This window comes from Sorex araneus, chromosome 1 (genome assembly GCF_027595985.1).
Source record: "Sorex araneus isolate mSorAra2 chromosome 1, mSorAra2.pri, whole genome shotgun sequence".
In the NCBI taxonomy this organism is placed as follows: domain Eukaryota; kingdom Metazoa; phylum Chordata; class Mammalia; order Eulipotyphla; family Soricidae; genus Sorex; species Sorex araneus.
This window is the reverse complement of record NC_073302.1, coordinates 414,510,909-414,582,997: the sequence shown is the minus strand read 5'-3', so window position 1 is coordinate 414,582,997 and position 72,089 is coordinate 414,510,909. Positions and strand designations below refer to the sequence as shown.

At 35.7% G+C, this 72,089-nt stretch overlaps 1 protein-coding gene across 1 annotated transcript; it reads left to right on the top strand.

Moving 5' to 3' along the window:
- The first annotated feature begins 24,093 nt into the window (after positions 1-24,093).
- TFEC (transcription factor EC) lies at positions 24,094-60,039 on the top strand. Its single transcript, XM_004602079.2, has 6 exons — positions 24,094-24,159; positions 32,986-33,100; positions 36,661-36,717; positions 49,699-49,774; positions 58,635-58,782; positions 59,662-60,039. Exons 1-6 carry the CDS (start codon positions 24,094-24,096, stop codon positions 60,037-60,039), a joined length of 840 nt encoding a protein of 279 aa, XP_004602136.2.
- Positions 60,040-72,089: the final 12,050 nt, after the last annotated feature.

Here is a 72,089-nt window from a genome sequence, read left to right as displayed (position 1 = left end):
GAATGAACAGTATGGAAGAGTGTGAAATAAAAGTTTTTAATTAAAAATAGGCTCACAGGGAATATGAAAACTGTGAAAAATATAACCTGTATTTTCACTACCCATTATATATCACTGTAATTGGCATATATTTTTCAAACTGCTGCTTCCTTATGGAAAACTTTTAGAAAAATAATTCAAAAGTTGTGATTCTACCTCTTGAAGTACTTATATATTAGATATAAGTAATATATGAAATGTACAAAAATAGCAAATCACCCATATTTTTCTTGTAATAAGGTTTATTTTTTAGACCCCCCAAAAATATGGTATTTACGTATTTCATTTTTTTCATATCCACGTTATTTTGAGAGATATCTAACACATCTAAGCATTCTGGTAGAATCAAAATTCTGTCTTAAAAATCTTTCCATTGATAGCTGATATAAGCTATATTAGAAATATGTAGCATACATTTTAAACTGTGTTTACTGTCAAAACTCTTAAGTGTTAAGGGGCTGGAGAGACGTATATCAGACAAACTGCTTACCTGGCATGCAACAGACTCCAGTTCTATTCCAGAACTGCATATGTTCTCCTGCACACAGAGTCAGGAGAAATAGCTCTGCTGACATGGCTCCCAAAGTAAAGGAATAAATAAATTTCAACCATTGACAGTTAAACTCTTATTTTCTAGTTATGCTGTACATTGTATGTTTTTGATTTCTGTTTTGTAGGCCCCTGCACATCTGGATATTCCTGGCAGGGCTCAGCTACAAAAGGTTCAGAGACAGCAAGTAAAACCCTTCATGCCTCTTGACCACCAGATTTTCAACCAGGCTCTGAAACGATCCCATCCTCCAGCATCGAGTAGCCCTCTTCTACTGCAGGACAGACATCCGTCTTTCAAGGAGGATGCTGGCCTCACAACAGATCCACTCACCAAGTTGCTGACTCTTAGGAAAGAAGATGCCAGTGCAGAATGGCATGTATGTCTCACGGTTGCTAATGAGTATATACTCAGGTTCTTGGGGGACAAAAAAAGCTACTACTGTTAAAGAAACTGAATGTACATTTTAGGGTAAACATTTCAGTGCAAACCCATTTAACAAAAGGGATATGTCTTGATACATGAATCTGCAAATATTAGTTATATTTATACATAGATTATAAAATACAAAAATTAGTTTGTAGTGCTCATTACTGGGCTGGAGCAATAGCACAGTGGCGGGGCATTTGCCTAGCACGTGGCCGACCTGGGTTCGATGCCACCCCACTCTAGAGCCCGGCAAGCTACCAAGAGTATCTAGCCCCCATGACAGCCTGGCAAACTACGAGTGGCATATTTGATATGCCAAAACAGTAACAACAAGTCTCAAGATGGAGATGTTACTGGTGCCCGCTCAAGCTAATTGATGCACAACGGGATGACAGTGTCAGTGACAGTGCTCATTACTATTATTGTGTCAATATAGTAAAAGTAAGATCTAACAATAATGCATGTCAAGAATCTTTTGCTTTGGGTATTGGAGAAGTAATACAGTGCGTAGGGTGCTTGCTTTGCATGTAGGTGACCAAGGTTTGATCTCCAGCACCCCATATGGTCCCCTGAGCCTGGCCAGGGGTAATCTTTGATTTCTGAGAGTAGAGATGGAATGAGCCCTGGCACAACTAGGTGTGCCTTCCTCCCCTCCCTTACACACACACACACACACACACACACACACACACACTATTTTAATTGTAAATGTTTTCTGATAACTAAAATATTTATCAATAGTTACCTTACATACTAAAAACAGGAAGTTGCTTAAATAGCAGGAAATATATGCTTTAAAATATCATTAGAATAAAACTAATTTTTTATTTAACATTAAGCTTTATGGCTGGATGGGACAGAAAGTACAGCAGATAGAGCGCCTGTCTTGCACACAGCTGACCCAGGTTTGATTCTGGGTTCTGACATCCTAACTGGTTTCCTGAGCACTTCCAGGTGTGCTTCTTGAGTGCAAAGTCATGAGGAACCTCTGAGAATTGCTGAGTGTGCCCCAAAACAAAACAAAAAAATTATAGCTGGATATTTTACTATTGATCAGCTGTTAACTCATATCTATTTTCAAAAACACTAATTTATAATGTACTAAATAACAGGAGTACATGAGTGTTAAAACTAAAATATAAAATTCCTAGCTCCATTAAGTTTGTTACTTTTTTATAAGAGAAATTCAAGAAGCCAGAGAGAGAGAGAGAGAGAGAGAGAGAGAGAGAGAGAGAGAGAGAGAGAGAGAAGCGGTTAAGACTTTGCTGGTGTGTAGCCGACCCTGTTCTGTCTCCAGGAGGGTGTAGCCCAAACCCCTTTCATTTTCTACCCCACAACAAAGCAAAACAAAACAAAAGACAAAAGAACCTCAAAATATTGAATAATGAATAAACTGGGAAAATGCTTTCTTTAAAATATCAAACGTAGGAAAACTACATTAATAAATGATTTTTTTCCTTTTTATTTTATTTATTTTATTTCTCCATTTTATTTTCAAAATAATCATTGTCACATAATCTTCCAGTTTTAATCTCCTATTTATACTTATAATGGTTATTACTGATTCAGGTCCTTGCTTTTTGGCTATTAAGTCTGTAGCCTCAAGGCACAGAAAGTTAATTCTCAGTACCCTATTTCAATTCATATGATTAGAGGAAATGTTTTTGTTTTGGTGTTTTTAGTAACGGAAAAGAGAAAATAATAAAAATTTATATATGGCTAATATTTAATAAAATATAAGCTACAAAATAGTACAGTTGAAGTCCTAAGCTTAACATAAATCTCTACACTTTTATTTATGTAAACTTTCCAACAGTGAGCATATAAAAAACTTTGTAAACAATAAATGCAGGTTTTCTATTAATTCTCTTAGCCTCATAAAATATACATAGAATGGAAGCATATAGTAACAATCACAACTACCCCAATCAAAATTTATCTTATAATTACCTTCTTCCAAATCCCTTTCTCATGGGGGAGATTGATTTCTAAAGAAAAAAAAAAGATCGCAAAGGATAGCCATATGCCAGTTAATTCTTGTTGAACCCCAGAATATATTCCAACTATGTGTTATGTATCTTATAAAATATGTTTTCTAAAATATGAGATATAGTAAGTAGCATATCAGTTGGGGTTTTTATAGTATATATTTTCATTTTTCAGGTGTATAGCTGGCAAATGCTAAAAGTCCAGAGTTGTCGTGGTCTAGAAGCAACATGCAAAATTATTAAAGACCAATTTTTTAAAAATTATTATTCTTAAGTATATATCTTCCATCATTGATGTCCTTTTGATCATAACATAAATTATAATATTATTCTTTCGCAGTTTAATTCGGTGTGAATTCTGTTTGATTTTGACTTAACTTGTTTGAATTTGACTCAACCATTTGCACACTTCACTACTGTCAGCCTTCAAAGATTCTTTTTTTTTAACATAAAAAATTATTTGAGGAGGAGGGAGTTTGAGTCACACCCAACTATGCTCAGGATTTAATCCCGGATGTGCTCAGTGATCACCCGTGGAGGTGCTTAAGAAACAGAATACAGTGCCAGGAGTTAAACTGGAGTGGCCCGCATGCAAGGCAACTCCTAAAATCCCAGTATTCTCTCTCTAAAAGCACATAAATTCTCAGTGCTATCTCTCTATCTCCCTATTCTAATTTTACTAACTTTAGTAGCTAAATTGTGTGCTATGCTGTTGTGATTTCTTTAGTGTTAGGAAAACATGTCACGAAGCACAGGCTGTGTAGTCTTTAGATTAAGTCTGATTAGAACTCCCACATAACTAGCTATGTGGTTTTATTCTGAACCTCTGTCACCAGCATTCTACACCTTAAAATGTTGATGTTTATATTTGAATATTCCTAAAACAAGGGAAGAATGTGGGCTAAGAAGATGATGGCTATTGCTGTCTTTGGTTTAACTTCGTTTACCTGAAACAATGGAATAGTTCACCAATTTTTTGTAAGATTGCAGAAATCACAGTTCCATAGAATAACTATGCTAGCATGTTTATATTCCATATTCAAACGGGTTGGAATTAAGAATAACTTGGCGATGAAACAGCAGGTAGGGTCTGAGTAACCTATATTCCATCTGCAACACCTATTGTCCCCCAAACCCCACCAGAAGTGATCTTTGAGTGCAGAAACAGACGTGAAGCACCAGGGGGTGTGGTCCAAAAATAGTATCTACAATGAAAAGAATAACTTGGCTATTAAAAAGTCAATAAACAATAAAATATAAAGGAAAACACTTAATATCATCAGACTTTTCATAATGTCATTAAAATTTATACTTATGGCAAATATGACCCTTCCACACTTAAGCTCCTGACCCAGACTGGGTAGTTAACATCACTTTGGTGCACTGTGCATGAGTCAGGTGGCTTCACTTGTGACTTATGGTCCTCAATTCTCGTATCATTCAGCAACCTAATTAATCAATCTGCACTGTTTGTTTAGGCAACTGTGTATTCACAAAATAATTGTGTGTGATCTCTCCTGCCATGTGCTTTGGGTGGCCATGAGCCACTTCCCTACCTCAGCCTGCAGCCGCCGCCAACTGAAGTATGAAGGAGAGAACAACAGGGCTGCCAGGCTGGCTGGTAATCAGATGCCATCTATTCCTATCTCTGTCCTGCCGTTTATTCCATTCTCTCTGCATGCCTATTCCAATCTCACTGAGCGCCCCATCCCAGTCTCACCTTGCCCCTCAGCCCCATCTCCTTCTGCCCCTCCTGCTAGTCTTCCCAAAGCCAGTCTTGCTGCCCTGGTCAAGAGCCCAACCTCCAAGTTTGAGGGTAGCAACTTCCTCTAGGTCAGATAGCACAATAAACATATGTAAAGCCCTTCCTTCCTGGGAAGCTCTTCTAAGACAAGGAGATCTGCTCAAGGACAGAATGTCATCTAGGGACATGCTTCTCCTTTTCTTAGTCCATAAACAATCACCTTAGATGTGCTTCTTAATAATCTTTTTAGTCATTTTGTCTGGACACAATAAGAGATATATAGGGGCTGGAGCTATAGCACAATGGGTAGGGCATTTGCCTTGCATGCGGCAGACCCAGGTTCAATTCCCAGCATCCCATATAGTCCCCCGAGCACCACCAGGAGTAATTGCTGAGTGCATGAGCCAGGAGTAACCCCGGTGAAACACCGGGTTTCACCCAAAGGGGAGAGAGAGAGAGAGACAGAGACAGAGACAGAGAGACAGAGACAGAGAGACAGAGACAGAGAGACAGAGACAGAGACAGAGATAGAGGTATTAAGCTTATAGGGTAGCTCTCCTGGAGATATCTTGCTATAGATCCCAGACTACAGTCCTCAGGCCAGATTAGTCTTTTCAAATCCCTGCAGGATACTTATTCAGTAACTTTTCTTTAGCTCATGACAGAATTTTTTCACGACTGTGTGTTTAACTTATAAGTTTTATGACACTTGACCTGTTCTGTTTTGATGCCAGGGTAGCTTACAGCTTTCCCTGGGTCCATCCAGTTCCTTCGTCAGGACCCTGCTTTTGGGATGCTAGGAACTAAGGGTGACTGAGGCTTAAATTGAGTAAATATGACAGATGCACAGGAGTAAATATTACTCGGAGTCAATTAACTCCGTGTTACAAAAGCATAGCATTACCTGTCTTCCTATGTCTATGCAAAAAAAGATTTTTATTACTCTACAGTTAACTATGCAAAAGACATAAGGGAAAGAGAAAAGCAATACTTCACTTACAAATACAAAATCCAGAATCCTGAGAAGGATCTGACCTTACAAGTTACAGGGTCTAATTTGGGAATAAAAGTGATTCACTGTTAGGGGAAGCAGAGCACAGAGCAGAGGTTAAAGATAAATACAGAGGAATGGGAGTGCCTCAGGAGCACTGTGGCTAAACCTAAATTCCTTGTGCAGGGGTGGAGGACAAAGGAAGAACCAATGTTAAATCTAAAATGTTTAGAACTACGTTCCAACAGGTAATCCCAAATCTGTAGCACTGCAGCACTGTCGTCCTGTTGTTCATCTATTTGCTCCAGAGGGCACCGGTAATGTCTCCATTGTGAGACTTGTTACTGTTTTGTGGCATATAAAATATGCCACGGGTAGCATGCCAGGCTCTGCCATGTGGGCGGGATACTCTCCGTAGCTTGCCAGGCTCTCCAAGAGGGATGGAGGAATCGATTCCTGGTCGGCCGCATGCAAGGCAAATGCCCTACCCGCTGTACTATTGCTCCAGTCTAATCCCAACTCATTCCTCAAAAATAACTTTAGGTTTATTTCTCAATGTGCTTTCCTTGGTGGTACTTTGTGAATTAATATCTATTCTATCATGTAATCATTGAAATGCCTATATTACAGGGGCCTGGAGTGAGAGAGTACACCAGCTAAGGTGCTGGTCTTGCATGTGACTGACCTGGGTTCAATCCCCAGCACTCCATATGGTCCCTGGGCCACACTGGGAGTGATTTTTCAGCTCAGAGCCAGGAGTAAACCCTGAGCACTTCTGATTGTGGCCCAAACCAGCAATGAAACACCTAATATCCTATAGATAAGTTTGTACTCTTCATAGCATGTACTACATTTTATCCATTGCTTTGTTTTTCTTATTCTCTAGTCTGTGAATTGACTGAAATAGCATCTTACTTGTTTTTATCTACAGTTCTTTAGACTGGAGATAGAAACAAATTTCTTCCGAATAAAAATCATCATATAATTTTGAAGATTTATGTGAATGAGTTGACTAAATGCTATTTTTCAATAGCATTTCTTCACTTCCTGTTTTTGGTGAAGTGAACCTTCAGGTGAAATGACAAAGAAATAAATAATATCTAAATTCAAGTACAAAATGCACACCAGGTATAGCAGTGAATTGAATATAAGTATGAGAAGGGCCATAACTGAAATCAAAGTATCCTAAAAAATCTAGCAGAAGCACTACGCCAACTAGACATTTAAAATGAAGATTTAAAAAATTAATTACAAAAAATATTGAAAGCTCTGTGTTCAGGCATCATTCCTGGACATGTTTGGGGGAACCATATGGGTTAAAAGGGATCAAATCCTGGTTGGCCTCATGCAAGACAAACACCATACTCACTGTTTTATCTCTCTAGCCCTGAAAAATGCATATATTGACAAAAAAGTTAAAGAAGATGGTATTTTAGAGTAGAGACTATTCTAAACAAGGTGTAGAGTATGTTGTATATTTGGGGACGATGCAATACAATTTATTGCAAAGGAGCTGAGGCTGCTGAAGCTCGATGGGACTAAATATTCTAGATTTTTAGAAATTTGTACTAGTTACCCAAAATAATAAGTTACTATAGATTTGTATTAGGTATATATAGGAGAATTCCAATCTAGTGATCAAATGAAAATTAAAATTTTTCCTATAAAACTCCATATTGTAGAGTACTAATAGTTTGAGCTATTAGTCCTATTAGCAATAAATAGCAAATATTATTTTAATTATTATTGTTTTTTAGGCATTTTTAAAAAATGTTTGTGTGTCAGGCATTATATAAATATGGTTCAACTTGTCTTACCCTCAAAGCAACATGTTTCAATTCCATCATTATTGCCCTTTTTAAATCATTGGATGGCACAGCGGATAAGGCATTTGTCTTGCATGCAGTCGATCAGGGTTCGATTCTTCCATCCCTCTTGCAGAAGCTGGCAAGTACCAAGAGTATCCCGCCTACACGGCAGAGCCTGGCAAGCTACCTGAGGTGTTTTTGATATGCCAAAAACAGTAACAACAAGTCTCACACTGGTGTCGGCTCGAGCAAATTGATGAACAACAGGATGGCAGTGCTACAGTGCTATATTCTTATATATTAAAATAGATATGTAGTCCAATGTTAGTGTAGATTTCACTATAATGTCAATAAATCAAAGCTCTTCCTCTGTTTTTCCTCTATCAATAACTTTACTTGCAACTGAGGGAGAAACAGAGAAAGCCCATATAAGGAAAGAAAAACTTACATGCATATAATCAATGGACTTATGCTTAAAATGAATTGATTAGATGCCCCTGGTGACAGACAATGTGACGTTGAGAAAAAAATTCTGGATACATAACATTACCTAAGAAAATTAGTGGTGAACTAAAAATGACAATGAGAGTAACCACAAAGATAAAGTAGAAAGATAACAGAGAGAATGTGATATCACTGAGGTCAAAGAAAGTTTCAAGAAAAAAGGAACGATGGACACACTCAAGTGTAGCTAATGAGCCTAATAAAATAAAGATGATAAATATCTACTAAGTTGGACAATAAAATAGTAAAAGAAAATAACAACTAGAGGAAATTTCATGGGATGGTGTGCAGAAAAGGGTTATTCTACCGTGAACCCAAAATTAACAGACTAAGGAAAGATTTAACTCCTGGAGAATCCAGAATAATTGTGCATATAGGTATAGGTGGAGGCATAGCATAATAGAATGAACTTTATTCAGTTGACCTCCAATAAGGTCTCTATTGGAACTGAAAGAAAAAATGCATTTAATATATAAAATATATGATTTAGAAATTTAAGATCTTAATGATATGGCATTAGACTGAAATTTAAGATTTCTGAAGTTTAGAAGAGAATAAGGTCTAGGATATGGTCTAGAAGTGGAGAATTTACTAAACTCAAATTTATGTTGAGTTGGTAAACTAAAATACTCAACTACATTTGCTGAGATTTATTTTTTCAAGGAATCCAACAATTGTTAATGCATATGTCTTCAGATATATCTTCATTCATGGTCACTCAATATTATTTTTGCTTTACATTTTTGAAAATATTATTTTATCTTGAATTTTTATATGGCCTAATTTAAAACCACTACTATCGCTTTCCTGTGAATCTTGCAATACATCTTTTTACTTTGTTTTCAATTTTATTTTTTATCATTTTTATTTTGTCTCTTTTAGTCAAAATATTCCAGTAACTTTTAAAAATACAAGTTGAGCTATACCATGATGTTTCAACAAATATTGGAATGAATAAAACTTTTTTTGTGTTAATGTTTTGTATTCTTCAGGATTACAGTTAAAATATGGAAACAGCCAAAGTGACCATTTGTAGATGACTAGATAAAGATGATTTGTACATCTATACAAAGTAATAGTATTCAGAAATAAAAATAAGATCTTTTCCATTCACAACAAAAAGGAAATAGTTCCTGGGAACTATAAACGGAAGTAAGGTAGGAGGAAAAGACTAGAGGATGATTACATGTGTGTGTTTAGAATAAGGGATATATAACTGAGAGACTAAAGAAAATTTAAATATAGAATATAGATACGGAAATACTCATTTTTAAGTTCACTTACTTGAGAAATTGATATTCTACATATTTGTATACATCTAACAATTATTCTTCTTTATTTCACTAAGCAGAATCAATCCATTCTCTTTACATTTAGTCCCAAAAGGCACTGTTTCATCTTTTTCATTTGGGTGACAGAGTAGTTTTCCATTGAATATATTCTAGATACCTTCCCTTGCCATCTTTTTTATGGACACTGAGGTTTAAAAATCGGGAGTAATGCTGCTGTGAATATAAGTGCTGTGGATGATTTACTATGGTGACTATCTCTGTTTTTGTTCATAAAGGTCTGCTCCAGGTTTATTTTTTTGAAGTTACTATAGAAATTGTATGAGATTTCATCTGAGAAAATAGTTTTGGTGCTGGTATGAACTTGCCATCATTTGAGCATACTGGTTCTGTCTTTTTCATCCGCCTCATTTATCTTTTGTTTTTGTCTCCTATCTCTGTTGTTTTGTTTTTCTTACTATATTATTTTTTATCTCTTGATCAAGATTTTGTGTTATTTTTCCTTTTTTTTTTTGTAAAAATGTTACTTACAACAGTTCTTGTAGAGCAACCTGGCGGTAAACTTGCTTTTGTTTTTATGAAAAAAATTTTCCTTCATATTTGAGTGAGAATTTTGCACGGGAAAGTATTCCGGGTTTATGAAATGACTTTCAGAGTATTATATTTGTATGTTACTGTTTCTTTTCACTAGTAACATCCAATCCTCTTTCTTGTTCATTGATTTTGGCAGTTTAACAAGCTTATGTTTGGTGTAGGTACTTTTATATTTTAAAAGTTGTGTGTCTTCTCAGTCACTTACATATGTATTTTGTATGTTTAATCCTTTCTTTGGATTTGGAAAGTTCTTATTATTTATTTGAATATGGTCTCTGCTATGATACACTGTCTTCCTCTTCACCTTCTGGAAGTCCCATACCTGGTATCTGGAGACTACCTATCTATATAAATTTATATATATAATATCCATACTCAATATACCATATTGGTCCTAGATGTGGAAATGGGGTCAGTTGCTTGTAAGAAAAGGACTTTAACCCCTGTACTATATCTCTAGCCCCTGGTGATTCTTATAAACTTTTTTTTTTGACTTTTTTTTTCATGTGAATCACCACTGTGAATTTAATTTTAGTTTCTGAAATTGTTTTTTCTCTGTTATATTCAATCTACTTGGTATGTTTTTCATGTCAGGATGAAATTGCTTCAGTGTACTCTTCATATCTAGCTTCTTTGCTTATACTTTTTCATAATTTTAAAAACATATCTTTAGTCATTTGATGGTGATGAATACCTCGTGCATTCCTTGTCACACTTTCTTGATCATGGTGATCATGGACTTACTTCTGTGTCTAGTTTCTGACTTCTTTTGCTTTCTTTCTCTCTTTGTTTTTGTTTCTTGTTTTTTAGCTTTTTGGGTAACACCTATGGTGCTAAGGGATTGCTTCTGGCTCTCCACTCAGAAATTACTACTGGCAGTGCTAGGGGGACCACATAGGGTGCAGGGATCAGACCAATGTCAACCTCGTACAAGGAAAATGGGTTTCTATGCTCTACTATCGCTCCAGCCCCTCTTGCTTTTTCTTTCTTTCTATTTTTCCTTTCTCTCAATTTTTCTTTTTTCTTCCTCTCTTCTTCCCTTCCTTCCTTCTTCCCTTCTTTCTTTCTTTCTTTCTTTCTTTCTTTCTTTCTTTCTTTCTTTCTTTCTTTCTTTCTTTCTTTCTTTCTTTCTTTCTTTCTTTCTTTCTTTCTCCTTCCTTTTTTCTTTCCTTCTATTTTTCTTTCTTTGTTCCTTTCTTGTTTGCTTTCTGATCTTCCTTCCTTCCTTCCTTCCTTCCTTCCTTCCTTCCTTCCTTCCTTCCTTCCTTCCTTCCTTCCTTCCTTCCTTCCTTCCTTCCTTCCTTCCTTCCTTCCTTCCTTCCTTCCTTCCTCCCTTCCTTCTTTCCCTCCTTCCCTTCTCTCCCTCCTTCTTCTTTTCCTGCTTTCTTGCTTTCTTGCTCTCTCTCTCTCTTTTCTTCACTTTGTTGCATCCACAAATTCTGTGTCCTTCACTTTGTCTTCTGGAGACTTGTCAATTTTACTTATTAAGGAATTTTATCTTAGTTTTGCAGCAGATGCCTACAGATGCCCCCAGAATATTTCTGCTTACACATCTGTTTAGCTTTTTGTTTTTCCTTCAGGTATTTCTCTGTTTTTACTGTTTACCCCTCCTCCGTTTTCATTGGCTCTGCCAGAGAGAGGAACAGTGATGGTGAGGAGATCAAAAACCTTCATCAACCAATCATAGCATTGTAGTGTAAGAAGGGAGGGCAAGATCCCGGAAGAGAGATTTCCACTCTGTGCCTTGTTCTTTGTGGCCACTTTTATCCCTCATTCCTGCAATAGTCTACTTCAGAGTCTGCACCAGTGGGCCATGACCGGATGTGTTGTTATTCTCTGATGGAGGGAGGAGGGCAGACCGCTGGTCTAAATTTTGCTACCTTCAGATAGACAGATGCAGAGTCACTCAGCAAACCAAACTGTGAGCATGTGAGGTGTTTTTTTTTTTTTTTTGATATGCAGTTGGTTTCTAGTTGTACATTATTTGGGAACTTGGCTTGCTAGCATCATTCTGCCATTTTACCAGAAATTTGAGAGGTGGTTTCTTGATTGTTAAGTGAACTCATTCACACTTTGTAATAACTTGCTATTAGAATTTAATAATGATTTTTTTCATATTTTTTTAAACTGCTATACGTTCTGGTTTTCTATTTCTAATTTTTTTTTCTATCATTCCTTGGACAGTTTAGCTTTCTCTAGAGTCATACCTAATATTTTAAGGAACATAATTATGTTTTATATAGATATTATTAAACAATGTCTGTCATACCAGTAAGTAAATATCTTTTAAGTGTGGTCTTATCTCTTTTTGCACTAAATTTTCTGTATTTATATCTATGTAATTTATGCACATATATAAGCATAATGTATGCATATACATATTATATTTTTAAAAACCCTATAATTACGGCTGCATAAAGAACTGCCTGAGATATTTCATTGGTCTTCTTACCTAAAACCTTTTAATTTATATGTCTGAGTAAAAATTTTGTTTGACCACATAAAGGATATTTCATGAGTTCTTTATCTTTTATCCTTTCATTTTATTTTTTTAATTCTTATAAATGTGTTCTATTATTTTTGAACCACATAGTTACCATACCTGATATCTCCAATTTTTATTTTGTGGAATAATTTCATCTTTTTTTTGTTGTTTATAATATTTATTATTTTGAGGATATTGATTCTACTTGTTCGTAATTCTTCTAACTTGTTGATTCTGTTCAAGCTGTTAAAAATTTTTTTGTTGTCTTTTTTTTTCAATATAACACCTGGAATCCAGATTGATTAATTGTGAAAATTTTCATAAAGCTACCAAGCAAGGAGTTTTGATAGATTTTTAGATATTAAAATCAGTTTAGGATAATTAAAGAAACAATGTCTTCTATAAATTAAAGGAAAGATAGTCATGCAGATAGATAAGAGTGAAGAATAAAGATGTTAAAAGCAAAAGGGCAATTTCTATTTTTATTTTTTGCTTTTGGGTCACACCCGGCAGTGCACAGGGGTTATTCCTGGCTCATGCACTCAATTCCTGAGTAATTACACAATTACTGGTGGTGCTTGGTGGACCATATGGGATGCTGGGAATTGAACCCGGGTTGGCTTCGAGCAAGGCAAATGCCCTACCCTTGTGCTATCGCTCCAGCCCCAAAGGGCAATTTCTAAATAGGATGAACTTTCACATGTAGAAAAGAAACCTTGGAATATGAGGAACATTAATTTGTCCTTAGGTATAGAGGAAATTTAAAGATAAAAGGGTCCCAGTTATTTATGATGCAAACCAGAGAAAAAAAGGGATACACTACTTGACTTTAACTCGAACTAATTAAAATATTACCCCCAAATTAAGGCCTGTGCTTAAAATTGTGTTTAGTATCCTTTTCCCCACAAGTCTTCTTCACCTCAACTCACTGCATGTTAAATGGTAGAAATAAATGAGAGTAATACAATTAACTTAAATTTTAAGTTTAATTACAATGAATAATACACTTTAAACTTTTCATAGACTGAGCCACACAGATGAAATGAAACAAATTTATTTCTCTAGATCCTTTAAAGATTCTCCACAGAATATGGAATCACATTGAAAATCCAAGCTAAGACCTAGAGTTGAGCTCTCAAGTATGGTACCCACTGGCTAGAGTGGGCGATTTAAATGGAATTTTAAATTAATACAGATCCAAACTGATTTGTAGCAATGTAAGGTGTCATCCATGGATGTCATAGCTAAGAGAAAATTAAAGGAATGCAGCTTAGCCATCAAACTGTCTATTCCTACCCTGACCTTTGAACATAAATCAGAATGTAAGAATTGGCGAAGAGGAGTCAGCTAGTAAAATTTTAAAATCTGCAATTTTAATCATTGCAAATTCAATGCAATTATTAAAACAAAAAATTTTAGTTTTGCAGTTACACTAGGCACATGTCAAATGTTTATATGATTAGTTGCTATCATTTTGGTGTGTACAGATTGGAAATCCCCATTATGTTGAAAACTTCTTGTGTTGGCTTGTTTGGGGGCCCACACCCAGCAGTATTTGGGGTTGACTCTACATCTGTGCTCTGGGATCACTTCTGGTGGGCTTGTGAGACCATATGGGATGCTGGAGATTGAACTTGGTCTGCCACAGGAAAAGCAACTGCTCTACAAGCTGTGCTATTGCTCCAGCCCCTAGAAATACTGTTTTTGCTTTGTTTTGTTTTTAGGTCACCCTCAATAGTACTTATGACCTACTTCTGAATCTGTGCTCAGGGATCAATCCTGGCAGAGCTCAGGGGGGCCCTATGTCACTCTGGAGGTTGAACCAGTGCCAGCTATGGCTAAGGCTGGCATCTTAACCTTTGTAACTCTCTCTCTGCGCTGTAGAAAGTTTTGATGGACACCACTAAGTACAAGTATTCTACAATGTGAGTTATATGGCTACTTTATCTATTTTTGTTTATTTTTGTTTTGAGGTGACAACTTGGAGTGCTCAGGGCTTACTTCTGGCTCTGTGATCAGGGATCACTTCTTGTGGGGTACCATATGCAGTTCTGGGCATCAAATCCCCGTTGACAACATGAAAGGAAAGTGTGCCACTAATTTTTCAGTCTCTTACCTTCATTTCAAAACTCCTTTGCCATCCTCACATCACTCCATTCCCAGTTCTCTCTTTCTCTGACATTCTGTTTATTCCTACTTTAGGGTATTTGTATGTTCTATTTCATTTTCAAAGGTTTCTTTACACATGTTACTCTTATTCCTGTTTAAGAATTAGCAAGTTATTTTCTGGCAACTTTAAAAACTAACACTCATCCTTATAAAATTCTATTCCCTACATGCTTTAATATATTTTTAGGCTATCAAAAATTTTGTTATTAAACAATTTGGGGGACTTTTCCCCCAAATAGTTTAAGCTCTCTGAAGCAGAGATTTTGCATTTTTTTTTACAGTTTATAAAAGGTCCTGTTGTTCAATAAATAGTCCTCAAATTAAAAAAAATAAAATAAAACATTCATTTCTTTTACCTATCCATTTTGGAAATGTCCTAGTAAAAGTCTGTTTTAAGAAATGTTTCTTTGAAGATAAAAGTAACAGAGTCATAATATTTTTTTTTTAGTATAACCTGTATACTTTTTCACATATCATGGGGAAACAAGATTATGGCACCACTGAGTATGGCCCCCAAACATAAAGTTTAGAATTTTATCTCTGCATCTACATCATATTTTATACTTTTTCTAGGGCAGAGAGATAGCAGAGGATTTAAGATAGTTTCCTTGCATGTGATTGATGGTGGTTCAATTTATGGCATCTCATGGTCCCCTGAAAATAGCCAAGGGTGATCCCTAACCATACTGTCAGTGGTAGCCTTAGAGCACTGGCCGTGGCTCAAAACCTAATGAACCAAAAAAAAATAAATTTTCAATAAAGAAAATATAATAGGATGATGAAAGAGAAGAAAGCTAGAACTAGAGAGATAAGAGGAGCAGATAAACATGGTATTTTAAAAATGCAAGTTTTGTGGGTGGGGATGCTAAGAGATAGTACAATGGATAAGGTGCTTGCTTTGCACACTGCCAATCAGGTTTTGATCTCTGCTACCCCATATGGTCATCGGGTTTTGATCTTTGTTACCCCATATGGTCACCAGCTCTGTCGAGTGATTCCTGAGCACAGAGCAATAAATAAAAGCCCTAAGTACTATTGGGTATGGCCCTAACCATGAAAATATAAAAAAATTAAAATGTAAGCTTATAAATCTCTAGTTAAAACACAGGGGAGAAAGTGATTTGGAAAAAGTATTGATGAAGGAAGAAGACAACTAAGCTAGAAGAAATACTGTACTTAAAAGATTTCAATCCTGCCTCTGTCACAAAGTAGATATATAATCGGGAGTATGAATAAACTTCTTTTTCTATTTAAGTTTTATCCATTTTCCCTTTGGAAATAATGATAACACTCGTGTCCTACAGTTGTGAAGATATAAGAACTATTTAGACAATCTGTAATAGTAACTGTTACTGGTAAAACTCCTGTACTGCATGCAGTGTTTATTATTGTTACTTTTTAAGGTAGCTATGATTTCTACTCTCTTTGTTGCTACCATGATGATGATAATGATGATGTCATTAAGGGAAGTCAGATAACATGTTTCTGTGTGGGTAATATTCACCTGAAGAACTTGCCTAAAGTTTAAGTGCTGATTTTGAATATTCAGCTATAAAATGAAAAGTAACATTTCCAAATAATTATGTAGAAAATATGTTATCTACTTGTTAAGTCTATGGGCTCTGATTTGAAGTACTTCCTGGAACTCACCCTATGTACGCAGCCTTGGATTTTCAGGAGACTAGTTTGAAGAGATATATCCAGTCCTTATTGCTGGCAGGTGGAAGCAAATGCAATCCAAAGCAACACAGATCAGGTTTACTCCATTTTTAGTAGTAAAATATCTCGGGAATTTTACATACATCTAACTCTAATTTAAATATCTTGATAATCTTGAATGTTGTTAAAATTTTTGTCTTTGAATTCATGCACTGTTTATTTTTATGCACAATATACTAAATTTATCATATTTTACTAGATGGAGGACATTGTTGAGGATATAATCAATATGGAATCAAGTTTTAAACAGAAAGGAACAGACTCCCTTCTACTAAAGCAAAGAACAGTAAGTGTTTCTAGCTATGATAAGGAGGTCAATGAGATTGAAATGAATAATGGGTTCTGGTGACAAAAAATATTCATTTGATCAGTACATTGTGTCTGTACTTATAAAATAGAAGCATAATAATAGATGAATATTAGATAATATTTATTGCTACAGAAGAAAGATTATGTGATGTCATGAGGGTGGTGACAGGGCTTGTACTATGCTCTCTATTAATTTATCTATCACCTCTATATGTATTATATATATATTTGCCTATAATCTATTAAAATTCTAAATCTAATCTTAGGTTACATTTTCTGTATGATTTAAGTTTCAGATTTTATATTTGAAATATAGTGCATAATTAGACAATTTACAAGCTCATATTTCCCTGTTTCAATATGACTAATAGCTGCTAATTCAGAGGCTCTATATCATGTAAAAGAAAGAAAAATATTATTATAACAAAAAAAATATCTACTTCTGATTCAATAGCCAAATGTTAAAGATGAACTGAAGAAAGGTAGATAGGGCCTCACACAGCTTTAAGGCATGTTAGAAAGACTTCAGTGTTGAAATCAGCACAAATTCTTAGAATAATATGCAATGAAGGGATATTATCTTATCTCCCATTTTATTGTTGCTGTCTTTGAAGTTTTCATTTATTAATCACCGAAAATGTTATCTATAAAGGACATAAGTATAAAAGAACTATAAGCTTTTTTTTCTCAGAGTTTGAAGCATTGTTGCCTGTCTATTCATGGTTTCAGGCCTTTGAGAATTCATGAGAAAATAACACAGAAGATTAAGATTAAAATGTAAACAAAAAATATTTTGTTTAAACAATATTAATTCTGACTATATTATACAATATGGACCTTGCTCATTAATTAATTAAAATTAATGGGTTAGATATTTTAAATTTAAAGCCCAAAGAAAAAATCTGAAAAAAACATCCTCTTTATCTATACTAATTTCCAAGTGCCACATACACTTCGAAGTGTATATGGCACTGACAATGCATGCAGCTAACCCGGGCTTGATCTCTGGCTCCCAGTATGATCCCCTGAACATTGTTAGGAGTCATTCCTGAGCCAGAGCCAGGAATGAGCCCTGAGCACAAGTGACTCAAAAAAAAAAAAAAGAGGGGGGAGAAAAGGGGAAAATAAATCTCCAAAATAACCACTATCAACCCCCAAGTCCATAAGAGGTACTGTTTCAAACCCATGAGGATGGCTATTACCAGGAAATAGAAAATATCAAGAGTAGACCGGATGTAGAGATATTGAAATTGTTGTATGCTTCTGGTGAGACTGTAAAATGATTCAGCTGCTGTGGAAAAGAACAAGAAGGACCCTCAAATATTTAAGCAGAGAGGACCAGAGAGACAATACAGTGGGCAGGGTGCTTGCTTTGCATGTCCTGACCTGTGTTGGATCCTTAGCACCCCATGAGATCTTTAAAACCTTGCCAAGAATCATTCCTGAGCACAGAGCTAGGAGTCAGCCTAAACATGCCCCACCCCCACCCCTCATACAACAACAAAATATAACAAAACAACAAAATCCCTTTAACTGTAAAATAATTATCCTGTAATCTAGCAGTTCTACTTCTAGGTTATATCCAGAAAAACTGAGCAGAGGACCACACGGAGACGTTTATACACCCATGTTTAAAGCACTGATCTTCTCAGTAGCCAAAATGTGGGGGCAACCCACTGTATCCATAGATGGAGGAATAGATGAACTGGAATGTAGCCCATATGCATTGTTTTATCACTCTAGCTTAAAAAGAAGGAAATTCTGATGTAATTAGAATTACTATAAGATGAATTATAGTCCATACAGATGTTGGGTTTGTTATGTATACTTGAAACCTTTGTCTTACAGTAAACTAGTGTTCTCTTCATAATCATTAGAAAAGAAAGAAATTCTAATGCATGCATGCTGTAACAGGCTGGGGCATTAGTTAGGTGCTGTAATGGGTTAGGGCGTTCGCCTTACAGGAGATCGACTGGGTTTGATTCCTCTGCCCCTCTCTGAGAGTCCAGCAAGCTACCAAGAGTATCCCGCCCACACAGCAGGGCCTGGCAAGCTACCCGTGGTGTATCAGATATGCCAAAAACAGTACCAACAAGTCTCACAATGGAGACGCTTCTGGTGCCCCCTCGTGCAAATCGATGAGCAACAGGATGACAGTGACAGTGACAATTTCCAAGTAGACTATCTAAAGAGAGGGATTTTGCAGTGAAAGATATAATAAGATAGTATAGAGGTAGAATCTCTTGCTTTGCACACAGCTGATCCTGTTTCATTCTAAACACCATATGGTCACTCAAGCACTGTCAAGAGTGGTCCCTAAGCTCAGAGCTAAGAGGAAGTTCTAAGACTCACCCTCCACCCTCAAAAAAAGAAAAAGGCAGGGCCAGAGAGATAGCCTTGCATGTGGTTGAAATGGGTTTGTTTCTCCGCATCCCTTATGATCCTTCAAGCACCACCAGGAGTGTTTCTTAAGTACAGAGCCAGGAGTAACCCATGAGCATTGCTTGATGTGGCCTCAAACCAAAAACAAATGAATAAATTTATTTATTAAAATGAGAAAGACCTCCCTCCTCCTCTTGTCTGGTGGATAGGACCTCAACTCTTAAATAGTCACAAATATTTTAGTTAGTAAAAATCAGATGAAATTTAAAACATTTGCTCTTTTGTAGGTTTTATTTTTTCCTTTGTTTGATAAAGTGACAATTCCTCCTTTTCTTTACTTAGACTTAAAACATTCTAGGTTTTTTGTATTTTTTTTTTTTTTTGCTTTTGGGGGTCACACCCAGCGATGCTCAGGAGTTACTCCTGGCTCTGCACTCAGAAATTACTGCTGGCTGTGCTCAGGGGACCATATGGGATGCTGGGATTCAAACCCGGGTCTGCCCTGGGCAAGGCAAATGCCCTACCTGCTGTGCTATCGAAAACATTCTGGTCTGAAGAAAACTAATTTTCTCTATAAATACTCTTTCGTGGCCACATATGATAGTGCTCAAGGCTTACTTCTTGCTCAGTGCTCAGGGACTCCTAATTATACTATGGGCACCATGTTCAGTGCTGGGATTAAACTGCCATTGGTAATATGCAAGGCAATCACCTTAATTCTTATACTATCTCCCCAGCATTGGATAAAATAAATGTCAATTTCTCCTTGCCTAATTTGCAGCATGAATATGCCATATTAACTAGTACTCAGCTTCTGGCTTTAAGGAAATCTTAGTTTCCTGCAAATCTCTTCTTTTTTTCTTGTTTGTGGTACTTTGCTGAAATTGTGTACTAAAGAGACACATAGAGGAGACAGTCAGGTATAGAAGAGAGAGAGAGAGAGAGAGAGAGAGAGAGAGAGAGAGAGAGAGAGAGAGAGAGAGAGAGAGAGGAGAGACAGAGACAGAGACAGAGACAGATAGACAGACAGACAGACAGACAGACAGACAGACCAGAGGGTTACAATTCTGGAACATCAGGGCAGTTTCATAACTGAAAAAGACAAGAACATATTCCACTCTTTAGCCTACAAAGTAACTGAAGGTCTTTGTACAATCTGATTTTACAATTCTAGATTTTTCAACTGTGGGAGAATAAATTTGTATTATTTTAGACAAAAGCAGAAAAATAAACAGCAAAGGGGATAAAAAGAGAAAAATGAAAAAATATATATTAAAACGTTCTTTATGTCACATTCCACTAGTTTTGCAGTGGTTTCTTGGAAAGGCTTCCTGATTACATATTTGTGACAGTGACTACTGAGAACTTGTTTTTGACACCAAAGTTATACTTCATAATAGACAGCCTACTGACTGGCTCATCACATATAAAGTGTCATTGACTGCTCAAGAGTCACTTGGTATTGAGCTACCTAGCTCTTTGTTCTGCCCAGATTCAACGTGTTATTCAGTGGTTATTATTCAATTGTTATAATGTTAAAAGCATAATACTCCCATTACAGGACACAAAAAATTGAATGAAACCTAACTTGTATGGCAAGAGACTAGGATTGGAGACATAGTTCAGCAGGTAAGGCACTTGCCTTGCACACAGCCCACCTGCGCTTGATCCCTGGCACAACGTCTAGTCCCCCTGAGCACCACCAGGTGTGATTCCTGAGTGCAGTCAGGAGTAAGCTCTGAGCACCTTTGGGTTTGTCCTCAAAACAGATTGGTTGGGGGTGGGAGTTGGGAAGGGGGAGGATACAGAGAGGGGGAGAGAGAGAGAGAGAGAGAGAGAGAGAGAGAGAGAGAGAGAGAGAGAGAGAGAGAGAGAGAGAGAGAGAGAGAGAGAGAGAGAGAGAGAGAAAGGAGAAAGAGAGAGAAGAGAGAGAAAAGCTCTGTTGTAGTATAGGCATTGTGCAAGTCATTTAACTTTGAAGACACAACTGCTCTTTACTTTCTTGCACATAATGAGAACAATTAAAAAGTTTTCTCTCCAAGGCTGATTTTGGATTAAATATTAGTAGATGACATGCTTATTTTGAATGGTAGTCAGAATTGTTGTAGAGTTTGAGTGCAGAGAACTTGCTGGATTGTTTTAGGAAAATATGATGTTTGAAATTGAACTATAAAGGATGGATAAAATGTAGATATGAAGATAAAAAAATCACAAGTGGACAGCATAAGGAACGGCTAAAATGGAGAAAAAGAAAATATGCTTTAAAAGTCAGTAGAGTAGGGAAAAGGAATCTAAAAGATTTTTATAGTTTTTGTAGATAAGAAAAAAGTGATCTACTAGTTTCAGAATAGCAATTTAAGTAGATTAGCCTGTGAACTCTGCCAATGATAGAGCCTGGTTCATGCGGGTTTAGGAATGAAAGGAATTTGTTATTCCATGTCATTCAGAAATTCCTAGGCAATGTTGTTTGTGGACATCTCTTCTTAACTTTACCTTTGCTTTCTTCTGTGCCAGGTTTAATGCTAAGCCATTGAACAAATGCTATTACAGACTCTTCCTAGGGAGGTGCTGAGTAATTCTTCCCTAATCCAGTTTTTGTTGACATTTATTTACTACTTAACAAGGAGGAGGAGGCTTCTGAGTAATTCCAGCCAATTCCGGTGGCTCTGTTTCTCTTATCAGAGGTTGTTTTGTGCCTTCTCTGCAACTCTAACATAAGGAGCACCTTCCCGAAGCCTTCTACAAGGTTTTTTTTGGTTCTTTCAGCCTTAAAAAAGCAACATAGGGAAAAAAGAACATGTCTGTTTGTTTATGATGTTGTAGGACAAATATGAGGTATACGGCTATGTAGATTCTGTTTTTCCAGGAGTAAAGAAACAAAGGGAGAGGGAAGATCATATGCCCTAGGGAATTCTTTTTTATTTTATTTTTTTAAGATCACAACCTGGCAGGACTCAGGGATCAAACCTAGTAGGACTTCGGGGAACCATATAGGGTGTGAGGAAGCAAACCAGGATCAGCCATGTGCAAAGCAAGTGTTCTACCCACTTTGCAATCTATCCAGCCCCAAGAATTCCTGTGAATTTTATGCTAATGAAGTGAAGATTTGGGGAGAGGGGTACAGTTGGAGAGCGAATGGGGCACTCCATGCATTTTTCTCAGCCCTTGCCCTATGTACCTTTCTGTCTGGCTGTTCCTGAATGATATTCTTTTCCATAGATGGTATGTAACGGTTTGTAATTGGGTCTTCTGAGTTCTGTGAATTGCTCTAGAGAACTAATCAAATCAGAGACGAGGATGTAGAAACCTCTGATCTATAAAGCCTGTCAACCTCTCAGTAGCAGAGGTAACAACTTAGGGAGAGATTGTGGGTCCTCCAGTCTGAAACTGTTCTTTCAGCACAACTCATAGACTCGATTTGCATCTGGAGTTGAGGACAATTTTAGGACTCTGCACCCTTTACTAGTGGCATCTGATGCCATCTCCAGATAGTGTCAGAACTGATGAGAATTCAGTTGAATTATCAGATTCTGCTGGCATCTGAGAATTGCTTGTTGGTGTGAGAAAGTCATCCACATCCTCAACTTCTAATTGAGTCTCAGGAGACCGAACATAATGATTAGTCCGTATAATCAGTATTTTAGATGTGCTGAATCTCAATACTTTGCAGGCATTTGTACTAAAACACTTTTAGGCTACGATCATCCTTCATTTGAACTTTGCGTACAAACTCCACCCTGCCTGGGCTGGCAAAATCACAGTGTTCTTCACACAGCTGCCAGACTGATCTTCACAAAGAAAAACTTAGATGCTCTTTCTTCTTGATTAACATCGGGCTTCCTAAAATCCTTAAAATATAAACTTGCACTTTACCATACTTAGAAATTCCCTTAATTTGGGGGGCTGGCCTCAGTAGTCATTTTCTTCCTCCTTGAACTTGACATGCATATTATCATCTCAGGATTATTCAACTTCCTTTTTCATTTTTCTTTAAAGTACTTTGTACCAGATTTCTTCATGATTGACTGTTAATATTTCAGTTGTTTGGTGAATATCATTTTGTCAGAGTAGCCTTCGAGATCACCACAAATGACCCTGACCCATTATTTCCTGGATTTTAATTCCCTCTGACATTTATGATGAATGGCATAAATTACTTATTACATTTTTTTCTACATCCAGTGGTGATTGTAGGTTACTCCCATTCAATCCAAAGTTTGAACCAGGCCTCCCACATACAAAGCTTGCCACCCGCCCATGTGAGCTTAGCAAATATTTATTTGAAAATAGGGTAAAATTCACACACTGTATTGAAAAAAAATGCTGCTACGATTGATTTATATTTGGTAATTTTAATGGGAAAAAACAGAGGTAACAAGGATAATAACAAGGATAATAACAATAATAATACTGCCATCAGAACATCATGATGAAATATTGTACAGACCAGTTTTAATGAAAATGAGATTTAATCACAGGAAATTTATGTGACAGAGAATATGATCACCTATTATTTTTTTTAATGAGGAAAATGATAACTAACTCATTCAACTTTATACAGTAATTGAAAGCAGGATACAGGATTGAATTCTGGGCTGGACGATACCAAATGCATTAACCTACACTTTGCTGTGCCAATGGCCCCCAGAAGGAAATGCCTTCACAGAACTATAGAAACTCAGGATTCAAAGGACCTTAGACTGATGTGATCTGCCACATTTTAACAAAATGAACGGATTTAGATTGGGTCTAAATTGGGTCTGTCTATAATTTCTATCAATTAGCGTGCCTGCCTTCAGACATACTTATTTTATGATATGTAGACATTTTCCAGTCAGATCCATAAATGTCTGTGGCATTTGGCAATCTCATGGCTCAAACCCATTACAGAGAGAAGGACTGAGTAAATATTAACAACCTCCTGTGCTTTGCTGGAAGTTGAAAGGACTACATAACATCAACAAGTGAGCTTTTGTCAATCACAATCTAGACCAGATTAGTCTTAAAGTCCAAGGAAGAAGCAAAGTTCACCTTGGTGAGGGAGTTTCTGCACATTTCTCCCAGTTATTGTGTACAAGTTTAAGGAAAAGAAAATGATGAAGGAAAAAGAGAAAACCATTGCTATTGTGAAGGTTATAGACACTTCAGAATTAAAACTGGTGAGCAAGTCATTTTGGACTTCTTTCAATGTTTGGAGATGAAACCACATTAAATACTGAATTTAAGCTTTATAAACTGATAGTCAGTAAAAATAAGGTATGTAAAAATTGAGCTGGGAAATGATATGTATAATCTGCTATATTGAAAAGCTTTTCAATTTGCAAGATCGTTTTTAGTGTGTTGGCTACTGGCTACTATGATACTTTTATAGTCTAATAAAAACTTGTTGAGATAATAAACAGGGTTTACATTAGTAACTTTTTCATTATTTGAATGAAATTGTAGTTCTAAAAATTCAGTATTAGATTATATGCATATAATGTATATGATGCAAAAGAATACGACATTCTGTTTTGTATTTTATCCTTTCCACTTAAATTATAATCAAGCTGGCTAAGGACAAGAGATCTTCCACTCCTACCAATGCATTATTTTTATTCAATCATAATAGAACAAAATAATAATAACAACACTGTGGGAATTTCCTATTCAATGTTGTTCAAACCTCAAAGCTCTGCTTTAGTAAATGAAAATAGAGGCAGATCAACATGTGTGTCCTAATAAGACTGGAAAAAGCTAGTTAACTATGCTTAAATGAGTAAATATCTTAAAGAAAATAACTTCTGAATGTCAGCTTTTTATGTTTGTTTGCACAAGGTACTATGTACTCTCCTACAGCTCTTTTTGAATATCTGAAGTTTATCTTCCTTTTATGTTTACAGTTTTTTATTTTTAATAATCTCATATTGATTTTTACCATTTTTGGTTCTAATGAATGCTTTCACAGTAAGGAAAGGCAGATTAAAAAAATCTAAATTTCCCAAAAGCACTTATACTAAGAATGTGACAGAGATAGAGATATATAGATGATAGATAGTTAGCTATTGTACTTTACTGTTAGTACTGATACTTAAAATTGTTTGGAAATTTAATATATGTATTTATATTTCCCTTTTTGCATTTATTTGTGACATAAAAATACTGATATATAATATATAATGCATAATGCAAATATATGCACTGTGCATAAAGTAGTATTATATACATGTGTGCATATCTATTATATATGTGTGGTGTAGTGCTCTGTTTTACATAGTAAATATAAATTAATAAGGGTGAAATAATTAATATATTATTCAGTGTATTAAATAGTCCTGTAGTGTTTGGTAAAGGCAAAAAAGAAACAGAAGAATATGGAGATGATTTGAATTTTAAGCTGGTAATTGGAGAACAGAATGTTGACAAAATGGAGTGAGGAAATAGGAGGTGAAGGAAATAACGCCGGGGAAGAATAAAATGAGAAAAGCATAGTCCACAGGCTTTCAACATTTTTGTGTAGCAAATCATTTCTTACCATGATAAACTTTAAGGCTAGATCTCTTTATTTAATAAAATAAATATTATTTATTTATTTATTTTGCTTTTTGGGTCCACCCGGCGATGCACAGGGGTTACGCCTGGCTTTGCACTCAGGAGTCACTCCAGGGTTCTCAGGGGACCATATGGGATGTTGGGAATAGAATCCGGGTCGGTCACGTGCAAAGCAAATGCCCTACCTGCTGTACTATAGCTCTAGCCCCAAGACTAGAGCTTTAAGGCTAGTGCTCTTCCACATGAGACACGTGGTTGCATTTGCCCGTAAAAGGTTGTCTTCAGAACTTGTTTCATACAAAATAGATTTGATTCCCGAAGCTCTCCATTTTTACAATTATATAATCTTATTATTATTTTTTATTTTTTAGAGTGGTAATTGTTTCACATTCAAGATGAGATACAGTATGATGCTTCATGGATTTGTTATAAAGATATCTTGAAATATTGTTATTGGGTATTTTGTCAGACTTAGCTTAACACCTGGCAAATAATATAGAATCAACAGTGATATAGTATATATTTTATGATAAACTTATGTGTTATTATTTTCTTCTAAAAATTCTTTCAGTTTGGGTTCATATATCCTTTGTGACCACACTCTTCATCCCTGTGTCCTCCTTTCCGTATGGAGTCTGAAACCTGTTCTTTGAAGCCATGGCATAGTATGTATGCATGTGGTGATGAAAACACATTTATAACTTGGGTGCAGTTTTCAACAATGTTGACTAGGCGCCCGTGACTCTTTGATGACATTGTTTGGGAGTAGGGGCACATCTGGTGTGTGTTTATTCCTCTAAGCTCTTTGTTCAGGGATCACTCCTGGCGGTTCTAGGGCGGATGACTTTGTGGGGTACTGTGGATCGAACCTGAGTGAGACACGTGCAAGGTAGTGCCTTATCCACCCACTGTACTGCTCTCTCCGGCCCTGATTTGATGACATTTTGAAAACTACATCTAAGACTTCATGACTTAAAAAAAAAGAGAAGATTATATTCTTTAGCTGAAGAAAGTTGTTTTTCAAACATGAGTTGGTCTGAAAAGGGAGTTCATTGAAATGAATGGAGGGATATTTGAGAAAGAGATGTACTTTAGGCCCTCAATATCTTTTGGGGAGTGGAGGAGAGGAGAAAGGGAAGAGAGAGGGAGGCAGAAAGCTCTAGCCACACCTAACTAAGGACATATTCCTGGCTCTGAGGCTGTCACTGTCACTGTCCGTTGCTCATTGATTGGCTCTGAGACTAGAAAGAGAAAATTTACAGATAAATTACATAAAAGAAAAGTCTCATAACTGATAGATCACATAAAATACATACAAACAAAGTGGTTAAAAATAGTTGGAAGAAACATATGGAATGTAGATTGAATTGAATTTATAGACCACTGGAGTAGTAGTGTCAGTTTAACAATGATAAGTCTTATTCTTTTTCTAACTTATTTATATATAGTTTGTTACGTACAGGTCTTTTGCCTCCTTGAGACAATTTATTCTTCAATACTTAATCTTCTTTTTATGTTAGTATGAGTGTGATTGCTCTCTTAATTTCTCTTTTATATTCTTATATTAGTATATAAGGATGCAATTGATTTTCGCATGTTGATTTTGATTTTGTACTTCAATTTTACTGAATTTATGTATTAACTCTAATAGTCAATCTGCAAACAAAAATTACATGAGCAATTTTCTAATTCAGATCGGTTTTCTGTTTCTTGTCTAATTGCTCCAGCTAGAACTTTCAATAGCATATTAAACAGAGTTGGAGAAATTAAGATTCTCTGTCTTGTTTGTTTTTAATGGCAGCGGTAGGGTGTTTGCCTTTCACGAGGCCGACCCGACTTGTGTTCGATTCCTCTGCCCCTCTCGGAGAGCCCAGCAAGCTACTGAGAGTATCGCGCCTGCACAGCAGAGCCTGGCAAGCTACCCGTGGTGTATTTGATATGCCAAAAACCAGTAACAATAAGTCTCACAATGAGAGACGTTACTGGTGCCCGCTTGGCTTGAACAAATCAATGAGCAATGGGATGACAGTGAGAGTAAAGGGATAAAATAATATCGTCTAAATCTCAATTTAGATTTAGAACAATTTAGAACAATTTAGAACAAATTGATGAGCAATGGGATGACAGTGACAGTAAAGGAATAAAATAATATCATGTAAATCTCAATTTCCCCTACAGTTTTGTTTTCCTTTCATTTAAAATATCATTTAGTGAATTGAACTCTTGTTATTCTATAGTGAAAAGGCTTAAAATGTATTTTTCAATGTTAAAATATATACATTGGTTCTTATAATTATTATTTGCTCAATATATCTTCTCCATCCATTAACTTTTAATCTTTTAGGGAGTCTTATAATTCAGGTGTGTCTCATAAATCTAAATTGTCTTATCGATCTTTTGAATAAGGAGTTTACGTATTTGATTCTCATTATTCACTTGTTTCTATAACCTAAATTCATTATTTGTATCCTTTAGCTTAATATTTCTTGGTACTTATTCTATCACTTTTATGTCTTATAACTCAAAGTCAACCATATTGATATTATCTATACTGTAATGATGTTATATCAATATACAATTTACTGTGATCTGCCTTTTACAAAGGTTCAATGTTTGCAACTTAATTCTCAGCTCTGTTTATTTTAAAGAAAATCCCTTAAATATTTCCTATTTGCATACTACATTCAAAATTATTTTCAATATTTGTATTTGTGGGAAAGCCTTTTGAAATATTTTATGTTTCAGAATATTTTCATTATCATCTCAGATTTGAGTACATTTAGGGAGGATATAAAACTGATTTAAAATTTTTAATGTATTTTTCTTATAATTTTGTTATTAAATATCTAACGATTTAACAATACGTATCCTCCTTTTCTTTGAATGTACTGGGGTTTTTTTAGATTTTTTTCTCTTTGTCATTGTATGTTCTTAAATGTGGGGAATACATGATAATTTTAATTAAAAAATTTAATTAATTTTAAATTTTAATTGAATTTTTTAAAAAAATTAATGTTACCAGCAGTGCTGGGAACTGAGTAATCCAGAACCACACACTTGCAAGCCAACTGCTCTGTGTTAACTGAGCTATATCTCCAGCCCTCACATAATGTTTTTTTGGTAATTTTTTTTTTCTTTGCTGGGCTGGTGCGATAGCACAGTGGGTACAACGTTTGCCTTGCACTCGGCCGACCTGGGTTTGATTCCTCTGCCCCTCTCAGAGAGCCCAGCAAGATACCGAAAGTATCTCGCCCACATGGCAGAACCTGACAAGCTACCCATGTCCTATTCGATATGCCAAAAACAGTAACAACAAGTCTCACAATGGAGAAGTTACTGGTGCCTGCTTAAGCAAATCGATGAGCAACGGGATGACAGTGACAGTGACAATGATGGGGTGGAGCAATAGCACACAGCAGGTAGGGTGTTTGCCTTGCACACGGCAGGCCTGGGTTTGATTCTTCCTCTGTCCCTCTCGGAGAGCCTGGCAAGCTGCCAAGAGTATCCTGCTGCATAGCAGAGCCTGGCAAGCTACTCGTGTTGTATTCGATATGCCAAAAACAGTAACAACTAGTCTCATAATGGAGACGTTACTGGCGCCCGCTCAAGAAAATCAATGAATGATGGGACAACAGTGCTATGACAGTGCTTCTTCTTTGATATTTTATACAGATCCTATGACTTTACAATAAAAATAAAATAATAAAGTCATTTAAATCAGTGCTTACTTTTATATTTGATATTAATGCTCAGAAATGTATCTCCTTGTTTCTCAAAATACTATCTTCCAATATTCTCTTTCTCCTTAAGATTCCTAGTTTCTTTGTTCTACATATGGATAAGATTTTCTTTAAAATGGGCTATTTCTTATTTTTTACCTTTATCTCCCTAGAGCAATTAGAGAGATTACTGTAACTTGATTTTATGACTCACTATTATTTTCTGCCTCTCTCACTGCAGATCAATCAAGCTACTTTACCATTCTATGGTTTCTTTTCTTCAAGTATTATAATTCCATTTTATATTAAATACCTCTTATTTCTGCTTGATGTTTTTGATCTTTTTTATGTTAACTAGTATTTTTTGTTAATAAATTATTAGTTTTCTTTTAAAAATTATATATCAGGTTAATTCAACAAATTTAGTTTCATGTGATCTTTTATTCCTAGTGTTTTAAAAAATGCTTTGATGGTGTTTCTGTTTTTGTATTTTATTTTTGAAAGTCATTTTCCTCAAAACTTTTGATGTTTTGACATGTGATTTTATTTTCTTCACAGAATATTGGGTACTATAAAAGGAGTATATATGTGAAAGGTCACACCATAGATCATTTTAGTCTTTATGATCTTAGTGGTGCAGATGTGGATGAAATCTTGGGTAAAGAACCTCTGACACCAGGAACCACTGTCAATCACTCCTTACTTCAAAGCAAATTCAGGGATCAGGAGTTCACATTTTCTACCCAGAGGAAGTGTTGTTGAGGACTACGTTTCCCCTTATTGAAAAAAATTTTGATAAATTCTTTATTATGTTTTTAAAATGTCCAAGTTTTTGTAAATAAAATGTCCCCCTATAGTCATGTGAAGTTTTTGCTTTACCAAAAAAATGTTTTTTTTAACCAGAATGCATATTTATTGATAAATTTTCTATTCTGAATTGTACTGTTCTGCAAAATAAAGTTAAGCTTTATTCTTTATTATTACTTAAGTAACATACCTTTGACAAAAGGAGATAGACTTTTGCTTTGTAAGTCCTTTCAGATGCATATGTAATCTTCGGCACTAGTATTGTAGGCATATATTTTAATGAAGTAAAGTCAGTTTAGATTACATGAAGTGTATCGCATACTTTGAAATTGAAACCAAGTGTCTAATGATATTCAAGAAGTGATTAGCCATTTATGTGAAATAGAGTACTACCTACAGCATAAAATTAAATAGGATATTAATCATTATGCTTTAGGGCATAACTTAGACAATAACCAAAGTAAGGAGAAGATGTAATGTACCTATAGTTAGCCAAGATTAAATTCATTATTAGAATTCCAACTCCATTTCTAAGGAAAAACTCATTAATACAGTCTGACCAGGTAATATGGACCCAACAAAATGCTATAGTTAGGAACCTATGATTTTATTGTTACAGTGTATGTGCAATATGGATCCTCTTCATCTTAAACATTTATGTAATTTTCTACTGCTTTACTGGAATTCATCTGAATTCAAACTCTTCAGAGAAAAAAGGAAAAACTTCCTGGTTCCTTCCTCCTCATCTCACCCTTTTGTCAATTATGTTTATTTAAGTCACAGTGAAAATAGATGTTCAGATGAGATATGTGATGTCTGTGCTTCTAATCAACATAGATTTAAAAGAAGAACTTGAAAACATTACTTTTACAAATCAAACTAAGCATGTCATTTGTTAGAGAAACATCTACTTTTATTTCAATGGATTATTCTAATACTAAACACTTTCCAATTAGATTACATTTGTCCCGTTTTTTTTTCAGATGTGGAAAATAAGAAGTTATATACAGACCATGAATTAAAACTACGTTTTAAAACAATGATTTTTATATAAAATAAACATAACAAAGTCTTAATAGAACAACTAATAAGAGAAACGACTTAAATATCTATGTTTATAATAAAAGCTTATGATTCTTTTTTGACAGGACTGGCACCTATATTTTTGCCAGATTTCAATTCTATTTTTAAAGTTTATTCCCTTAGAATTAGTATTTTATTTAACATAGTATAATGGACTATTCTGGTCTAAACTATTTTTGTTCTTTATGTTCTTTTTTCTCTCACATTTATTTCTAGGTTGATTTTCTAAGTAACAGGCCCCCTTCCCCAGCCCCTCAATGAAAGTTCCCTTAAGTTGAATTGGAGTTTTTCAAAAGGTCTCAATAAAGAGTTAGTGTCTCTAAGACAACCAGGTTATTGCTTTTTTTGATTGCTTGTTTTATTTCCAGTCCTTAAGGGAGGAAAATAATGACTAATTAATCCTTTTGAGGTTCCAAGTTGAAAATGAAATTAAGAGACACATACAAATATTTTAAATGATCTTATCCTACATTTTTACCCCCATGGGTATGGGGGAAACACATGGAGGTACTCAGGGATTACTCCTGGTTCTGTGCTCAGAAATCACTCTGGGCGTGCTTAGGAGACCCTGGGTGCCAGGGATTGAACTGGGGTGGGCAGCATGCAACCAAGAGAACTATACTTGCTGTACTATTATTATGGTCCCTTATTCTATCTTTTAAATATAGCTTGTTTTTGAATAGAAATATTTACTTGAGTTATGTGCAGTGAGTAGAGCGTTCGCCTTGCACACGGCTGACCAGGGTTCAATTCCTCCACCCCTCAGAGAGCCCGGAAAGCTACTGAGAGTATCTCACCCGCACCGCACGGCAGAGTCTGGCAGCTACCCATGGCATATTGGATATACCAAAAACAGTAACGAGTCTCACAATGGAGACGTTAGTGGTGCCTGCTCGGGGAAATCGATGAGCAACAGAATGACAGTGACAGTGACAATCAATACTCATGTTTGCTTATTTTTATTTATATGTTTGTTTTGGGGCCACATCTTGCAATGTTCAGGGGTTACTGGTGGCTTTTCACTTAGGAATCACTCTTTGCTGTGCTTGGGGGAACATCAGGAATGTCAGGGATTGAACCTGGGTTGGCAGTGTGCAAGGAAAGTGTCTTACCCACTGAACTATCTCTCTGACCGCCAATACATTTAAATAATCAATTGCTATCATTTTGAATTGTGAATAAAATATTTTAGCTTTTTGAAAAATTGTTACTGAGAAGCACTTTGAGAATTGTAGTGATGTTATAATTAGACATATAATACATTCATTAGAAGCAAAAGTAGTTTTATGCTACATTTTATTACCAGCTGAAATATTTATAATAATCTAGAACATTAAGTACACAATAATAAAAGGTATGCCTTTCAGGAAGGAAAGTCTCAATTAACTGTGCAAAACACCTCTTGACTTTTTGTTGCTGATAGTGCTGAATTTCAAAATATTAACCCATAATGCCTAATATATATATGATAAGTAATGAACTTTCCAGGATTACTAAGATACATTGAATTTTTGTCCAAAATGATCATTTTAATCATATTCATTTGTAACTGGGTCGTGGGTGGAATCAAACATCTGTAACTCTATAAATATCAATCATAAATTTTCCTATTGAAGGAAGTAATTTCTTTTTGCTTACATAAAAATATTTTTTTCAACATATTTTATCCACAAGAATTTCCATATGATTTTAAAAAGCCATTGTATACTCATCAGTTCTTTAAAATATTTTATATTATAAATTATGACTAATAAGTGAAACCTTTTGAATGTAGAACAAATATATATCTAAATGTACCAGTCTACATATGTGTGATTGATTTTTAATTATTTTTTTCTTTTAAAGTTATCTGGAAGTATTCTAGATGTGTATAGTGGAGAGCAAGGGATTTCACCAGTAAATATGGGACTTACAAGTGCTTCCTGTCCAGGTAGTCTACCATTGAAAAGAGAAACTTCAGGTAATGTTGATTTTATAATGTTATTCATACTTAAGTAAATTGTATAGATACAAATTAATATATACTGAAGATATAATTTACTTTTTTTTATTTGGTGCCACATCTGGCTATGGTCAGGACTTACTCCTGTCTCTGACTCAGGGATCATTCCTGGTGGGGTGTAGGGGACCAAGATATGGTCAGGGATTGAACTGGCATTTGGCCTCATGCGATGCAAGCATGTTAATTCCTGTATTATTTCCCTGGCCCCTAAACAATTTAAAACTGTCCACGGTAGCACTGTCCTGTCCTCCCATTGTTCATTGATTTGCTCGAGCAGCTACAAGTAATCTCTCCATTGTGAGACATGTTGTTACTGTTTTTGGCATATCGCATATCGGATATGCCACGGGTAGCTTGCCAGACTCTGCGTGCGGGCGGGATACTCTTGGTAGCTTGCCGGGCTCTCCGAGAGGGATGGAGAAATGGAATCCGGGTTGGCCAATTGCAAGGCAAACGCCCTACCTGCTGTGCTATTGTTCCAGTCCAACAATTTCAAACAATATTACAAAATAGTCTACCCCAAGGACTCACAAACTCTATTCAGAAATTTAGTTCAATTTAACTTAATTAAGTTTAATTCAATTCAATTTAATAAAACTTCCTTAAGTTTCAATACTATTTTTAAAAAGTGACTGGAGTGATAGCACAGCTGGTAGGGTGTTTGCCTTACGTGCGGCCGAATGGGTTCAATTCCTCTGTCCCTCTCGGAGAGCCTGGCAAGCTACCCGTGGAGTATTCGATATACCAAAGACAGTAACAACAAGTCTCACAGTGGAGACATTACTGGTGCCCGCTTGAGCAAATTGAGGAACAGTGGATGACAGTGCTACAGTGCTGCAGTTGCAGTTCAAAAGAATTATAGAAGCACTGTCAAGTTCCTTCAGTGTCTAGATGAGTAAACTCAGCATTTGTGGATGTTTTTTCACAATGTGATACAGCAGATTAGAGATAGAAATGAACCAGACTTAGGATTTCTTTTCTTAAAATTTCAGTGTTAGTTTTTATATAAGAATAAAATAAAATTCAGTTAAAATTTTTAGAACAAAAATTAAAAGTTAAAAATGAATTTTTGGTTTGGAGATCTTGAATGCCTTTTTTTGCACAGGTGACATTAACAGTTTTAACAAATGCAATATGTTCATCTTGCAAACTAAGAAATAACTTTAGAAGTTTATAAATTTAGATGACTTAGATAAAATTAATGAATATAGTTTTAACTAAGTGCACTCAAATTTATTCTATTATTATCTATTTTAGCAACTACAGGGGCCAGAGAGATAATACTGTGATCAGAATGCCTGCCTTGTATATGGTTGGCCCTGGTTCCATCCCTTCTCCACAAATAGTCTCTGAGCACCTGAGTGAAGAGTCAGGAGAGACTTCTGAGCACCACTACCTGTGGTCCCCCAAACCAAAAAATAAAATGAAAGCTAGAATAATCAAAGTGACACCGTACTAATTATCTATTGCTAGAAAGCTAGTTATTCCTAATATGAAGAGATTGAAATAATTAATATTCTATGGAATAATCTCTATTATTCAGAAAATCATCACAGTTTAGAAAAGTGATTTTTTTTCTCAAAGTCTTTCAGGAAGCTAGAACCAAGGTGTTAGAGATACTACCATCTGTGATTTGAAAGACTAGAGGACGTGTTACCAAGATGGTTTACTTACTGATCTACTTCGTTAAGGCTTCTTGTTGGCAAGTGACCTTGCTTACCACACGAACCTTTTCATAAGTCTACTCAGTTGTCTTCATGACATGGCAACTGGTGATCTAAGAGATACCAAAGTGGTAAATGTATTTTATTACTTACTCTTGACTGTCTAGTTATTTCCACAGTATTCTGTTGGTTTCAGGCTCAGCCATTTCCTGTGGGAAGGAATGTTCTATGGTCTGAGTATCATGAATGAAAATTATATGGGCCATTCTAGAAGGTAACTGTGGCAAACCTTTACAACTACAGCATGTCAACTATTCAAAGTATAGTTATTAATAGGGATATCTGACAAAGGTAGTTTCAAATACTGGGAGGTGCATGCTATTGTTATTTATGATAATGTAAAAAAATTAGGTTGGAGTAAATGTGATTAATCACAAAATTCTAAAACATAAAAATGAACTATTTAAAATTAGTTATTTACTGTACCTCTTTAAATCATGAGGTTCATTCATTACTATATTATACCAATTCTATAGACAAAACGACTGAGAAATTTTAGTAAATACATCACAAGGCTACTGAATAAAGGATGAGAATACATATCTAGATTTTTCTAATCTTAAGCCTAAAGGTTTCTTCTTTTTCTTCTTCTTTTTTTAATATAGGAGTCACTGTCACTGTCACTGTCATGCCATTGCTCATCGATTTGCTCGAGTGGGCACCAGTAACGTCTCCATTGTGAGACTTCTTGTTACTGTTTTTGGCATATCAAATATGCCATGGGTAGCTTGCCAGGCTCTGCCATGCGGTTGAGATACTCTCAGTAGCTTGCTGGGCTCTCTGAGAGGGGTGGAGGAATCGAACCCGGGTCAACCACGTGTAAGGCGAATGCCCTACCTAATGCGCTATCTCTCCAGCAGTACTGCTATTCATTCAGCCATTGATTAAGCTGATTGAATTGGGCATGAACTCCACATTACTTTTTAATTTAATTTAATTAATTAATTTTTTATAGAATCATCATGATATACAGTTATAAAGCTTTTGTTTCCGAGATTCAGCCGTACAATGATCCAACAACCATCTCTCCACCAGTGCACATGTTCCACTACCAGTGTCCCCAGTATATCTCCCCCATCCCAGTTCTCACCCTGCCTCCATAGCAGGCAATTTCCCCAATATTCTCTCTCTACTTTGGGGCATTGTGTTTTGCTCATATTTTCCCACCACCATTCAAGCCTGCCTGCTAGGGGCAGATGCTAGATCATTTATTGTCCACTGCTCATTTTGAATATCTTCAGTGTTGTAGCCACATGCTTCTGGAATCCTAGATTGTAGATGGTTGGGTTCCAGAGACATTTCTGTAGGGCACTAATCCATTCTGGGATTCAATTGAGCATCTCTGGGTCAGAGCTGTTGGTGTGCTAAGATAGTGCCTGGAAGCACAGTGTGAGGGTGATAGCCAGGCCTATGAGCAGATGGGGAGCAGGGGAGGGGCAGTCCGGTGGCAGGGAAATTTAGTTCTGGAACCTACATACCTGGGCCTTGCTTGTGGAAGCTCTTGGTTGCCAGGATTCCATCTGGAGTAGGTGGGGAGAGTATACCTGCTCCATCTGGGGTGCCCCAGTGAAATTGGCTCTGTATAGGGCCCGAAGAGATCTCCAGCACTGTGGTGTCTTCCGGGACTCACTTATTATTATTCTTAACAATGAATATGTTACAAAATTCTAAATGTTTACATTAAGACATACCATAGTGGGTAAGTAATATTGTATTTTCACTTAGTATTTCTGAATGATATGACTGGTTGAAGGTAAGACTAAGAGCTGTTTCAATTATCTTCCATTTGATCAGAAGCTGATAGTCGAGCTCTAGCAAAAGAGAGACAAAAAAAGGACAATCATAATCTCAGTAAGTATATTTTTCCATTTTTAAATATTAAGTAATGCAAAATCAAATACATGAAGGTTAAGATGTATAGTATAGCTTTAATTCATTTGTGTTTTGAGATTTGAAAACAGAATTAATAGTATACACTTACTATTTAAGCTGTTTCAGAAAATTTTAAGACTGAATCCTCGAAACAGAAAAATCTCAAAAATCTCCCCTTTAATACTCTCTCAAAAAGCCTACATGTGACTGCAATGCAGGCATCTGGTTATATTTAAACTCTTCAGTGATTCAATAACTCAAAGGTTTAAAGAGATAAAAGCAACATTGGAAATGCATACCATTTGAATAGCCAGAAACAGAAAAAGAACTCCAGATACTCAATGTTCTGTGTCAGTCTCCCCACCCCCCAACCCTATTCATAATTACAACTTATCTGAAAGATACTGGTTATGTTGTACTATTGACTTCTCCTTTTGCAAAAAAAAAAAGACTGATATTTTCTGGGGGCCCTGGTTTGACTCAGGCAATTGGTCCCATGAGAGGGAGAAATATAGATAAGGGGAAAAGTTTAGTGGCAAGACTGAATTTTAAAAAAAGACTAAGTTATGTCTTAAATGCTTAACTGTCAAATGAGTTTGAACAATTGAGTGTGAGATTTATACCCCTGCAGCAAAATAAAAATATAAGATATGAGTAAAAGAATTTTAAAAATCAAAACTTTCACACACAAAAGAAACAAGTAACTTCTTTACGTAATTTAACTGAAATTTAACACACATGAAGGAACTGGCAGAGGAACCCAGGTGTGTGGGACCCGGGGCTGAGACCTCCAAGCATGCTTGGATCGGGACTGGGCCTCTTCCGCCCAGGTTCCCCATCTTCCAGTAGCTAGGAGGTCACTCCCAGGGACTTCCCCCAGCACTGTGTAATTCCACAAATGGCCAACATCCAGAGATTTTAAAACCAAACTCCCAGAAGCTTATGGCCTAGTTCTCCCTCTGGGAGAGCCTGGCAAGCTACCGAGAGTTTCCTGCCCACCTAGGAGAGCCTCACAAACTCCCTATGGCGTATTCATATGCCAAAATCAGTAATAATGATGGGTCTCATTCTTCTGACCCTGAAAGAGCCTCCAATGTGGAACCATTGGAAAGGACGAGTAAAGAGAGGCTTCTAAAATCTCAGGGCTAGGACGAATGGAGACGTTACTGAGACCACTCGAGAAATTTGACCATCAATGAGATGATGATGATGATGATGATGATGATGATGATGATGATGATGATGTTGATGAACTGAAATTGACTGTATGGTCACCTATGAAACTTGCATTAGTTCATTAATACACTTATTTGTTATGTTAGATTTATCAACTACTTAACTAAGGGAAGAGTTATCATGCTGCTACAGGAATTTTTAGGGTTGTTATAAAAAGATTAATGTACTTTTCATCATCTTTGATAAGTGTTGGTCCAGATTACGAGACAAGTACTAAACAAGTATTGGAGCTAATTTTCTGTTGTTGTTGTTGTTAGAAGGAATTTACATATCAAGAAATTATGAATGTCTCTCCATTTTAAACCTGCTAACAATTCTTTACTTCATTATCCTTTCTCTGTATTTTAGGCAATAAGTCATTTAATGTACAATAGAGTTGGTATCTGGTATGTATACTAGTGGGATATTTTCCAACTTTGATTATTTATTTATTTAAAATTTTTTAAATGAATCACCTTGAGGTACAGTTACAGATTTACAAACTTTCATGCTTATGATTCAGTCATACAATGATCAAATACCGATCCCTCCACCAGTGCCCATTTTCCACCACTGATGATCCCAGTATCCTTCCCACCACCCCCACTCATTAGCTCCCCCCACCCCACCCCACCTCTGTGGCAGGGCATTTCCTTTTGCTCTCTCTCTCCTAATGGCTGTTGTGGTTTGCATTATAGGTATTGAGTGGCCATCATGTTCAGTCTATAATCTTCTTACAACTCACATCTCCATTCCTGAGTGGGTCCACCAAGTACCCTTTACTTGGTAGTCCCTTCTCTATCTGAGCTGCTTTCTACCCCAGCATGTGAGGCCAGCTTCCAAGCTCTTAAGCCATCCTCCTGGTACAAATCTGTACTATTCTTGGGTGTAAGTCTCACATTTTGTTACTTTATATTCCACAAATGAGTGAAATCTTTCTATGTCTGTCCCTCTCTTTCTGACTCATTTCACTTAGCATGATACACTCCATGTTGATCCACTTATATGCAAATTTCATGACTTCATCCTTTCTAACAGCTGCATAATATTCCATTGTGTAGATATACCAAACTTTCCTTAACCAGTCATATTTTTGGGCACTCAGGTTTTTTCCAGATTCTGGCCATTGTAAACAGTGCTGCATGAACATACAAGTGTAGATGTCATTTTTACTATACTTTTTTGCATCTCTGGGATTTATTCCCAGAAGTGGTATTGCTTGGTCAAATGGAAACTCAAATTCTAATTTTTTTAGAAGTGTCCATATGGTTTTCCAAAAGGGTTGAACCAGTTGGTATTCCCACCAGCAGTGAAGGAGGGTCCCTTTCTCCCCACATCCTCGCCAACACCGGTTGCTTTTGTTCTTTTGCATGTGGGTCAGTCTCTGTGGTGTGAGATATCTCATTGTTGTTTTGATCTGCATCTCCCTGATGATTAGTGATGAGAGCTTTTTTCATGTGCCCTTTGGCCATTCATATTTCTTCTTTGAGAGAGTCTCTGTTCATTTCATCCTCCCATTTTCTGATGTGGTTGGATGATTTTTTCTTTTAGAGAGTGCCTTGTATATCCTTGATATACAACCAGTGCCATGTATATCCTTGATATCAGTCCCTTATCAGATGGGTATTGGGTAAATATCCTTTCCCATTCTGTAGATTGTTTTCATATTCTTGTCACAGTATCTTTTGAGTCACAGAAGCGTCTTAGTTTAAGATAGTACCATTTGTTTATCACTGTTCCATTTGTTTGGCCAGTGGTGTGTCATCTTTGAAGATACCTTTAGCTTCAATGTCATGGGGGGTTTTTGCTGACCTTGTCTTCAATGTGCCTTATGGATTCTGGTCTGATGTTGAGGTTTTTAATCCATTTTTATCTGAGTTTTGTGCATTGTGTTAGGTAGAGGTCTGAGCTCATTTTTTTTTTTTTGCATGTAGCTTTCCAGTTTTGCAAGCACCATTCGTTAAAGAGGCTTTCCTTGCTCCACTTCACATTTCATGCTCCCTTGTCACAGATTAGATGATTATATATTTGAGGGTTTGTGTAAGGATATTCCACCCTATTCTATTGGTCTCTGACTCTGTCTTTGTTCCAGTACCATGATGTATTAATTATTACCACTTTGCAGTAGAGTTCAAGGTTAGGGAAGGTGATGCCTCCCATCTTCTTTTTCCCAAGAATTGATTTAGCTATTCATGGGGGTTTGTTGTTCCATATGAATTTCAGGAGTGTTTGATCAATTTCTTTGAAGAATGTCATGGGTATCCTTATAGGGATTGCATTGAATCTCTATAATGCTTTGGGGAGTATTGCCGTTTTGACAATGATAATTCTCCCAATCCATGAGCAGGGGATATGTTTCCATTTCCTCATTTCCTTTTTTATTTTGTGAAGCAGCATTTTTTACTGTTCCTTTACCTCCTTAGTTAAACTGATTCCGAGGTACTTGGTTTTCTGAGGCAAGATTGTGAATGGGATTAATTTTTCCATGTTGCTTTCCTCTCTTTCATTATTTGCGTATAGGAAAGCCATGGACTTTTGGATATTGCTTTTATAGCCTGTGACTTTACTATACAAGTCTATTTTTTCTAGAAGTTTCTTGGTAGAGGCTTTAGGGTTGTCTAAATATAGTATATTATCTGTGAATAGTGAGAGCTTGATTTATTCCTTTCCTATCTGGATGGTCTTAATATCTATTTCTTGCCTAACCGCTATTGCAAGTACTTCCAGTACTATATTGAACAAAATTTGTGAAAGTGGGCATCCTTGTCTTGTCTCTGGTCTTAGAGGGAAGACTGTTAGTATTTCCCCATTGAGGATAATGCTTTTCATAGGCTTGTGGTAGGTGGCTTTGACTATATTGAGGAAAGTTTCTTCGAAACCCATTTTGGTGAGAGTATTCATTATAAACAGCTGCTTGATCTTGTCAAATGCTTTCCCTGCATCTACTGATATGATCATATGGTTTTGTATCATTTCTTTTGTTGATATGATGGATTATGTTGATTGATTTCTGAATGTTAAACTATCCTTGCATCCCCAGAATGAATCCCACTTGGTCATGGTGCATGATATTTTTGATGAGTTGTTGGATTCTATTTGCTAATATTTTGTTGAGGATCTTCGCATCCTTATTCATCAGGATATTGGCCTGTAGTGTTTTTTAAGTGGTGTCTTTGTTTGCTTTTGGTATTAGGGAGATATGTGCCTCATAGAAACTGTTTGGGAGAGTTTATGTTTCTTCAATTTTCTGGAAAAGCTTGAGAAGAACTTGCAACAGTTCCTCTTTAAATATTTGGAAGAATTCGCTAGTGAATCTATATGGGCCTGGGCTTTTGATTTTGGGAAAACTTTTGATTATAGTTTCAGTTTCCTTGATAGTGATAGGTCTATTTAGGTATTCCATATCTTCTTGGTTCAGTCTTGGGAGAGTTTAGGAATCCAAGAATTTATCCATTCCTTCTAGGTTATCTTGTTTTGTGGCATACTGACTTTCAAAGTAGTCTCTGATGATGTTTTGTATTTCTTTGGTTTCTGTTGTGATACCCCCTTTTCATTTCTAATTTGGTTTTTTAGGGTTTTATCTCTTTCTTTGTGAGTCTTGCTAGTGGTTGATCAATCTTGATTATTTTCTCAAAGAACCTGTTCTTGGTTTCATTGATCTTTCATATTGTTTTTTGGGTTTCCATGTTGTTAATTTCTGCTCTAAGTTTTGTTATTTCTTTCCTTCTGCCTGGTTTTGAGTCCTTTTGTTGTTCCTTTTCTAAGCTGTGAAGTTGAGTTATTTATGTGGACCCTTTCTTCGTTCCTGAGAAACACTTGCAGCGCTATAAATTTTCCCCTTAATACAGCCTTATCTGCATCCCATAAGCTCTGGTAACTCGTGTCTTTATTCTCATTTGTTTTCAGGTATCTTTTGATTTCTTCCTTGATTTCCTTCCTGACCCACTCGTTGTTCAACATTGAATTATTTAATTTCCAGGTGTTTCATTTGGTTCTCCGCATCTGTGTGATTAACATTTATCTTCCATGCATCGTGGTCTGAAAAGATAGCTGATACAATTTCTATCTTCCTGATTCTATTGAGGTATTTTTGTGACCCATCACGTGGTCTGTTTTGGAGAATGTTATGTGTGCACTGGAAAAAAATGCGTATTCTTTCTTTTTGGGATGTAAAGCCCCGTATACGTCTATTAGCCCTCTCTTTTCTATTTCTTCCTTCAAAGCCAGTGTTTCCTTGCTGAGTTTTTATCTTTCTGATATATCTAGAGGTTATAAGGCAGTGTTGAAGTCTCCAACTATGATTGTGTTGCTAGTAATGTCCTTCTTAAAATCTGTCAGCAGTTGTTTTAAGTATTTAGCTGGTCCTTTTTTAAGTGCCTATACATTTAGGATTGTGATTTCTACCTGCTGTATATATCCCTTGATTAATAAAAATTGCCTTCTCTGTCTCTTCTAATCTTTTTTCAATCTAAAATCTATGTTGTTAGATACTAATATGGGCACTTAAATTTTTTGAGGGAGTTGTTTGCTTGCAGAATTTTTCTCCATCCTTTGACTTTGAGTCTGTGTTTTCTCTGACTGTTCAGTTGTGTTTCTTGTAGGCAGCAAAATGTTGGGTTCAGTTTCTGAATCCATCTTGCCACTCTGTGTCTCTTAATTGGTGCATTTAAACCATTGACATTGAGAGAGATTGTTGTCATGAGGTTTGTGCCATCTTTCTGTAGGGGTTTGTTGTGCTTATAGAGGTTTTTCTTGTCTTACAGTAACCCCTTTTTTTCACTATATCCCACCATTGTCTTTGGGCTTGGAGGGTTTCCTCTGATAGGTCTGCTGTAAATCTCAGGAGTGCTCCTTTGTATGTGATTTCCTTCTTTGACCTTGCTGCTTGCAGTATTGTGTCTCTATCCATGGCATCCATCATTGTGACTATAATGTGTCTTGGAATCTTTTTATTAGGGTCTCTTTTAGATGGCCCCCTTTGGGCTCCTTGGATCTGGATGCCTGCATTCTCCAGCTCTGGGAATGTCTCAGCAATTGTATCTTTAACTGTGGGTTTTTCACTGGGGTTGCTTCTCTGTCCTTCTGGTACTCCAATGATTCTTATGTTGTTCCTCTTGAGTTATCCTCTAGGACTGTGATTCTCCCTAAAGCTATTTTGAAGTCTTTTCCCATTGTTTGTTGTTGCCTGTAGGCTTTCTGCAGCTCATCTTTAAGCTCACTGATTCTTTCTTCGGCTGTAGTCATTCTACTGTTGATGACACCAACTGAGTTTTTTATTTCATCTACCGACATTTTTATTTGTGACATTTCTGTTTGTAGCTTTTTTATTTCTGCTCTCATTTCTTCCTGCATTTTCTTATCTGTCAATCCCATTGTTTCTTTCATGTCCTCCTTTAATTTACTGGATGTGTGTCCCACTGTTACTTTGAGTTCATTGATCATCAATATTTCATCTCTGAATTCTCTTTCAGAGAGATCGTATTTGTGGGTAACCCCTGTTGAGATTTCTGGACTTTTTTCTTTATCCTCTCTTCATGGTGGGGATATGCGCTATTTCTTCATGTTGTTGTGGTGGTATGGAGGTGTGACCTTCCAGTTCACTCTCAGTATTCCCCTCTTGCTTTGAGAAAGAATTCTGGAAGACCTTAGTCGATGATGGTCACTTTTTTAGTATACTATGATTGGACTAGACTAGTGGTCTATGGCCTATAGGGCATGGGATAGTCAGGATGTCTGCTTTAGAATTAGGTAATTGAGGTTGAGCTGTGAGTCCAATGTGCTGGGAAAGGGGAAAATAACTGCTGCCCTGTGAGCAGCGGCCACCCTGGAGGCCACGCCCAGCACGCTGCCTTACCTGTTGGTGGGAGAGTCCCTGCTGCTACTGTCTAATTCCCTCTGTCACGCTGCTGAGCTGCTGAGGTTTCCAGGGGAAGCTTTTTGTCCGCGCTCCTCGGGTGCCTCTGCTGGGGCTGGGGTCTTGCAGGGTCCAGGGGTCGGGGTGGTTGGGTCTACTTTTGATTTTTATCTTAAATAATCTTTCTTTATGGGGAAAGCCATGTTAAAATATTGTCACAGGGCTGGAAAGATAGTACAGTGGGTATGGTGCTTTCCTTGCATGTTGCCATCCCAGGTTTGGGTTTGATCCCCGCATCCCATATGGTCTCCTGAACACCTCCAGGAGTAATTTCTGAGTGCAGAGACATGAATAAGTCCTGAGCATTGCCAGGTGTAGCCCCCAAACATAACATAACAAAAGAAATCACAAATTAAAACTATGGGAAACACTGGACCATGAACAAATTTGTGAAGTTCTTCAGCAAGGACACAACCTCTCAGTCACCAAACATTTAAATATTTTTTTTTAAAGCAATAAAATAAATTAAATGTGCCCCATCCTTTTTAAACCTGAAATCTACATTGAGAATGTAGACTTTAGATCCTTTGAGTTCTGGGTGGTAAATGTCATGATAAGTCCGTGTAGGTCCAAGTTCAATCTCCTTAGTCAGCGAACAGTGTATCTATTTTTTTTTAATTATTAGTGAAATACCATGTGGTACAGCTATAGACTTATAAACTTTTATGCTGTGTTTCAGTTATACAATGATTGTGTACCCATACCTCCACCAGTGCCCATTCTCCACCACCAATGATCCCAGTATCCCTCCCACCCCACCTCTGTGGCAGGGCATTCCCTTTTGCTCTCTCTCTCCTTCTGGGTGTTGTGGTTTGCAATGGAGGTATTGAGTGGTCGTCATGTCCGGTCTATAGTCTACTGTCAGCCCGAATCTCCCATCCTGAGCAGATCCTGCAGACGCCCTTTACTTGGTATTCCCTTCTCTATTTGGGCTACCCTTTCCCCCCAGCATGTGTGGCCAGCTTTCAAACCATGGAGCAAACCTCCTGGTACTTATTTCTACTATTCTTGGGTGTGAGTCTCCCATTCTGTTACTTTGTATTCCCCAGATGAGTGCCATCTTTCTATGTCTGTCTCTCTCTTTCTGACTCATTTCACTTGGCATACTTCCCATGTTGATCCACTTGTATGCAAATTTCATGACTTCATCTTTTCTAACCACTGCACAGTATTCCATTGTGTAGATGTACCAAAGTTTCTTTAACCAGTTATCTGTTCTCACACACTCGGGTTTTTTTTCCAGATTCTGGCATTGTAAACAATAAATATACAAGTGCAGATGTCATTTTGACTATACTTTTTTGCCTCTCCGGGATAGTGGTATTGTTATCCTGGAGTGGTATTGTTGGGTCAAATGAGAACTCAATTTCTAATTTTTTGAGAAGTGTCCATACTGTTTTCCAAAAGGGCTAAGCTAGTCGGCATTCCCACCAGTAGTGTAGGAGGGTCCCTTTTTCCCACATCCACGTCAGCACTGTTTTCTTTTGGTCTTTTGGATGTGTACCAGTCTCTGTGGTGTGAGGTGATATCTCATAGTTGTTTTGATCGGCATCTCCCTGATGATTAGTGATGAAGAGAATTTTTTCATGTGCCTTTTGACATTCCTTGAGAATGTTTCTTCCTTGAGAAAGTTTCTGTTCATTTCATTGTCCCATTTTCTGAGGGGGTTGAATGTTTTGTTCTTGTAGAGTTAAACCGGTGCCTTGTATATCCTTGATATCAACCCCTTATCAGATAGATATTGGGTAAATATCCTTTCCCATTCTGTAGATTGTCTTTGCATTTTGGTTACTGTATTTTTTGAGGTGCTTCTTAGTTTAAGATAGTCCCATTTGTTTATCTCTGTTTCCACTTGGTTGGTCAGTGGCATGTCATCATTGAAGATACCTCTAGCTTCAATATTGTGGAGAGTTTTGCCAACTTTGTATTCAATGCATCTAATGGATTCTGACCTGATATTGAGGAAAAGAGTATCTTACTGCCTTTCCTATCCTCTGTTTCATTCTGTGTATCAGTAGTCAGGTGTGAGTGCAAATCCTTTATGCTTTACCTTCAGGTTATGTGTACATCTTCCTCTTGTTCACATCTTGGACCCAAAAGTAAGCACATTTTTGCCATGGTCTTTCCTCAGCTGGATAGACTGGGAAATGGTCTACACAACCTCTTGAAGTGGGGTATTGCATCGGGAAAGATATCCAGGGATGCTGCTGACCTTGTGGGTGGCTTGCACAGGGGTAAAGTGTGGTAAGTGATGGCAAAAGTGCTTCCTCTTATGTATGGAGACTGTGTTAGAGGCCTTTTGCTGCAATTAAAAATACCCCAAATATATCAAAACCCTTGTGAATAGTGAAATGGTTTATTACTAAATGATTCCAGTAATTTCTTAAACTTGACTTCTTTATGAACAATTATTAATATATATGAAATCATTGAGGAACCAAAGTTTTTGTTAATAAGTGACTTAAAAGCCTTAGGTGGGGCTGAGGCTATAGGTCAGCAGAGGGCACTTACCTTGCATGGCTTTGACCCAAGTAAGTAACCAATAAATTGGAACAGAAATATGATTCAAAAGACTTTGCACACAGGAGCCCAGGGTTCAATTCCCAGCATTGCATGATTCCCTGAGTACTGACCTGGGAGTCACCCCAGCTACCTCTGGATATGGTCCAAAAACAAAACAAAACTACCTCATGGTCCAAATGAGCAGAGTAGGAAATTCTGATATTTCATAGAAGACACATTTAAATTATTGATTTAAGCTACCAAGAGTATCGAGCCCGCATGGCAGAGCCTGGCACGCTACTACCCATGGCATATTGATATCCCAAAAATACTAACGATAAGTCTCACAATGAGAGAAGTTACAGTGCCTGCTTGAACAAATCAATGAGCAATAGGATGACAGTGACAGTGACAGTGATTCTGGAAAAGCAGTATTAAGCCAGTACTCATTTTGAGAAAATAAAAAGAAACATCTTTCATAGATGTTCATCTTATATTTAAAGGCTTTAGTAATATTGGAGTTTGTGTAAGAATATATTTCTTCTAACTATAAAACATATGTGTATGTCTATCCATCTTGTTACTGCTTATATTTTTAGTTTTTCTTTGATGTGGTGTTATGTTTCTAATCACGTGCACATGTAAAACAGGATTAAAGAAGTAAAATAAACTCTTACAAGAATCAATTATGTCCTAGTTTTAGAAGAATTTAAATATTTTAATCCTGAAGGCCAAACCCACTTATAGCGTAACACTTTGTGGATTAGATTCAGAAAGACAATTTATATTATTTTACTCTCCTTTCTAATTACTGTATCATATCACCGTCATCCTGTTGCTCATCGATTTGCTCGAGCAGGCACCAGTAACATCTCCATTGTGAGACTTCTTGTTACTGTTTTTGGCATATCAAATACACCATGGGTAGCTTGCCAGGCTCTGCTATGCAGGTGAGATGCTCTTGGTAGCTTGCCAGGCTCTCTGAGAGGGATGGAGGAATCGAACCCCAGTCGGCCGCGTGCAAGGCAAAAGCCTTACCCGCTGAGCTATTACTCCTGCCCTTTCCTAATAGCAGATTAATTTTCAAGTATTATTCTTTAAATATTTTCTAATATTTTTGATTCATGGTTTCTAATTTTTAATGATTTTCTTATTTTATTTCCTGGATATCTTTATTTAATTAAAAAAAGAATGCTTTCGATGGCCTCTCAATATCTGTATTGCAAACCATAGTGTCCAAAAGAGAGAAAGAAGGAAATTGTCTGCCATAGAGACAGGGGATTGGGTCGAGGAGATGGGGTAGTGTCGAGAGGGATCCTAGGAACATTGGTAATGGAAAATGTACACTGATGGAGGGATGATTTTTCGATCATTTTATGACTGAAACTCAATCATGAAAGCTTTGTAACTGTATCTCACAGTGATTCAATAAAAAAATGACATTCAAAAACATGGTGCAATATAAAATTTGTTACCATTAGAAAAGGTTTGTTTTAATTCTTGATGCTGAAAATATAGAATTAATGTTGCTCTAATAGTTTATAACACTGTCTTTACATAAAGATTGACAAAGACATTTCTATATATTTGTACATCAAACTTACTAATCGAAAAATTTTAAATAAGATTTACATTAACAATGAATGCACTGAAATGCAAACAGAGTAAGTTTATCTCTGAGTAAGAAACTATATTATTAGTTATCAGAGTGTGGGCTGCGAGCAAGCAATAAGAGCATACCTGGGAACTTGCTAAAAATGCAAATTTCTGGGCCTGAATCCTGTCTACTAAATTCAGGAGCCCTACATGTGGGGATTGTAAATTACTTTTCATAGTCCTTCCATATTTATTGGTTTGTTTTTGTTTTGCCTTTTTAGTTTACAGACCATAAATGGATGAGTTAGAAGCTTGCTCCTGATTCTGTGTTCAGGGAAATCTCCTGGCAGTGCTTGGTGGGGTGAGGGAGGGCGGAGGCCGGGGGCAGAGGGACTGAGCACATGCAGGGCCAGTGATGGAACTGAGGTTAGCTATGAACAAGGCAAGTGCCTGAACACCTATACTGTTTCCTCAGCCCCACACATGCTTGACACACACAGTTTGAAAACCACTTCTCTATAGATTATGGAAACATTTTTAATTTGAAAAACAGATTTACAATATAATTAAATAAACTTCTTCAGCACCTCTCTAAGCCTGTTCAAAAGTAATAAGAAATAGTCACTGACCTTAAGGAAGTCTAATTGGGCAAATGCACATGCCAAACTTTGTTTTAGGCCACCTGGAAAGTATGTGAGAAGAATAAAGATTGCTCTAGACTTTAAAACAATTCTGATACACTTATTTACTATGCAGCTGTTAGAAAAAATGAGGTCATGAAGTTTGCATAAAGTGGATCAGCATGGAAAGTATCATGCTAAGTGAAATGAGTCAGAAAGAGAGAGACAGACATAGAAAGATTGCACTCATCTGTGGAATATAGAATAGTAGGCTAGGAGTCTAACACCCAAGAATAGTAGAAATAAGTACTAGGAGGTTGATTCCATGGCTTGGAGGCTGGTCTCTCATTCTGGGCAACTCAGAGAAGGGAACACCAGGTAAAATGTGGTCGAAGGTTGTGCGGAGGAGGGGTGACTCGTGCCGAATGTGGACTAGAGACTGAACACAATGGCCGCTCAATACCTTTATTGCAAACCACAACACCTAATCAGAGAGAGAGAAGGAAAGGGAATACCCTGCCATAGTGGCAGTTTGGGGTGGGGGGAGACGGGACTGGGGAGGGTGGGAGGGACGCTGGGTTTACTGGTGGTGAGAATGGGCACTGGTGAAGGGATGGGTTCTCGAACTTTGTATGGGGGAAACATGAGCACAAAAATGTATAAATCTGTAACTGTACCCTCACGGTGATACACTAATTAAAAATAAAAAAACATAGCAAAAGTCACATGAGAAAATAAAACAATTCTGATACACTTATTAGGGGCATATTAATGAAATAATGATCAATATTTTATAATAAGATATATGATTAGTATATATTTAATATCTTATGTATTGATATATCAGTATGAATATATTTATTCAAGGCAAGCAAAAGGGGTTTGAGACAATTTTAGAAAAAAGTATTGTGGATTGTAGAATTATAATTTTAATATAGTTATTTTTACTTTCAGTCAATACTTGCGTTTTCATTTTATTGTTGAAAAGTATGCTTTTGACTAACTGGACATTTTTTACTTAAGACTTCTTAAAGATTATCAAGAAGGTTTACAGTTACCTAAAACTGAATTGTGCTTTAATGAGAATAATCAATTATATTTCTTTTTTAATAGTTGAAAGAAGAAGAAGGTATAATATTAATTACCGAATCAAGGAGCTTGGCACTCTTATTCCAAAGTCTAATGACCCGTGAGTTCAACAATCATTTCTTTAGTAATGTTATGGTTTCAACACCCCCTAAAATGAGTGGGAGGGAAGAGAAAAAGGGGAGAATCAATGACTGGGGATACTAAGCAGTTTATGACAAAGAGAAGGCTACTTCTGGCTTCTTTTATATATTTACTCAAGGGAACTGTTTAGCACACATCAAAGTGTTTATGAACTTATAATAGTATAAGATATATGATAATATGTTTCATATTTTATGTATTGATATATCAGTATGAGTATATTTATTGAAAGCAAGCAAAGGGGGTTTGAGACCATTTTATAAAAAAATATTGTGGATTATAGAATTATAATTTTAATATTTTTATTTTTATTTTATTTTATAACTTTCTTTTTAGTTACATAAAATATGTAAAATTTTTTTTCTCAGTATACAGGTGTTTCTTTATGACACCAGTAGCGGTAAATTAAGTAGTAGTGTCTGGTGTTTATATTTCTGATTTAAACGTTTTCATCCAATTTATGGTTATAACAATGTTTTTAAGATTTATATGTTTATAGAAATTTACTTTTGAACTTTCAGAGGTTCTAAAATTCTGAGAACATTAAAAAAATGTAATTATAGAAACCGTCTGATTGATGTCAATCAGTATGAGTTGTTTTAATTAAATTCAACCAAGTTTTTGTGTCACAAACATACATGGTCATTTAAATAAGATATCTAAGGTTGAAAAATCTCAAGAAAATATGTCAATTAACAAAAATATCAATTTAGTTTATTGCGGTAGGAGGGTACACACCTGGTAATGCTCAGGGGTTACTCCCAGTTCTACACTTAAGAATTACTCCTGTGGTGGCCCTTAGGAGACCATCTGTGGTGCCAGGGACTTGAACCCGGTTCAGCCATATGTCAATCAAGTGCCTGACCCACTGAAATATCACTCTTGCCCCCTAACTTATGTTATTTTAATTCTCCAAAAACATAAATATAACTTATTGACTAGAAGAATTTCATTCAAACTTATACCTCGCCTGTTCAAGTACTGACAATTATCTATTATTCTACAACAACGTTGATAAAGTGATATTTATAAAATTAGTGATATCAGTTCAATAATTTTTAATAGGAGAAAATTTAATATTTATCTTCATGGGCATTTTTTTCTTTTTTTTCTTTTCTTTTTTTTTTGCTTTTTGGGGTCACACCTGGCGATGCACAGGGGTTACTCCTGGCTCTGCACTCAGGAATTACCCCTGGCCGTACTCAGGGGACCATATGGGATGCTGGGATTTGAACCCAGCCCTACCCGCTGTGCTATCTCTCCAGCCCCTTCATGGGCATTTTTGATAGGAAGGCATATAGAGAGGAATCACAGAAAGAACTTTGGTTAGATAGTATGAGAGCTTGCTCAGTTTTAGTATAGGCCCTATCTACAAATCTTCAATCTTTTCAATCCTTAAGCATGAAACTCTTTGCTTTAGTTGAAGGGGCTAAACATTTCCAGATAATATTTTTCATTTAATGTATGAATGCACATTTTAATACCATACATTTGGTTAAAGGCCAGTACCTTTTTGTTTGAATGTTTATATTTTTTCTTTTATATATCAAGTACACAAAATGTTTTGCTATATTTCACTTTCTTTGAAATAAGACAAAACTTAAACTACCTAACAGATATATTTTAAATGTTTCTTACTTTAATTCATTGTAGTGTTTTAATGGAATCCGTCTTTACTGGTACTTAATTGATCTTTCCCAAGGATTTTAACATAATTTCCCTTAAAACAGTAAAAATTATTTTATTGATGTTCTTTCTCTTTAAAACTCATATTTCATTAGTTAATGTGAATATAATTTAATTATCCTTATAATAATAAATACAATGAGCTTTAATTTAACAGACTTAAAGCACATGCCACCAAAAAGACAATAGAAGTACATGGGTATGTTTGAAGGTAGCCTCTGATACCCACTTTGTTCTGATAGTAGTTCATGGGTGTCAAAAAAGGAATGGAGAGCATTAATCACTACTGAAAATGATTAGGTTAAGGTCAGTTAAGAGCTAACTCAGAGTGCCCAAAGTACACATATATGCAGAAAGCAGATGAGAATTAATATTGCAGTCTCAAACCTCACTGATTATTTCCAGATATCATCGTACCTTAACATACCAGTTGTTGACTAGGTACTTAAAAAGTATAATCAAATGGTGTATATGAAAATGATTTACAAATTAGAAAGCTTGTGTGAGATTATTACTCATAAGCTTACAGAAAGCTTTGATTATAAGAAGTCGACTTTCTAATTCTAGTTCATTGTCTAGAACAGAGAATGATAAATTTCCCTTATAAAATGTCAGGTAGAAAGTATTTCAAACTTTTGGACCATGTAATTTTTGTCGCAATAATTTAGCTTTAATTATCGTATGGAAGCACAGAGAGATATGTAATGAATAAGCACTACTAAATTCAATGAAACTTTATTGACATAGTCCGTTAGTGCAGTTTTTCTACTAGTTTATAATATGAAAGATCAGTTCACCGTCGAATTTGTTGTTTTAAATTAACTGTATTTGGAAAAATGTCACTGTAAGAATTCTCTTTTTGTTTTTGTTTTTTTGTTTTGCTTTCATTTGTTTGATTGTTTGGGGGGTCACACCTGGCTATGCTCAGAGATCACTCCTGCTGGGCTCTGGTTGTCATATCTTGTCCAGAGAATTGAATCTAGGCCAGCTGCATGCAAGGCAAATGCCTTACCTGTTGTACTATCTCTCTGGTTCCTGTAAGAATTCTTCAGTATTTTTTCTTCCTTATGGGTCTCACAAAAGTGGTGGATTACTATTCATTATAATTCTATTATGTCATAAGTAGACATATAACATTTGTTTTAGGTCTTACTGGAAACACGAATTAGTCAGATATTGAATATGTTTATATGTGGGTCTCATCACATAGCACAAGAAGAAAAGGCCATTTTCTGCAAGCTATGCCTTTTATATATCTTAATATCAATTCTGGTTTAATTACCGTTTCCTTTGGTTTGGTCTGGCCTTACTGTTAACCTGCTTCCCTTTGGTTGAATCCAAACTGGAACCTCTTCCAATGGCTCTACTTGAATCCAAGGACCTCTCAAGTTTGAACCCAAGGACCTATTGAGTAACCATCTTCTCTGAAAATTATATTAGATTGAATTGTTGACTTTTCAGATGCAAATGTGGATGACCTAAAAGTCAAAGCAAATCAAATGAATTGGTGTGGGCACAAAGTACAGAAAATTCATGATTCACTTGGAAGACAGGAAAATAAATAATGAAATGTCATTGCCATATATGACACTGATAAAGTTAGCAAAAAGTGGATCTAAAAAAGAAAAAGATTGAATATTATTTCAATTTGAGTTTATCAAGTTTCAGGCAAATTTGTGGAATATGTGAGTATAACCAACAAAATTAGTACTCCATTTAATTGAACAAAATTGAAAAATAAGATAAGGTATAATCTCATGAGATTTTTCAAATTGTGTGACATCATATATAAAGTCAGTCAAATGAGACAGATCCATAATTTTGAAACGTAAAAGGAAGAATAGCATGGAAAACACTGGTGTATTACACACTGGAGGAGAGTCATACTTCACATAGCATGTGCTGAGTTTTTTTGCACTACGAGTGCAGTGGGTCACCAGAAAAGATATATTTCTTATTCAAGATACATTTACAAAAGCAGAGAAGTCCCCAACAGGCACAAAGAAATGAATCAAAGAGATACTTCTAAATGTCACTTGCTCTTTGTCGTATAGCAGGGGTTGTTAAGCGGCTGTCCTCTGAGCAAGTTTTCACTCATGTTTAGAATAAGTTGAGAGATTGGCTAAGAAGGAAATATTTGAATACTTTATAATTTTATGGGTTAAGATCATTGAATGCATGAACAAATCATCAAGGGAATGGTAATCTCATGACCTCTGGTAAAAATAAAACAAGGGCTGGAAAGATCTATCAGTTTTAAGGTTCTGCAAGCATCTGACCAATCCCAGTTCCATTTCAGACACTGTACACAGTCCCCTGAGTACCACCATATTCACTCCTGAGCACAGGGCCTGGAATAGGTCCCGAGCATGACCAAGTATGGCCTAAACACCCCTTCCACATAAAAAAGTTAATGAAAAAAATTTAGTAACTAAAAAGAAATAAAACCACGCAAAACTGGTGAACATAAAAATGTGAAGAACCAGGGCTGGAGCGATAGCACAGTGGGTAGGGCGTTTGCTTTTCACGAGGCCGACCTGAGTTTGATTTCCAGCATTCTATATACTCCCCTCAGAGCCGCCAGGAGTAATTCCTGAGTGCAAAGCCAGGAGTTAACCAGGTGTGACCCAAAAAGCTAAAAAAAAAAAAAAAAAATTGAAGAACCTCTACTTATGTAATGGCAGTGATATACTTCACACGCATGTGGTACTTATGAATCATATTTTAAGAAATCTTATTAATTGAAATTTAAAAACATCATTAGAACATGTATTATTTTATTGGTTTTATCAAATTACTCTTATTTTTCTACCTTTTAATTAATAAATCAATTAGATTAGTGTTTTTGACTGAATTAATCTTATTCCCCTTTCTACCATCAGAACTTCCTTATAGTATAGGAATGGCTGTTAAGGTAGTAACTGAGATCTAATCAAACTTTCTAAATCAGAATTTCTAAATCAAATTTTAGGTTCCTCATTTTTATGTTTATTCATGTTTATATCTGTACTCAATTTCACTCCTCATTGATGTTGAAAACCATATGGAGTACTGGGTCCACTTGGGTCGGCCCTGTGCAAAGTAACTGCCCTGCTCACTGTACTATCTCTCTGGCCCCCAAGAGGCAGACATCTTAATCAGTTTGGAAAATTTTAAATTCGTCAAAGAAATATGTTAAGATAATTTTAGAAGACTAGAGAATGTGGCTCAGAGATAGACCATATGTAAGACCCTGGTTTTAATCTCTGGCATGCATACTCACTAAAAGTTGTAAAACATGGCTTGGAAACTGGCCTCACATGCTGGGGGGAAAGGCAGCCTGGATAGAGAAGGGAACACCAAGTAAAATGTGGTTGGAGATCCCATGTGGGAAGGGAGATGCATGCTGAAAGTAGACTAGAGACTGAAGAACACGATGGTCACTCAGTACTCCTATAGCAAACCACAACACCCAAAAGGAGAGAGAGAACAAAATGGAATAGCCTGCCACAAAGGCTGGGTGGGGCGCGGGGGGGATGGGATTGGAAACACAAGCGTGAAAATGGATAAATTTGTAACAGTACCTTCATGGTGACTCACTAATTAAAAACAAAACAAAACAAAACAAAACAAAATCAACCGAAAGCCAAACAACTGTTTTCAACAAAAAAAAAGTTGTAAAACAAATTTAAAATAGACTAAACTTTGAGTTTAGTACAAATGACATCAGTAGCATCTGAAAAACAATTCATTGTATAAACTGTTATGTAAAGGTTTATTTATTTATTTTCCAACTTTTAATTTTTTGATTTTGGGGTTTTACTTGATGCTGCTCAGGCCTTACTTTTGGTTCTGCACTCAGGGGTTAATCACTCATGGTGAGGTTTGAGGAACCTTATGGGGTGTTATAAACCATGGCTGGGCCTGTACAAGGGCGTGCCTTACCCACTATACTATTTCTCTGTGCCCTGTAAATAATAATTTCTTTATTTTTATTGAAACAGAATTGGTTTATTATTATTATTATTATTATTATTATTATTATTATTATTATTTGGTATTACCAGGGATTTATAGGGCTGCGGGTAGGGAATTTGTCTTGCACCTAGCTGACCCGGGTTTGATTTCTCCATCCCCCTTGGAGAGCCCGGCAAGCTACCGAGAGTATCCCGCCCACATGGCAGAGCCTGGAAAGCTACCCATGACGTATTCCATATGCCAAAAACAGCAAGTCTCACAATGGAGATGTTACTGGTGCCCGCTCGAGGCAAATCGATGAACAATGGGACGACAGTGCTATTATTAGTGAATCACTGTGAGGTAGTTACCTACCTACAAACTTTTGTGCTTGTATTTCAGTAATACAATGATTGAGTACCCATCCCTCCACCAGTGCCCATTTTCCACCACCAATGATCCCAGTATTCCTCCCCACCCCCATCTTATCCCCCTCTCCTCACTCCACCTCTGTGGCACCTTTTGTTCTCTTTCCTTTGGGGTGTTATAGTTTGCAATAGAGGCATTGAGTGGTCACTGTGTTCGATCTATAGTCTACATTCGGCATGAATCTCCTAACCCCAGCGGGTCTTCCAAACACCCTTTACTTAGTGTTCTCTTCTCCATCTGAGCTGCCTCTTTCTCTAGCATGTGAGGCCAGCTTCTAAGCCGTGAAGCAAAACTCCTGGTCCTTATCTCTACTATTCTTGGGTGTTAGTCTCCCATTCTGTTACTTTATATTCCGCAAATGAGTTCAGTCCTTCTATGATTGTCTCTTTCGTTCAGACTCATTTCACATAACATGATACTTTTCTCTCTTTTTTTTTTTTTTTTGCTTTTTGGGTCACACCCAGCGATGCTCAGGGGTTTCTCCTGGCTCTGCACTCAGGAATTACTCCTGGCAGTGCTTGGGGGACCATATGGGATGCCAGGGATCGAACCCAGGGCTTCCGCGTGCAAGGCAAACGCCTTACCCGCTGTGCTATCACTCTGGCCCCCTAACATGATACTTTTCATGTTGATCTGCTTATATACCAATTTCATGACTTCATCTTTTCTAACAGCTTCATAGTATTCCATCGTGTAGATGTACCAGAGTTTCTTTAACAAAATTGTTTTTATTGAAATACATTTACTTAGATGTAATGGGAGAATAAAGAGGAAAATATGTTCAAGTGATAATGGCTTCTTCAGAGTGGAACAAACCAGTAAAGGCTTATTTTAGATCTAAATAAACAATACGGTGAACTTCAGAGTTTACTAGGGTTCTCCTTTTCTTTTTATTTTTCTGACATTCAAGTTTTGTTCTATGAGAAGAAATGAAGCAAAATGAGATTCGAATAGGAGTTTTGATTTAGAGCCAGGTAGGTAGCTGAAGACCCAGAGCACAGACTTTGCAAGGGGCACGCCAGGTTAGTTCTTTAATAGTCCAGGGTCCCCCATCAGCACTGCCTGAAGCAACCTTGAACACTAATCAGGAGAAGCCCCAAACCAATACTGGTATAGCCCCAAAACTAGAAAAATACGTTGCAGTTCAGAAGTTCAGAATATATATTTAAATTATAGATGGCTTTTAAAGTTAGTGATGAAAGTGGCCTCTTTCTTTCTTCCCACCACCAGAAAAATTGTTATTGGTGGAGTAGCACTGTAGCACTGTAGCACTGTCATCCTGTTTTTCATCGATTTGCCCGAGCGGGTGCCAGTAACATCTTCACTGTGAGACTTGTTACTGTTTTTGGCATATCAAATACGCCACGGGTAGCCTGTGAGGCACTGCCGTGCAGGCGGAATATTCTCAATAGCTTGCCATGCTCTCCGAGAGGGACAGAGGAATCGAACCCGGGTCAGCTGCATGCGAGGCAAATGCCCTACCCGCTCCTGTAAAATAAGGCCAACAATTATTATGTCTGCAGAGAACCAGTAAAGCATTTTCAAACACTGCACGGTCAGTGGTTGTTGCATTATAAATGAGTGCAGCTTATATAGGCACCAAAAAGAATCTTCAGCCACTAACAGAAATGTCCGTGCTTTTATTTTGTTGTAGTTAATGAAATTGTTATCTAACCTGGACTTCCAGTGGGGTTTATGCAGATCATTTTTTTTCTTAAGTATATAGTCTCATTTTTTATTGGTTAATGAATACAGATAATATTTAATATATTTCTTGTAAATCATGTAAACTAGCATTATTTGCAGTGGAATGTCTTTTTAAAATACCCCCAGATGCTTATTTCATGCTGTATTAAAAACATTCAGCAACTATAAATGGAAAATTTATCAAGTTTTTACAACATCTCTGAATAAACTTAGCGATTAGCTAGGCCTCATTCTCCACACTTATTACAATTCTAACATACTATTAAATTCATTGATGTATGTTTTCAGATATAAAATTCAATAGTATCTTCCTAATTCCATACTTATCATCCATCCTATCTAAAAATAAATTATAATAAATATTCATTCATACTATAACCTGAAATATTATCTGATGATTAATTATTGTTACTTACCTTGAAGGTAAACTGTTTAAAAAACATGTATCCACAGTCTTTTTAAAGTGTTTATGCTTTGGGCACTGAAAAAATTATTTAATGGTTTTAGAAAGTTTTCTTTTATTGCATAAGTAGCATTGCCAATCTCTGATTGTTTCACAATCACTCAGGATCACTATTCAGAAGGAACCTATTTTTTTTCCTTAGAAGCATAAAAGCAACCTTATTAGAAAGTAGGTTAGAAGATTGGTATATTTGAAATGATCTTAAAAAATTTAGGCTTAAATCCTCAGCAATGTACATTTCCTAGTTCATTAATGCAGAAATACTGCACATAGATTTTAATCTCAGAGTTAATAATAAAAGCAATTTTCACTAAAAATATAAAAACTGTAATAGTAGAATCATGATATTGCATTTAGCTCTCCCACAAAAAGTCACTTTATTACTTTCTTTTGACACTTATTTTCATTCTGGGATTAATTTTACTATATAAGGGCTTCTTAACTATTCTATTAAAATTTCTATTCAGAAGCAATAATATCTAAGAGTGAATAATAGTCATGTAAATCATTATTTCATATTAATGTAAAAGATTTTGTAAGTTCTTATGAATTCTGCTGACATGCACAATTGTGAAAAGGTTATCTCTCCGTTCTACAGTGATATGCGCTGGAACAAAGGAACCATTCTAAAAGCATCAGTGGAGTACATCAAGTGGCTACAAAAAGAACAACAGAGAGCCCGGGAGTTAGAACACAGACAGAAGAAATTAGAGCAGGCTAACAGGAGGCTTCTACTTCGAATTCAGGTTTTTATAAGAATGTTGCTATGAAACATATAGCTTATGTCTGGCTTGCCTGTCATCAGCTTTATTCATTGGCCTCATTTATTTATTTTTTTCTTATTAGCAGTTATTTTTCCTTCTGAAGGATAATTTTATTGGGTTGTAGAAGTTCATGAATCAGTTGTGTCAATTAGGTTTGGATTAGAAGTTTAGGATCACGATGATTTTAAAAATGTGCTGAAAATGAGTGGCCACTAATTACAAACTAGAGTAAATGGAACCAGTTTCATAAACATAGACAATGTTCTCCCAGATGAAAAATAATAAGCTAAGGTTTTGTATCTCTAGATACTATTTGGACACCAATTTCTTAGCTCCCTCCCAATTTTTCTATTTTGTTACGTTGCTATGGATTTTATTGCCATAAGGCATATTGTGCCAATTTATATTAAGTCACTCCTTATCTGTTCATGTGACACAAAATGTCAAAATATGAGTTTTCATAACTCATTTTTTATGTTAACATGTTTATTGCCAGGTAAAGCATCTGTTTCCATGAAGTTGTCCTATAGCGAAAATTTAATCATGAAGAATAAATGGATGATTTTCTACTATTTCTAAATGGCTATAATGTCCTCTGAGTCACTATGTGGCTCTCATTTGTCATGTGTTCCTTTAAAGAACAATAATGATGATCTGCTATTTTAAAATATGTGTTTTCACTTATATTTAATGCTTTGGACATATATCAAATTTCATTGTCTGCAAGGAGTATCTGTGATTTTCAATATGCTGTTTTTTTTTAAAAAAGCTTGCTAACATTTTGATCTATTTCCTGTTTGTTATGTTCAGTTAAGCCCAATTTTAAAGCCATTATTTAATTATTCTTGTTTGGAATTGCAGGAACTAGAAATACAAGCTCGTGCTCATGGTCTGCCAACCCTGGCTTCACTTGGCACAGTTGACTTAGGTGATCACGTCACCAAACAGACCCATCTTGAGCAGAATTCAGTAGACTGTTGCCAACAATTGACTTTATCTCAAGGGACAAGCCCTGAGCTCTGTGATCAAGCCATGTCCTTCTCTGATCCTTTGTCACACTTCACAGATTTATCATTTAGTGCTGCTTTGAAAGAGGAACAAAGATTGGATAACATGCTCCTGGATGACACAATATCTCCATTTGGGACAGACCCTCTGCTATCTGCCTCTTCCCCTGCAGTTTCCAAAGAGAGCAGTAGGAGAAGTAGCTTTAGCTCAGATGATGCTGATGAGCTGTAAACACAAAAACAAACAAAATAAATAGACTCAATTCATCAATTAGGATATAGTTCTGTGTTGGTACTGTGCAGTTGTGTTCCCAGTTTTATATGTTGCTTTGACTTCTGAAAAGAACATGTAGGTAATGAAAAAAAAATGAGTAGAGACAAAAGAGTTTCAAGAAGCAGAAACATGGTGTTAAAGAGTCAGAAAGGGCTAGTAAAAATATTTTAAATCTCTTTCACTACCATCTCCAAAAATACTTAAAATTTGTTTGTCTGGAAAAAAGGTGAAACATAAGAAATAGTTCTCTATTATGTTTTAAAAATAACAGTTTGATGATATATTACTAGAGTAACAGATTATAAAGTATAAAACTTTAAAATACAAAATCTTTTATTCATTTCTCTATTCCATCTCCAGCCAACTCTTACAACTTTACTTTTGAAGAACCAAGATCAACAGATTTAGTGGTTTATTGCTTTTCTCCAATACCTTGTGGAAGTTTGCAAAGGTCAGGCTTAGAGGGTAAATAATTAAAGACATATTATCTGTCACTTATAATAATTGAAAAATACATCTACAATAAATAGAGTTCTCCATGATAATATACATAGTTTATTTTTAAAAATCTTTCTATAATTAGGCCCTAATTTCTTTACTCAGTTCAATTGCATAATTCTAAATGCATCTTTACATTTATATGGAGACATGCTTTGTTCAGAAAAGGGGAGACATCAAATGCTTTCTTTAAAAATCTAGACTAGAATTTTATGATTTTACACAAACACCCACACAGAGAGACACAATGCAGATAGCATGTTCTTTTTAATCATCTGCTTTTCTGATTTTCTAATTAATAAAAGAAATAACATTTTAAAACCCATTTTCATCATCACACAGACATATAGGGTAATCAATTTCAAATAAATAAAAATACAAAATGGATAATTTTTTAGGTCTCTGAAATTTATCCTGCCTCCAAAATTATGTATGTGTTAATTCATTGATATAGTTATTTTATCATAGCAGACAAAATATGAAAATGGGATTGCCAATTGACAAAATAGTCATAAAACAGAAACTAAACATTTCGCAGAGCAGAGAATAAAATCTAATCCCATAAGTAGTTGGACTGTCTGGTGATCTATGCTAGCTTTGTTAGCATTTGTTAAGAATATTTCTATAGTTGCTTACTCAGTGTTCCTCTTTTTGATTTTCTGGGGAGGCCTCCAAAGCAGTGCTAAGTGCTAAGTGTGCCCAGGAGATACTCCTGGGATACTCATCCAGCTGAGCAGACAGTTCACTGTTCAGGTGGGTATTGTGATGATCCTTGGGTCCAGTGTCCTTGGGGTCACCAGTATCACAAATGCCCAGGCTAGAAGGATAGGTATGAGGTGCTGGGGATAAAATATGCTGCAATGGATGCGCTATTAAAAATCCCTCATTTGTTGTCTTTTGAGCATGACTTAGGATTGAAAATTGATCTATAAGCATTCTGTTTTGTGTAGGACCTTTTTAAGTGATCGTCTAATGGTGAGTATTAAGAAAGGGATATTTAAGACTGCAGTAAAAAGCAGAGTAGTGAACAAGAAATGGACTTACTCTATAGATAGCTAGCATGACTACAAGAGATTTGAAAACTAAAGAGAAAAGCCATAGAATTAAAATCTACATTCGTGCAACAAAGGTATGAATCTGTAAGGTTGCAAAGTGATATAAGCTTATGGTAATAAAAAAGTTTATCTTCTTTTAAAAACATAAAACTAAGTGAATGTGAGAACAAGTTTGGTAATAACAAAAATTCCAGAAACGTCACCACTGGGATTCATTAGAAAAAGCTGTTTATCTTATATGATGCTTCAAGAAGAAACATGTAGATTTGACTACTACTATTACCAATGTGATGGAGATATTAAAAATATTATCATTAGAATAAATGTTTTAAAGTATAATACATGGTGATAGCTTCATTTCAAAATCTGAGACTAAAATAATGATGGAAGCATGAAAATACTAAATACTTGTGATAATTATATCAACTTAGGTTGTTGCATTCACTTAGAGTTTTGAGCATTAAAGTCATTTTCATATTTTATAATAAAATATTAATGTTTAGAAAATAAATAAAATTAAATAACTCTAAAATATGCATGTGAGAGAGCAATAAGTTACATTTCAGATATTTTCTCTTTTTTAATTTTATTGAATCACTGTGAGATAGTTACAAGCTTTCATGTTTGGGTTACAATCACACAATGATCAAACACCCATCCCTCCACCATTGCACATTCCCCACCACAAATATCCCAAGTATACCCCCCCTTTCACATCCTCTCCCTGCCTCCATGGCAGACAATATTCCCCATACTCTCTCTCTACTTTTGGGCATTATGACTTGCAACACAGACACTGAGAGGTCATCATGTTTGGTCCATTATCTACTTTCAGCACACATCTCCCATCCTGACTGATTCCTCCAGCCATCATTTTCTTAATGATCCCTTCTCTCATTTCAGGTATTTTCAAGAATATTATATACTTGGAAATTTTGACAAAATTCCATTTTATTATCTGAATTAAAAATTCAACATCATGAATAGTATATTTTTAATGGAAAACACATTCTTTATAGAAGTTATTTTTCTATTATTTTAATAATTATTCTCTGAGAATAATTACTCTGATGTCCTGATGATCTGATACACTTATTTGCCTCATTGTCATCTGTCATCATTACCATCAGCTAAAAAGTGCCACTTAGATATAAAATCTAGTCTTCATAATCTTAGCGAAGGGCTCAACAGGATGGTAGGGCCTCAACAAATAAGACATGGAGAGTATACAAACATTTGCTGCTATTTTTAGATTGCAATAGATATCAGAGGACAGTAAAATGGATAGATAAGCATTGGTGGATGCCACACAAGGATGTGCTTAGGGATTATTCTTGAGTTGGTACTGGGGACCAGATAGTGCTAGAATCAAATTTCAATCTTCCGCATACAAAGCATGTGCTCAGTCCATCAGTCAACTTGATCTCTGGTTTCAAAGGACAAAGTAAAGAAAGAACTGGGATGTGTGACACAGTCACCTTAAATAGTGAAAAAATTAAAATAGTCATCAATTCCTTTTAAAGATATGGATTTCTTGAAATTTAGGGCAAGCAATAGACTGTTTCCCTAGCAAAATATATACACATAAATAGATAAAAAATATTTCATGCATCAATGATTTTATGGACCTCGTTAATGTCTCTTTGACCTCAGGTGAAAAATTCCTTCATCAGTCTGTTACTTTAAAAGATAGCTTTGTAGTTATCTGGACTTGACTATGCAGATTATTCACCACAAAGTTGTTTACTTATAAACTAATCCACTACTAAATACTGTATTACATATATGCTTTCTTTTTTATACTTACAAAGTATATTTATAGGTCATTTTGTTATCATTATCAAATATTGGGAAATATCTGTGAATAGCTTTTTAATGATACAAATAAATTGAAAAAAAGAATTTAAAGCTAATTATTTTTTGTCACTGTCACTGTCATCCCATTGCTCATCGATTTGTTTGAGCGGGCACCAGTAATGTCTCTCATTGAGAGACATATTGTTACTATTTTTGGCATATCCAATACGCATGGGTAGCTTGCCAGGCTCTGCCGCGCAGGCTCGATACTCTCGGTAGCTTGCCGGGCTCTCTGAGAGGGGCAGAGGAATCGAACTCCGGTCGGCCGAGTGAAAGGCAAACGCCCAACCGCTGGGCTATTGCTCCAGCCCCCTAATTATTTTATTAACTAAAAATTAAGAGATCCTTATAGATAATTATTAATGTCTAGAATATTTTTAGAGAAATAAGATATTATAAAATAAGGGGAATATTGCTAAACAAATCATTTGGCTATAGAAAGATCAATTACCACTTGGTAATTAAAACAGAATTAACCAAAACTTACTTAAATAATTAATTTATTATTGTAATTATAGAAAAAATGATTAAAATTATTTTTTTTGCTTATAGCTATCTTTTTAGGATATGTCTCATTTACTCTTCCTTTTCATATTTGAAATAATGGCACCTATCCATGAATTCACATCACGCAACCTTTCCAACTCCCTATAATCTTTAGTAACAAGGTCCTCCAATGAATGGAAAGAGATATTTAAATTATTTCTTTTCAAAAATATTTCCTGTGAAAGCCTTCACTCTAAGTGAAGATTTATATATTAACCACTTTTCGTCAGTTTACAGATAAGATGTCATTTATTATAGTTTTCTTAGGGTGGATATAAGCAAAATTCTAAATGTCATATAGTTGATATGGGAAAATCAGAGCTTTTTCTTTTCATTTGTAGCTCATTTTTCTTCACTCACATAACAAATATTTTTTGTAATTACATGACTTAAATACCAAATGACTTAAAATATTTAACAACTATTACTTTGCAAATAAAGAGAAATAAGTTTCTAGATCTGATATACATATTTACCTTTATGTCATGGGAAAAAGATTTTATAAAATTTTAAAAGATAATGTTCCTCTATATATTGGTAAAGGTGATTTTTTTTACTTCAAGGTATGAAGGTATATTTTGTGTTTTTTTTATACTTGGGGATTTTTTATAAATAAATAAATGGCATAACTCTTATAATATTTTCAAAATATCTCTAAGCTGATATTTATTGATTTAATATAAGAACTCTAATCAATTAAGAATTTTTTGATGTTATCAACAATTAGGTCAGTTATTTGGTTTTCTTGAAAATAACAGTAGGATTGATTTTGTTTTGGTATTGATAATGGAACAGTGTGTATGTATTACATGGAATTATATTATTTGTTGCTCTATTTGCTTGCATTCTAATGAGTATAGGATATTAATTTGAGTTCATGTGAGTTGTACATATCCCATTTACTTAACAGATGGCACACACATTTAAAATATTACTTACATAGGTGTCATATGACCTTGTTGCAATCATTATTACATGCACCAATATTTATCATTTAGATGATTTTAAATTTGTAAACAAGAACCTATTCAAAGCTGATAAATACTCTTTCTTAAAATATTTCCATGCTGCATTTTTCCCGTTTTGAGGTTCTAAGAAAATTTTAGTGTATAAGATATTATAAGAAAACAGTTGTTTTGATTAAAATACTCTCCCACAGGATTTAATCAATTTAATTATAAATTACTACTCTACTGCTTTGTTCAAAAAAGGGAACCTTTTCATATTTTCTTATAAAAGGGTTTATGTATGCATTTTATTATGCACAAATAATTTTGGTTCTGATTAAATCCTTGGTGAAATGTCCTTTCCAACAGACTTAAGAATAATGTTAATAACTTTTGTTTGAGCAATGCTACCTTTCCCATTCATGCACTCCAATTTTATTAACCGTATTCTATATTCTTAACCTTCCTTTTCCACAGAAGTAACTTTTAATTGTTAAACTTAAGGGTGATGATAATATATAACAAACAAAGAAGAAAATATGCAAAAGAAAGGAAAACTATTATTTTACTGAAAGAAATTTATATACTCAGGAAGCTAATATGCTTTATTATTTTTAATTCATGACTACTTTAAGAGCTAAATTCTAAAATCTTTTCTAACAGCATTGCAGTTGCTTATTGCATACAAAGCTAAAATTAATTCAGCTATTTAATCTTAATAATAACAGCATAGTTAAAATCTTTGACTTTAATAGCATTTTATATCTATGAATAGCTGAAGTAATACTCCTATAATTTTAATCTAACACTGGTTAGATCAAGAAAACATTGTTAGTGTAATAAGACTGTAGAATTTGTAATTATTGCTATTTTTCATCTTTAATAACAAGGTAATATGTCTTATTTTCTAAGAAAATGAAGAACACTGAAGTACATTAATACATACATGAATCTTTGTATACCTACTTAAAAAATGTACCAATGTTTGCTTTGCATACATTAAATCAAAGCTTAGAATTATTTTAAACGCTTTAATATACTTTTGTTCTGCCTTTGTACATAGACTACATTGAAAAATAGAAAATGTAGGTTAGTTACATGGGAGCATACTTAACAAGTCATGAGACTTCAAAACTGATAACTGCTTCCTATGTAGCCCATGCTTAAAGCAATAATCCAATATGTCCAGATTAATGAAAATAATTGTTAAATTCTTTAATATAGTCTCATGCCATCTGCTACTCCATGCTGTTATCGTTCTGATTTATAAAAAATATTTATCAAAATGCTGCAAAATTGCTAACAGGCATAATTGTAGCAGTGAAATCACTAAGAAACTCTTCAAAATCTTTTAATATACTAGATGGTCCCTAGACAATCTAGGATAAATAGAATACTGTATTTTAATATGTAAAACATTTTAAAGCTGCTAATTGGTATTGACTAGATCTATCCCTTGATAATGAAATTAATAAGAATTTCTGTTAAATGTTAAGACTTCCTAATATTTAATACCATATTTATGAGTTTTCTACATGCCTGATTCAAAAATAATTAAAAAATATAGCTCTGAGTTGGCTATAAAAATGGTTTTCGGTGTTCATCTATGTTTTAACAATAGTTATATTATATAAATAAATTTTCTAAAGCATTATCAATACCATAGGTACTGATAAATACAGTAATCTTGTGTGAAAAGGAATAGCAAACCTAAAACAGGTTAAAAACAAAGTAAGCCAGAATTATATTTTGAGACTTTCTAGGCTGAAGAAATCAGCGACTGAATGGATTTCATAATTTATTGTTTGTTGTGTGAATATACTTATTCAGTGTACTTGATTATAGATGTATGCATGTTTATGTGGGAGATTATACAATCATTTTTAATCTCAATATTATAATTTACATATAAAATATGTTCTTATTCTTTATTGAAGTCTACATCTAGGCAACATTTGAAGGCTATTCCAAATCTTTTGCATTTCGGTCATGCACACACATATTTAAATCTAAATGGAATAAGAAAAAAATGATAGGATTTATGAAGCAAAAGTGTACCAGGTTTTAATTTTTGTCAATATAAATTATATATTCATTAATAAATCATTCTTATATAATAAAAGAATTGATTTTGTTGACAATCAAAAGGAATGTTAAACTTCATTTGGAAAGTTCTTATAATACCTGCAGAATTCTAGATAAGGGGTTACATGATAAAATAAAATAAGTCTTATTGGTTTAGTAATGGACATCCATCATATTAAATATCTATCAGCTTTATTAATTGGCAACCATAAGACAAGAGTACCACATTCTAGATGGTGATGATTTTGATAGGAACGACAACATTGTGGTTAAGTATATGATTCACATAATAAGAAAAAGGTGCCTTCAGGCTATTGTTCCTAGAATGGATTAAAATTTACATATTGCTTCTCCTTATGTCAAAACATCTGGTTTCTGCAAATGCTAACATTTCCTTAAAAAGTTTCATAAGCCAGTAAAAACGGATTGGAAATATTGCATGAGAATCATTCATGCATTATAATAGAATAAGAGCTATGTTCAGAAAAAAACTAAATTGCTGCAAACAAAACCATAGTCAAGATTATAATTTATTTGCTTACATAAGAGAAAGGGGATGCGATATGTATCATTGAGGAAAACCATGCCTTGAATTATATGGCTAACTCTTCAGAAATATTTGTTTCATATAATTTCAAGGAACAAGTAGATTTGTAAATACTTTGAGACATCATAGTCACTTTAACAGTGGGAGAAGCAGTAGTTGTATGGAACTCTCTGATATTCCTAACGATAGGAATAGTGTCATACCTGGGACTTCATCATTTTGACATTCAGTTTCTATTTACATATTGGTAAATATAAAAATGAATTTGATACATAGATAAATCACCTTTTCTACACAATTTCCCATAACTCTTGCAACCTCCATAACAGTCTGGCTTTCTGATCCTTAATCTAACAAGATCACTTCAATGTTTCCTGCTATTTAAACTTTCTCCCATCATCCCAGTCAATATGTGGCTCTTATCTGTTAGAGCACCGTACTTTTTACCCCACCTAACTGTTATTTTAAAATCTTATATATTTGTTAATTTCAGCCACGCATAGATGTTACTCCTCACTAGATAGGTGGTCATTTGGAAGCAGAATTTATGTCTTAATTTGCTCTATTTCACATTACTTTACATGATATCTTACTTCACACAATGCCTTTTGAGTTAAGCTATTTAATAAGCAACTAAGACACGTTTAATTATAGGTAATGGAAATGAGAAATTGTCAAATTCTTGGGATAATAAAATAATGTTTACTTGCGGGATGGACCATTGAAAAGTTTCTTTGGATCTTACATACTTTATTGTTTCTTATAATTTCAGGTAGCTAAATATTTTTGTCTTTTTTGACATTTGTATGATGAGCTCTAGAAATGATAGTAATATGAAAGTTTGCAATGTGGAGTGCAAATATTCTATCACTTGTATCACTTGTCATTCCGTTGCTCATTGATTTGCTCCTGCGGGCGCCAGTAACGTCTCCATTCATCCCTGTTGAGTGCTAGTGTAGCCCAATGGGTGTCTGCTCACTCCAGGAACACAAAGAGCCTCAAACCATTTGTTCGGGGTCTTGACGAAGAAGTCACACCATCTCATAGATGGGCGGCGAGGCATTCTTTTGATATCCTGTGGAATCCAGTCGGTAACATCTCTAGTCCAGCAGTCATCTCCAAATCACATTATGTGTCCGGCCCATCTGATTTTTGTCGCCTTGGCAAAAGAGACAGCGTCCGTGATTTTCTATCATCGACAGAGGTTGGAACTCCGGATTTCTTCTTTCACTTGAGTGAAACGTGATATTCCTGGCATAGCTCTTTTGATTCCTCTTTGGGAGACACGAATATTCTATATTTTATATCTATATAGAATAGATATATAGCACTGTAGCACTGTCGGCCCATTGTTCATTGATTTGCTCGAGTGGGCACCAGTAACGTCTCCATTGTGAAACTTATTGTTACTGTTTTTTGGCATATTGAATATGCCACAGGTAGCTTGCCAGGATCTGCTGTGTGGGCCGGATATTCTCATAGCTTGCCAGGCTCTCCAAGAAGGATGGAGGAATCAAAACCAAGTCAGCCGCGTGCAAAACAAACGCCCTACCCAGTGTGCTATCGCTCCAGCCCGGATACATATTATATCTATTATGTCTATAACTATATTTATATACCTATACCTATAAATATTCTATATCAGAGAATATTTTCTACTCTAGGGATAATAGGGAAATATTCTACTTTAGAATGTTTCCATTCACTATTCCTTTAATAAATAGCCCACAAGTATAATTGTTATTGCTAATGAGAATATCATAGATCAAAGTAGTAACAGACATAGTACAGGGTTCAAGGCATGCAGCTGACGCTGGTTTGATTCCTGGAAGCATATGGTGCTCTGTTCTTTGCTAGAAATAGCCCTGGAGGGGCCCCGAGGTTAACCCAGGGTATCTCTAGCACCGAAGGAACTGAATAGCAGTTCTTCCTTAGAGCATCACACAGAACTGCCATTCTGATTGAAAATTGCAGAAGGGAACACCAGCCTCCTGACACTACTTGGTAGATACCCTTCCCCTACCTGAACCTTACTGCATCCCCCACCTCCCCTAATAGAAGTAACTGAGATACTGCAAAAGAAATGTATGAGGTGCTATCCTGGCAGGATGCAGGGTGCTAGGAAAGCACCTATCAGGGCATCTGAAAACTAATTCCTAATGGAGGTAGAGACTGATTTAATGCAACTGGAAAGTAAAAGAAACAGAAGGATGAGGCATTATATTTTTTTATGCAAAGACAACTGGTGAAATCACTGCAAGTGATTCATCAATACTTCCTGCATGTTGAAATAATCTCTTTGTGACATTTAGATATATAGGAATTCCCCAATTTTCACATTTGTTTTGCTGCAGCTATTCTAGTGGTGGTGAGCAATAGAGTGGTGACTTTTAAACCCCTTCTCCAAGAACTATTATGTAGGTTGAATTTGTATCAAATTATTCCTGCTTTAAATGTGCTCAGTGTTATTGTAAGATTTATTTGTCATTTAATAGTTAATAGTTTATTTAGGAAGTAAAAATGCTTATGTTTGTATAAATCAATGAGTCATTGTTCCTTTGCTTTATATCATTATGGCTTATGACATTTTTCATAGAAATGCATTAATTTTCCAAGTATTTTGAAGACTTATCAATAAAACCTCATTTATTTTTCAAACTGGGAGCATATTTTTCAGATTTTTATATTGCTTCTCACAGACCTAGATTAAGAAAAGCATATATATCTTTGTGTGAGGATGAGTATGAGCGTGTGTGTGAGTGTGTGTGTGTGTAATAGAAAAAAACTATACTGACATGGTGTCTAAGTTTATCTATCTTTAGTATTTATTTATTTATTTTGTTTGGAGGGCCACATCCAGCAATACCCAGGTCTGAGTTCTGGATCTGAGCTCAGGGATTACACGTAGAGGTGCTTGGGGGATAACGTGAGGGGCCAGGGCTTGAAGCCCGGTAGGTTTTCTGCAAGACACTTTCCTCTCTCCAGTCCCTCTCAGAATGAAGTATAAATGTAACTTTTGTGCTTATACCTAGAAATCCCCCCTTAAGTGCTCTCATAATAGGCATATACAAAAGCACACAATTCCAATTTTCCTCTTTTAAATAATATTTCTCATATGGTATTTTATAAACCCACTGTGAAAACAATACTATATAAGTGTGAAGGGCTGCTATGCCATTGAGAGAGAAGACTCAATGTAAGTATTTCAATTCTTCCTAAATTAATCCATACTTTTTTATCAGAACCAATCAGATTTTTAAATAAGACAACTATATTAGACTTTTAAAGTGGAAGCAAATAATTAGAGAAAAAGAAACATTTGAAGAAGAAAAGTAGGATCCAAATAGACAGAGTACTTGGGTCAAGGAAGTTGTCTTGTATGTGATTGATCGAGTTTTAATCCCTGGCTGGTGAGGCATTATTTCCCAGAAAAGCTAGGATCAGCAAACAAGATATAGAAGAGAGTAGCCCACAACTATTTACAGGTGTAGTCCAAAATCTCCCCCCAATTTTTTTTAAAGATAAGAAAAGAGAGAAGATGAGGACTAAACATTAAGATATTTTACTGATTAAAAATATCAGTTTTACTAATTTCAAACTCTGTGGTATGGAACATGAATAAGCATAGTTCAAATGATTAAAAATGGTCCAAAGTACATACATATTGGGATTACATACAGCAAAACCCATTGCAGAACGACAGAGAAGATTTTTCAAGGCCAGATAGGGGAATTATATTATACTACATGCCATTCTTTATTACAACTATGGTAAGAACTTAAAATGGATACCAAGTCCTTGCAATAAGAAATAATCTGTGGTATATACAAAAAATGGAATAAGACTTAGCTGCAAGAAAATATGGAAACCATGCAATTTATCACTACTTGTATGGAACTGGAAGTTTTATGTTAAATGAAGTCGACCAGGAGCAAAGAGGCAGATGCCTCAAACCATTCATTCAGGGTTTTGTCGAAGAAGTCTGACCATCTCGTAGGTGGGCGGCTATGTGCTCTTTTGACGTCCTGTGGAATGCAGTTGGCAACAGCTCTAGTCCAGTGGTCATCTCTGAATTGCATTATGTGTCTGGCCTATCTGATTTTTGATGCCTTGACAAATGAGACAGCGTCCCTGATTCTTGATTGTTGATGGAGGTCAGAACTCCGAATTCTTTCTCTCATTTGAGTGAAACCTGATACTCCAAGCATAGCTCTTTGGATTCCTCTTTGGGATACCCAAAGAGCATTCTCATTCTGTTTTCAAAGGGCCCGGGTCTCTGAGGCATATGTTAGTGCAGAAAGAATGGTGGAGTCAAAAAGATGTGCCGGAGTCAGAGGTTCTTTGTCCTCTTAACCACTTCTTCGATGCTCTTGAAAGCGTTCCTCGCTGCTCTCTTCCTCCTGCACAGTTCTGGCGCCAAGTCATTCCTCATGTTGAGTTCTCGACCCAGGTACACATAGCTGCTGCATTTGG

What these genes read in the sequence shown, in the direction of transcription:
- TFEC (XM_004602079.2), top strand. Translation starts at nt 24,094, where the DNA reads ATGATGAAGGAAAAAGAGAAAACCATTGCTATTGTGAAGGTTATAGAC. An exon ending in AAAGGACAATCATAATCTCA is followed by an intron (nt 36,718 to 49,698) that starts GTAAGTATATTT and finishes CTTTTTTAATAG; the next exon opens with TTGAAAGAAGAAGAAGGTAT. An exon ending in GGCTTCTACTTCGAATTCAG is followed by an intron (nt 58,783 to 59,661) that starts GTTTTTATAAGA and finishes TTGGAATTGCAG; the next exon opens with GAACTAGAAATACAAGCTCG.